The sequence below is a fragment of the Scyliorhinus canicula genome, chromosome 3 (assembly GCF_902713615.1).
Source record: "Scyliorhinus canicula chromosome 3, sScyCan1.1, whole genome shotgun sequence".
Classification (NCBI taxonomy): Eukaryota; Metazoa; Chordata; class Chondrichthyes; order Carcharhiniformes; family Scyliorhinidae; genus Scyliorhinus; species Scyliorhinus canicula.
This window is the reverse complement of record NC_052148.1, coordinates 167,498,365-167,570,453: the sequence shown is the minus strand read 5'-3', so window position 1 is coordinate 167,570,453 and position 72,089 is coordinate 167,498,365. Positions and strand designations below refer to the sequence as shown.

Genomic DNA, 72,089 nt, shown 5'->3' with positions numbered 1-72,089 from the left:
CCGGCGGGACTGGACAAAACTTATCGGCCACTCGGCCCATCGGGGCCCGGAGAATCGCTAGGGTGGGGTGCTGTCAACGGCCTCTGACAGGCGTGGCGGGAATCTCGCCGATGCCCGAAAAACAGCGGCGGAGAATAGGCGTCGGGGAGGCAGGGTGGGATTCGCGCCTCCCCCCAGGGATTCTCCGACCCTGCGCCGGGTCGGAGAATCCCGACCAATACATTAACTACTTTCTCAACCTGTCTTGCCACCTTCAATGATTTTTGAACAAATACACCCATGCTCTCTGTCTTATGTTTCCTATGGAATTGTAACTTTTATGTCACCTCTCCTCATTCTTCTGACAACGATGTATCACTCTCTACATTAAATTTCACCCGCCATGTGCCTGCCCATTCCACCAGCCTGTCACATCCTCTTGAATTCTATCACTATCGTCTTCACAGTTCACAACACTTCCAATTTTAAAATGTACCTATACACTGTGGTGAATCACAGTAGCGTAATTCACACTGTATTACACATGTTGTACTATGTCTCTGTAAGCTCGGCACATGAGCAGTTGCGCTGCTCTGCCACTAGGGGGAGATGCACTGGGAGTGTACGGGAGTTTGTACTGGGCTCCACCCTTGGCTCCACCCACGGCTGCTCCCCCTAACTGGAAGTATAAAGGTTGATGCTGAGAGCCTGCCTGCCAGTTCATCTGGAGTTCATCTTGTCACAGACAGCTCTGTTGTAAGACGATTAAAACCACTGTTCACTTCTAACCACGTGTCGCGTGAATTGATGGTCTCATCCTACACCCAGGTCCAGAATGTGTAAATCAAGATAACCAGTGGTCCTTGTATATACCCATCCCCAATAAGTCACAAATTTAATAGGCTAGTATCAAATCATTGAGCCGTTACATAAATTAAATTCTAGATATGCTAAAAACTAATGATTTAAAATGCCACATGGTCTGAAATAAAATGCCCACTAGCATCAATATTGTCCACTTATGAAGCATAGACTTACTGAAATTTGGAGACTCAAATGATTAACACATAAAAAAAATAATGTAATGGTACATTTAAAATGACATGGCCAACACAATTTCTTCGAAATCCAGCACCTCAAAGTTTGGCACTGCACCCATGGGGGGAATCCTCAGTTCAGGAAAAAAGACTTATAAGAAGAATTTTTGTTCGAAGGTTGCATCATCAGAACAGGTTCTGAGCTGGCGTGGGCATGAAGGACAAAATGGCATCTCCCGATGATGTACCACTCTATGATTCTATAATTTATGCACATCAAAGTCCGACAAACAGCGATTATACTAATGATCAGTGCAAGGCTAGTGCTTTGCAAAATCTACACCAGGTTCCCTTTGGATAATGTCCCAATTAAGCACTACCAAAGTAACACGCAGAGGAGTGCCACATACGTCTGCAGGAGTGTTTGTTGACAATAGGGTTCAAATCTCAAAGGGTGCTTTCGCAAACATAGATTAGATGGGAAGGAAAATTAAGTAAACTTTTGGGTCGGTCTGACTGTAGCCTACTGTGCAGCTTATAAAAAGGGTTGGGTTTGAACATTTCCGATAAGGTGGCCCGAGCTGATTTGGTGGAAAAGCTACACAGAGGAAAATATGATGACTAATTCAGCCACTCCTGCAATGGGAAATCAGGGCACAATTAATCATTAATCTCCTCTATTTAACACAGTCTCCTTTTGAACCCTGTATTGTTACTTCCTTCTCCCCCGCCGTCAAATAAGGAACACTCCTTCAATTCATTACCCATCCCAGAGAAAGAAAGCACATTATTCCTCCTAATGCCGATATGCTTGTTTCAATAAGCATCACTGAGAGTCTTGTGGTGCAGTGGTAGCATTCCTATTGCTGGGACGGAAGCTCAGACCAGGACCTGTTACACATGGAAGAAACGTTCATGACTCAGCTTAGTGGCTGATAATTGACTTTCATCACCTCCTCACTTACTCAGGGAAACATAGCGTGTGTGAAGTTACACTAAAAAGGTATAATCGTCACGTGGTTGAGCAATCAGCACCAAAGAAATGTGTCCTTTCCTCAATGATTACATTTCATTTATTGTAAATGATGAGTCCTTATTTCAGTTCCAACTAAACATTAGCCAACCCACTGCGCTTGCTCAATATGAATTCAGAAATGCGGCCATGTATAGTTTTCTTTTGAAAGTGTGCAATAAAAATGTAACAAACCATCCTGGGTCAGATAGTTCTCTTCATTTAGGTGTGTGAGTATAAGACATAGGAGCAGAATTGGGCCATTCGGCCCATCGAGTCTGCCCTGCCATTCAAGTATAGCTGATATTTTTCTCATCCCGATTCTCCTGCCTTCTCCCCACAACCTCTTTTCCCCTTATTAATCAAGAACTATGAATTAGTGAATAGATTCTGGAACAATTCTAATTCTACCAGAAGGGTGAATGCTTTGGAGAGGGTATAGAAGCAGTTTACTAGGATGTTGCCTGGTATGAGGGCATTAGCTATGTGGAGAGGTTAGATAAACGCGGTCTGTTCTCACTGGAACGACAAGAGGTTGAGAGCCGTCCTGATAAAGGTCTACAAGACTATGAGTGGCATGGACAGAGTGGATAGTCCGATGCTCTTTCCTAGTGTAGGAGGCTCAAGCACGAGGCAACATAGGTTTAAAGTGCGTGGGGAAAAATTAGGAACAAGTGTGTGAGGCAAGTTTTTTACATAGAGGATGGTAAATATATGGAACGCGCTGCCTGGGAAGGTGGTAGGAGCAGGTACGATAGCGGCATTTAAGGGGCATAGTATATGAATAGGGTGGGAATGGAAGGATACGGACTCCGTCAGTGCAGATGGTTTTAGTTGAGGCAGGTACCATGGTCAGCGCAGGCTTGGAGGGCCGAAGGGCCTGTTCCTGTGCTGCATTGTTCTTTGTTCTTTGTTTGCACACATTCATACATAAGGTTAATCTTGTCACTCAAACACGAGAAAATAAAGAAATAGATGTTTAATCAACAATTGTGCAGAGAAACACAAAGAGTATTTATTTGTAGTAACTGTGTTGTATACATGCGTAGTGCCCTTAAAATGGCTGTAAAATGAAATGAGGTTGCAGCAGCTTAATGACAAAAAATAATTATTTGTGAAAAGGTCAACAAAAGAGCAAGAACAAGGGACTAGACCTTTTCTGAAAATGTAAAGTGGGTGATAGTGAGGAGGTAGCTCAATTTACATCTCTCACAATTATTTCCATTGAATTCAATACTAAACGATCAGGATTTCTTTGCATGTGGAGATTGGGCCTGGTAAGACCTGAGTCCGGAGTCAATGCTGCCTTCCTTATCAAGTCGAACCAGCCACTAACAGTACTTTAGGCCAGAGGAAGACCAGTCAGCTAAGCTTATTATAGAATCATAGAATTTACAGTGCAGAAGGAGGCCATTCGGCCCACTGAGTATGGACTGACCCTTGAAAAGAGCACCCCACTTAAGCTCATGCCTCCACCCTATCCCCATAACCCAGTAACCCCACCTAATCTTTTGGATACTAAGGGACAATTTGGATTTGATACTGGGTAATGAACCCGGCCAGGTGTTAGATTTAGATGTAGGTGAGCACTTTGGTGATAGTGATCACAACTCGGTTATGTTTACTATAGCGATGGGCAGGGATAGGTATATACCGCAAGGCAAGAATTATAGCTGGGGGAAAGGCAATTATGATGCTATTCGGCAAGATTTAGGATATATAGGATGGGGAAGGAAACTGCTGGGGATGGGTACAATCGAAATGTGGAGCTTTTTCAAGGAACAGCTACTGCATGTCCTTGATAAGTATGTACCTGTCAGGCAGGGAGGAAGTTGTCGAGCAAGGGAACCGTGGTTTACTAAGGAAGTTGAAGCACTTGTCAAGAGGAAGAGGAAGGCTTATGTTAGGATGAGACATGAAGGCTCAGTTAGGGCACTTGAGAGTTACAAGTTAGCCAGGAAGGACATAAAGGGAGAGTTAAGAAGAGCGAGGAGAGGACACAAAAAGTCGTTGGCGGATAGGATCAAGGAAAACCCTAAGGCTTTCTATAGGTATATCAAGAACAAAAGAATGACTAGAGTAAGATTAGGGCCAATTAAGGATAGTAGTGGAAAGTTGTGTGTGGAATCAGAGGAGATAGGGGAAGCGTTAAATGGATATTTTTCTTCAGTGTTTACACTGGAGAAAGACAATGTTGTCGAGGAGAATACTCAGGTTCAGTCGACCAGGCTAGATGGAATTGGGGTTCAAAAGGAGGAGGTGTTAGCAATTTTGGAAAATGTCAAAATAGATAAGTCCCCTGGGCCAGATGGGATTTATCCTAGGTTTCTCTGGGAAGCCAGGGAGAAGCTTGCAGAGCCTTTGTCCTTGATCTTTATGTCGTCTTTGTCGACAGGAATAGTGCCGGAAGACTGGAGGATAGCAAATGTTGTCCCCTTGTTCAAGAAGGGGAGTAGAGACAACCCTGGTATTTATAGACCTGTGAGCCTTACTTCGGTTGTGGGTAAAATGTTGGAAAAGGTTATAAGAGATAGGGTTTATAATCATCTTGAAAAGAACAAGTTGATTAGCGATAGTCAACACGGTTTTGTGAAGGGTAGGTCATGCCTCACAAACCTTATTGAGTTTTTTGAGAAGGTGACCAAACAGGTGGATGAGGGTAAAGCGGTTGATGTGGTGTATATGGATTTCAGTAAGGCGTTTGATAAGGTTCCCCACGGTAGGCTATTGCAGAAAATACGGAAGTATGGGATTGTAGGTGATTTAGCGGTTTGGATCAGTAATTGGCTAGCTGAAAGAAGACAGAGGGTGGTGGTTGATGGCAAATGTTCATCCTGGAGTTCAGTTACTAGTGGTGCACCGCAAGGATCTGTTTTGGGGCCACTGCTGTTTGTCATTTTTATAAATGACCTGGAGGAGGGTGTAGAAGGATGGGTTAGTAAATTTGCAGATGACACGAAGGTCGGTGGAGTTGTGGATAGTGCTGAAGGATGTTATAGGATACAGAGGGACATAGATAAGCTGCAGAGCTGGCCTGAGAGGTGGCAGATTGAGTTTAATGCGGAAAAGTGTGAGGTGGTTCACTTTGGAAGGAGTAACAGGAATGCAGAGTACTGGGCTAATGGCAAGATTCTTGGTAGTGTAGATGAACAGAGAGATCTCGGCATCCAGGTACATAAATCCCTGAAAGTTGCCACCCAGGTTAATAGGGCTGTTAAGAAGGCATATGGTGTGCTAGCCTTTATCAGCAGGGGGATTCAGTTTTGGAGCCACAAGGTCATGCTGCAGCTGTACATAACTCTGGTGCGGCCGCACCTGGAGTACTGCGTGCAGTTCTGGTCACCACATTATAGGAAGGATGTGGAAGCTTTGGAAAAGGTTCAGAGGAGATTTACTAGAATGTTGCCTGGTATGGAGGGAAGGTCTTACGAGGAAAGGCTCAGGGACTTGAGGTTGTTTTCGTTAGAGAGGAGAAGGCTGAGAGGTGACTTAATAGAGACATATAAGATAGTCAGAGGGTTAGATAGGGTGGACAGTGAGAGTCTTTTTCCTCGGATGGTGATGACCAACACGAGGGGACATAGCTTTAAATTGAGGGGTGAGAGATATAGGACAGATGTCAGAGGCAGTTTCTTTACTCAGAGTAGTAGGGGTGTGGAACGCCCTGCCTGCAACAGTAGTAGACTCGCCAACTTTAAGGGCATTTAAGTGGTCACTGGATAGACATATGGATGAAAATGGAATAGTGTAGGTCAGATAGGCTTCAGATGGTTTCACAGGTCGGCGCAACATCGAGGGCCGAAGGGCCCGTACTGCGCTGTAATGTTCTATGTTCTATGTAATTAGCGTGGCCAATTTACCTAACATGCACATCTTTGGAGGAAACCGGATGACCCGGAGAAAACCCACGCAGACACGGGGAGAAAAAAAACTTCCATGGGTCTACCCCCCCCCCCCCCCCCCCCCCATCTGCTCCATAAACCCGTTTAGTTCCTTCGCCATGGCTGGTACCCTCCCTATCCTAGATTTTGACCGGTCCAATCCTGGATCATTGACTGTGTTGAAATCTCCCCCCATGATCAAATTATGCGACTCCAGGTCTGGGATCTTACCTAATACCCGCCTCATAAATTCTACATCATCCCAGTTTGGAGCATATATGTTCAAGAGTACCACCCGCACCCCCTCCAGCCTCCCACTCACCATTATGTACCTGCCCCCCCATATCTGCCACGATTCTCCCTGCCTCAAACGCCACTTGTTTGTTAATCAGGGTCGCAACCCCCTTGGTCTTGGAGTCCAGCGATGAAAGGAATACCTGTCCGACCCACCCCTTCCTCAATCTGGTCTCATCTGTAATCTTTCGGTGTGTTTTCTGTAACATTGCCACGTCTGCCTTAAAACCCCGTTTATCCCTCTGATGTTCCAATAATCAGCCTAGTTGCGGGGGGGGGGGGGGGGGGGGGGGGGGGGGTACCTGCCGCCCCCCACCGATTAGCCATTACCCTTCTTAGGCTAGCCTCCATCTCGCGTCCCTCACCTCCTCGAGCCCGCCCTCGGGCATCCGCCGTCCTCAACCTCCCACTTGTCCCCGAGTAACAGTTTCTCCTGTCAACAGAGCAGCTCCCCCTCTCCCTCCCCCTAGTAAAAGCACCAAAGACACAACATCCCATATCAAACTTGACACCTGCTGGCCCCCCACTGTGCTTCCGTGAGTTAGCTACCCTAGCTAACCAAGTAGCTCCCGCCCATGGCGCCAGACATCCTATCTCCCATTGTTCTCTCTCCTCCCCCCCCCAGACATGGACATACATATTCAAAGCAACACAGTTCCCAATAAACAAACAGTAGAAGAAATCCCACCACGCAGCTCCCAATAGAACAAGGTTGACTTTAGAAACAGAACTAACCCCTTGTTACATAGAACACTGTGGGCGCAATTCTCCCAAAGGGAGACAATTGGCCGACGCCGGAGTGAAATCCAGAATGTTTCAGTCCGGCATCGGAGGCCGCTCCTCGCCCCCTATCCCCCCCCCCCCCCCCCCCCCCCCCCCCCCCCCCCCCCCCGCCGAGTGGCTAGGAGCGGCGCGTGTGAATTCCGAGTGCCCGGCCTTGATGCTTGCATCAAAGCGGCACGCTGGGAATGGCGCGGCCGGCGGCGCCTAAGTGCCGCCTTCCCCTCCGCTGCCCCGCAAGACATGGCGGCTTGATCTTGCGGGGCGGCGGAGGGAAAAGAGTGCGTCTTTTAGAGGCGCCGGCCCGATGATCAATGGGCACCGATCGCGGGCCAGACATCTCCTGAGCACGCCCGTGGTGCCCGATCGTCCCTCCGCCCCCCACAGGCCCTACACACAGTGGTCGCGCACTGTTCACGCCGGCAGCGACCTGGTGTGGTTGGCGCCGGCATGAACCGGTCGGGTTCGGCAGGCTGCTCGGCCCATTCGGGCCGGAGAATCGCTGGTCGCCGTGAGAAACGGCGAGCGGCAATTCTCCGAACGGCCTGTCGCAAAATGCGACACGCCATTTTAGGGGTGTGTGGGAGAATCGCGGGGGGTGGCGTGATTCGCCCGGCCCTCCCGCGATTCTCCCACCCGGCGTGGGGTGCGGAGAATCGCGCCCTGTATATTCAGAACAGCACAAAAGTGATTTTCACCAAATGGCCACTAGGGGCTGTTTAGCACAGGGCTAAATCGCTGGCTTTGAAAGCAGACCAAGCAGGCCAGCAGCACGGTTCGATTACCGTAACAGCCTCCCCGAATAGGCGCTGGAATGTGACGACTAGGGGCTTTTCACAGTAACTTCATTTGAAGCCTACTCGTGACAATAAGCGATTTTCATTTCATTTCATTTCATTCAGTGCCCTCCCCCAAGGTTCAGTGTCTTCAGTCCCCAGCTAGTCTTTTGTCCTTGATAAAATTCATTACTTCGTCTGGTAATTCAAAGTAAAGTTCCTGGTCCTCAAACGTGACCCAAAGACGTGCTGGATACAGCATCCTGAACTTCACCCCCTGAGATGCGCAACTCATAGTTTTCCCACTTGCTGCTCCGTACCTGCTTGGCCTACCGCAAAATCTGTTCCTTGTCCAGGAACCGGTGCATGTGCATCACCATCGCACGCGACGGTTCATTCGCTCGCAGCTTCCTCGCAAGCGCTCTGTCCACTTCCAGTGGTCGAGTAAATGCCCCATCCCCCAGCAGCGTTTCCAGCGTACTTGCCACATATGCCCTCGCGTCTGAACCCTTACTGCCCTCAGGGAGGCCGATGATCCTCAGATTCTGTCTCCTGGACCTGTTCTCCAAGTCCTCCAACTTCTCCTGCAGTCTTTTCTGGTGGTCCTTCATCAGCCCCACCTCGGCCTCCAGCACGGCTATATATTCCTCATGCTTGGCACCTTTTTCTCCACCTTCTGAATCGCCCGTTCATGGGTTTCTAGACACTGCTCCACACGATCAATCGATGCCTTAATCGGGACCAGCATGTCTTTCTTTAGCTTGGCAAAGCACTCTTCAAAGAACTTCACCAGCTGTACCGTCGACCACTGTGCCACCTCCTCAGGGTCCTGCGCCTCCGCCATGCTTTCCTGCTCTGCCGGCTCTACCCGCGTCTTTCTTGCTTAACTATGTCTTCTTACACGGCCACTTCTAGTCCATCTCTCCATACACCGATTGGGGATTGCTCCTCACTGTCTCACTCTCCACTGATTTATCCAGTGAAATTCTGAAAAAAACAGGAGAAAAGGTCCAAAAATTCCATCACAAGCGGAAGATACCAAATGTGCGACCTACTCCTCCTCCATGGCCGCCACCGGAAATCTATTGAATACTGTTAACCCGTAGATTACCCACAATATATATATATGAAACACCCAGGATTTGACTATACTACCTGCAAAGGTGGTTTGGTATGCTGTAGATCTGATCCCTGAGTCCCTCTGGTTCCTCTTTGCAAAGGTGATTCTCGCTGGCTATTTCTTCCTTGCTTACTTGCTTGCTCCCTTCCTTATGGTCTGATCAAGGTCACATAAGATGCCTACCTTTATGCCCCTCTCTCCCCGCCTTTCCAGAAACTTCTCTGGCTTCGGGCCAATAAGGTCTCGGGAGAGGGTCCCAGCAGCCAATGGTCCGGTTGATGACGGTTTGACAGGCCACCCGAGCTCGCCCAGGTGTCCCATATCTGGTGGTGTGGGCTGCACATGACCTGTTCCCAAATAAGGTGACAGTAGATGCTTTAGGTGATGGAAAGTCTGGCCCGATCTGGGCTACGGACAATAGACCTGTGCATTTCAATGGGGTACGATGATTTCCTGCTGGGTCTCAGTAAAGTGCGATGAGGATCTTTGATGGGTGATTCAATGGGACAGGCCCAGACATGTTCTGTCAGCTTGTCTCCTACTTGTGTATTTCGGATATTCAGGTTCTGCAGGTTCTGCAGGTGATTATATTACCACACGTTGTCTCTTCTGTTTTTACCTTTAAATGTTCTGCCACCTGGTTCTATGTTGTGTTCTGTGTTGCCACTGTTAACAAGGCAACACACAGAACATATATCTGTTTAACTGAAACAATGATTTAGTGACAAACACATGGAAAGGTAACTAACAGATTTGTGTACAGACAAAGTTACTCAAACCCCTTGCGAACTACTCTTAAGTGCGACTGTCTTGTCGTGCATCCTACTACCAACTGGCCAGTGACCCACATCACGTGATCAATATCTGATGCCACCAGCTGGTTGGAGGTCGCATTGCTAACTATGTACAATACTATGCAAAGGCATATCACCATATGTGTGGAGTTTGCACTTCCTCCCGTGTCTCCGTAGGTTTCCTCCGGTGCTCTGATTTCTTCCTACAGTCCAGAAATGTGCAGGTTAGGTGAATTGGCCATGATCAATTGCCCCTTAGTGTCCAAGTGGGTAGGTTAGGTGGGGTTACTGGGTTAAATGGATAGGGTGGGGCCTGACCCTAGGTAGGGTACCCTTTCAGAGGGTTGGTGCAGACTTGAACAATCGAATGGTCTCCTTCTACACTGTCATGATTCTATGAGATTCTATGAGAACTGACACAGAGACAATGTGCTGAATGGTATCCTTCTGTTCTGTTACCATTCAAGGAACTTAATAAACACATGAGGAAGAAAGAAGCTGAAGGTTACCCTGATTGTGTGATCACGAAAGGTGGGCCGAGCGGCCGTCCAGTTTTGCCCAGTCCTGCGGCGTGAATTACTCACCTCACACAGGTGAGTGCGAGGGGGTGGTTCTCTCGGGGGGGGGGATTCGACCCGGGGGGGGGGGGGACAGTGGCCTGGCAATCGAGGCTTACCAATCTGCGGGCGGGCTTGTTCTGTGGTGGAACTTCTTCCCTCCACGTCGGGCCCCTTTAGGCTCTGCCACGCTGCCCGGGGGCCAATGCGGAGAAGAGAACCCTCGCGCATGTGCGGAAATATGCCGGCCGGTCCGTGCAGGCGCAAGATCACGCCGGCCGTTCTGCGCATGCGTGAACTCAGGTTGGCCCTTCGGCGCGACTGGAGCGGCGCCAACCCATCCGGCATCCATCTAGCCCCCTAAAAAGGTGAGAATACCTCACCTTGGGGGGCCATTGACGTCGGAGTCGTTGACGCGGGTTTTCCCGCCGGCATGGGTTCATTGCCCCATTTTCAGAGAATCCCGCCCATTATTCTGTTTCGTATCTTCAGGCCCTCACAGCCAAGGGATTAATGTTTAGTCGGCAAACACACCAGAGGGGAATATTGATGCTATTTTAGATTGCAGGAACCTTGAACATTAAAGTCTTTGTAATGCCTGTTTATGAGAAAGCTGTGTGGGGGACCTTTAGTGATAGCCATGGTGTGAGTGGTCACACATTTAGCAGCTCCCGTTCAAGGCGTTTTTTTCAGCCCTTTTCCCCGGTTGCTGGGTGGATGTTTTGGAGAGAAAAGGTGCAGAGGTGGTGGAGGAAAGCGATACTCCACTGGTGAGGTCAGTGGATGGATCTGCAGACCAGAAGTGGGTCTAGAAGGAAGGAGCTGCAAGAGCAAAGGAGGGTTGAGGGTCTGCCCTACCAGCCCAATGGTCGACAGAGCAGTTGGTTGACTTGCTGAATGAAAGGTTCAGCCAACAGGGGAGGGAAGCTCAGGAGGACCTGGTGAAGGTTGCAGACCTGCTGAAAGCGGGGATTGGTATGAGGCTGAAGACCCAGAGCTAGGCGATCAAGAAGGTGGAGGAGACAGTGGGGGAGCACAAGGAGCAGCTGACCTCATTGGAGGCCAAAATTGGGATATTGAAAGAGACCTACAAACAGCTCAAGGTGAAATTGGAGCATCTGAAGAATCATTCCCTGAGGCAAAATCTGAGAATAGTGAGGATGCTGGAGGGCAGTGAGGGAGCGGACGCAGACTCTTATGTGACTAAGCTGTTGGAGCAGTTAATGGGAAGGGGGCTTTCGACCGGCCCCTGGAAGTCGACTGGGCACATAGGGCGCTAATGAGGAAGCCGCAGGCGAACGTGCTGCCGAGGGCGATGATGGTGAGGCTACACTGTTTTTTGGATGAAGAGAAGATCTTGCAGTGGGCCAGGCAGATGAGGAGATGTACCTGGGAAGGTTGGCGTCATGATGGCACAATGATTAGCATTGTTGTCTTATGGCGCCTAGGACCTGGGTTCGACCCCGGCCCCGCATCAATGTTTTTGTGGAGTTTGCACACTCTCCCTGTGTCTGCGTGGGTCTCACCCCCACGACCCAAAGATGTGCAGGATAGGTGGATTGGCCACGCTAAATTGCCCCTTAATTGGGGGCAAAAATTAATTGGGTACTCTAAATTTATTTTTAAAAGTAAAATAAAGTTCCAGGTATATCAGGACTTGGGTGCGGACCTGGCAGAGAAGAGAGTTGGATTAAACCGGGTCAAGGCTGCCCTCTTGAAGAAGGGGGTGAAGTTCGGGATGCTGTACCCGGCCCACCTTTGGGTGACCCACAACGGCTGCAAGTATTATTTTGGAACACCAGAGGAGGCAACGGGGCTTTTGAGAGACAATGGACTGGCAGGAGAGGGAGGACACTGAACTTTGGAATTGTGTTGATTTCCCTTGCCCCTCTTTTTGTTGTATTGTTCTGGGTTCTTCTTTGGGTCATGGTCTGGGGCTGTTTAACATTTTTATGGGATTCTTTAGTGGGAGGTTGGAAGATGGTGGAGGGTGAGTGCACCTTTTTTTCTTCTTTATAGTATTATTGTTGTTTGCACTATGGAAGAGGGCGAGCGGGGAGGGAAATCAGTGGGGGAGGGGGGGTAGGATGCTTGGCACTATGGGTGAGGGCTGCCAGGCTTATTGAGCCTAGAGGAATTGGAAGAGGGTAACGAGCTGCCCAGAATGGGTTCCGGTACTTACAGGTACGGGATTATGTTAGGAAGCAGGCGCCGTCCTTTCCTGACCTGCTGCTCTCGGGGCTGCAGGACAAGATGTTGTTGAAAACAGGAGTTTACGAAGATAGGGTGTCGCAGATTTATAAAGGCGGGGTTTGCCTGGAGAGGGAAGCCATTGACTTCTTCAAGGAAAGGCAAGACGTCAGCAATGGGAGGGGTGATATGGGGGTAAAAACGGGGGAGGCAGGGTGGGTGGAGGGGAACGGCAGGGCGGCGGGGCCGGTGGGGTGTTATTTCTTTTTTTATGAGACTTCTTGTTTGTTCTCTTTTGGTTTAAACCAAAAGATACATGTTTCATGTATATAAATGCCTTATTAAGGCTTCCGGTGGCAGCTATGTTAGCATGAGTAGATATTACTGTGTGTGTAGATAAATAGTATTGACTTTGAACTAACTAACTGGTGTATTGGCTCTTTGATCAATATTCAGGTTTGAACCTTGTAGCAGAATCGAAAGATACCTGGCAACTCTAGAGCAAACATAATTAAGATTAAGGAAGGCAACCATATTGACTGCAATATTTATAACCAGATAAATATAGCAACAGGAGAGGGCAGGGGAAGGAGGGGAGGGTGCGGGGGGGCGGGGTGGGGGAGGGGGGGGGGGAGGTGACGTGACGAGGCGAGGTTGGAGAAGAAACATGGTCAGTGGCGGAGAAAAGGGCCATCTTGGATGGGCCAGGTATAGGGTGACATTTCTTTTTAGTTAAAAAGATCATGGCCGGGATTCTCCCCTACCCAGCGGGGCGGGGGGGGTCCCGGCGTGTTGGAGTGACGTGAACCACTCTGACGTGGGGCCGCCCCAAAGGTGCGGAAGTCTCCACACGTTTAGGGGCCAAGCCCTCACATTGAGGGGCTACACCCGCGCTGGAGTGGTTTCCACTCTGCCGGCTGGCGTGAATGGCCTTTGGCGCCACGCCAGCCGGGGCCGAAAGGACTTCGCCGGGCGGCGTAAGTCCGCGCATGCGCCGGAGCGTCAGCGGCTGCTGATATCATACCGGGGCATGCGCAGGGGAGGGGGGTCTTTTCCACCTCTGCTATGGTGAAGACCATGGCGAAGGCAGAAGAAAAAGAGTGCCCCCACGGCACAGGCCCGCCGGCCGATCGGTGGGCTCCAATCCTGGGCCAGGCCACTGTGGGGGAACCACCTGGGGTCAGATCGCCCCCCCCTCCCCCCCCAGGACCCCGGCACCCGCCCGCGCCGCCAATCCCGTCGGTCAGGTAGGTAGTTTAATCCACGCCGGTGGGAGAAGCCTGTCAGCGGCGGAACGTCGGGCCATCACGGGCCGGAGAATCGCTAGGGGGGGCCCCCCAACTGGCGCAACGCAATTCCCGCCCCTGCCGAATCTCGGGTGGCGGAGAATTCGGGACACGGAGGGGGCGGGATTGATGCCGGCCCCGGGCGATTCTCCGACCCGGCGGGGACCAGAGAATCCCGCCCCTTATCCTTTTATTCCCGATTCTACCACCACATGGCTCAACAGCTATGGTAATGAGGAAAATAAAGACATAACTAGAACATGAGGTTCTTTTTTTTTAAAACTCAGGAATGTACATCTCACAGTAACTACAGAACAACAACCAACTGCACTTTTTGTAGCCTCTCTATAGGGAGCAGTCATGAACAAGAAATGATCTCATGTTAATGCTGCAGTGACTTTTCTGACTATTGACCATCGCTCTTCCTGTGGGCAACCTTTACAATGAACTTGGTCGATATTCTGTCTCAAAGTAACCTGCAGCTTCTCTGACAAGTCCTGGCTCATCCTTTCCTGCTAAGAACTATTGTCTTTCAGGAAATGTGTTCAATATCTTCTACCATAGCCACCACTTCCTCCGCCACTACCACCACCACCAGATCCATAACCACCACCATAGGGACCAGAGTTCTGCCCATAATTGTTGTTCTTCATGGGCCTATAATTTGATGATTGTTTAGGATAGCTTCCAAAGTCATTGTAGTTCCCACTGCTCCCATCACCACCACCAACGGTGTAGGGTGAAATTAACGGGGGTAGAGCCAAAAGGGGAGGATGGCGGACGGTAGAGGGGAATGGAGGCGCAAGCCTCCGGTAAGGCTGATAAGCTGGAACGTGCGAAGGCTCAATGGACCGGTTAAGATTTAGGTATTTGCGCACCGTGGGAGCTTTCTGCAGCAACACACCTCTGCGTGAAGGACCGGGTTAGGCTAAGGAAGGGGTGGATGGGTCAAGTTTTTCATTCAGGGTTTGAATCAAATTCACGGGGAGTGGCAATTTTGATGAGTAAGAAAATGGAGTTGGTGAGTGTGAAGGAAGTGAGGGATCTGGGTGGGAGGTATGTGATTGTGCGTGGGGTATTAGAAGGGAAGCCAGTGGTGTTTGTGAATGTATATGCACTGAATTGGGAAGATGTAAGTTTTATGAGGGGGTTGCTGGCAGCAATCCCGGACTTGGCAACGCACCAATTATAATAGTAATCTCTATTTGTGTCACAAATAGGCTTACATTAACGGGTTGCGATTGTTGGTTACTTAGTAAGTTAAGATGTAATCTCCTGTTTGTTATCTTTTTGATCTTAGTTGTGGTGGGCGGTCCGGTAGCACAGTGAGTAGCACTGTTGCTTCACAGCTCCAGCATCCCAGGTTTGATTCCCAGCTTGGGTCACTGTCTGTGCGGAATCTGCATGTTCTCCCTATGGCTGCATGGGTTTCCTCCGGGTGCTCCGCTTTCTTCCCACAAGTCCCGAAAGACATGCTGTTAGACATACTGGACATTCTGAATTCTCCCTCCGTGTACCTGAACAGACGCCGGAATGTGGGGACTTGGGGCTTTTCACAGTAACTTCATCGCAGTATTAATGTAAGCCTACTATGACAATAAAGATTATTATTATTATCGTGTTTGATGTTTATTTCTAAATGCCTTCATAAAAATATTTTTTGAAAAAGTCTTCAGTACTATTATTAGAATGTTATCAGAGCCCAGAGCCTTTTCACTATCCAGTGCCTTCAAACGTTTCTTGATATTCCACATATTGAATCCCTTCAGTGTTTGTACTGTGCTATAGGTACAATATTTTTGCGAGGGGTGGCACTTGGCACAGTGGTTAGCACCTCTTCCTTCGGTGCTGAGGACCCGGGTTCAAATCCCAGCCCTGGGTCACTGTCCATGTGGAGTTTGCACATTCTACCCGTGTCTGCGTGGGTTCACCCCCAAACACAAAGATGCGCAGGTTAGGTGGATTGGCCACACTAAATTGCCCCTTAATTGTGAAAAAAAAATTGGGTACTCTAAATGTATTTAAAAAAAAGTACTTCATGCAAATGTAATGCCAAGAAATGCCTACTCCATTAATTTTCATTGAGCAACGAGGTCTGAGGCATGAACTAACAATTGCAACTATTTGGCAAAGATCCATTTCTTTATTTACTGCTATATAAAAGCTGTGGACAAAAAACGGAACTCAGTCTTCAATTTACTGGAGCAGAAAGCATCACCAGGATCCATTTCTTTACTCAAGAGGGTGAGCAATTATTAGAATTGGATGGCTAAAACATAAACCAGATACAAAATTTTAAATGCTGCCACCTTTATGTCGCATGTATTAAATGTTTACTGACCAAACTAATATGCCTAGTATATCACAAAGCATGCATTCGAGTGGGAATGAATTTAATTCTGTTTCAATTTTTCCCCGAGAAGTTTATTTTGGCTCATGATTTAAAACGTGAACGTTGTGCATGGGCAAGCTTGAGATTTTTCAGTGTTGGTTAGTGGAGGAGCCTGAATATTAACTTTGTACTGAGAGATTCCAAAACAGTTTTAAAACGTAATCGTCCCAAAGGAAATTGTAATCAGGACACTCTAACAGTAACTTGCGTTGGTTGAGCAGTGCAGATACTTATTCTCAAGGGAAAAGGCTGGTTGAATCAGGGGATCAAACTGAAGCAAGTGAATACTGTACTACTTTCACTCACTACAAGGAAAACATGTTGGATCATTGTAAGCCGGAGGCTCCTTAACTTCACCAAAATAAACGCACTATTGATCTGGTTAAGTAGCAAAGTAATAAGTGGTGCCAAAGCAACTGTGAAGGATTTTTAAAAAAGTTTAAATTTGAAAGAAAATGTCCCCAATCCAAGAACAGCATTTTTGATTTAAAATGTGATAAGCAAAAGATTCTGGAGCTGAAGCGGTATTAAGCATTTAATTTGTGAATCAGTCAGTGAGAGCAATCCAGTGTCCCTTAAGGTAATTATGTCTTACGGAAATATAACAGGAAAATGTCATTTAACTACAGGTACCGGCTCTGTCATTCAACAAGATCATTGCTCTGCTGTAATCTAGCCCCATATACTCCTTTGCCCAATTTGCCTTCATAACCTTGGTTAACAAAAATCTATCCTCTCAGGTTTAAAATTAATCATTAATTTTGCACCAATTGCGGTTTGCATTAGAGTTCCAAACATCCACCACCCTTTGAATACAGAAGTGTTTCCTAATTTCAGTCCAGAAAGATGTCTTTAATTTTATTTTGGTGAAGCTAAGGAGCCTCCGGCTTACAATGATCCAACATGTTTTCTTTGCAGTGAGGTGAAAGTAGTACAGTATTCACTTGCTTCAGTTTGTTCCCCTGATTCAACCAGCCTTTTCCCTTGAGAATAAGTATCTGCACTGCTCAACCAACGCAAGTTACTGTTAGAGTGTCCTGATTACAATTTCCTTTGGGACGATTACGTTTTAAAACTGTTTTGGAATCTCTCAGTACAAAGTTAATAGTCAGGCTCCTCCACTAACCAACACTGAAAAATCTCAAGCTTGCCCATGCACAACATTCACATTTTAAATAATGAGCCAAAATAAACTTCTCGGGGAAACATTGAAACAGAATTAAATTCATTCATTAGGCTGGGAGAATCGTGCCCAGTGTCTTAGGTGGCTGCAATTCACCAAGTGATTTGAGATCTATTGTGGTTCAGTGCCCTCTGCTGGGGTATCCGGGAACAGGACAAATAACTGGTTATCTCCTTAACAAGTCCAATTGAAGAATTATTACTGAGGCGCACAGCATCCAAATCAGGAAGTATCAGTTACAGTACAGAGGTCAGTGCCAAATCATGTTCAGAAAACAAAATAAAGAGAAAAAGAGCAAGATGGGACAGAGAGAGTGAGAGATAAAATGCTGGGGTGAAATAAATGGGAAGTATAATCTTGGTTTGTGCAATCTCTTCTTATAACTTAACCTTTGGAGTTTAGTTATCATCTCAGCAAGTCTATGTATGCCATGCTCCCTTCAAGACCCAACATGTACTTCCTAAGATGTGGCAATCAGACGTGCTCGCAGCATTCCAGGTGAATCTAACCAGAACTTTGTGTAGTCAAAGCATGATTTCCACACCCTTGTATTCTGTGTCCTCTAGATAGAAAGGCCATTATACCATTATAACTATATAATCACTAACCAACATCACCTTTCTACTCCTCTTCAGCTCTAAAGAAGAGTTATACAGACTTGCAATGTTAAGGCTGGCCGGCATTCTGTGAGGTCAGCAGCCAGGGATGTGAATCCCAATGGCTCAGTGAATTGGGCGTCCGGCAAAGAACAGGTTTCAAGCTGGTCATGAAACCCAGTGCGAGTCCCCCGCCACCCCCTCCCCCCTCAACAAAGTTCCTAATAGCCTAATGAGGTTCCTGCCCAGACCCGCTGGGAACATGCAAATAGGTAATTATCCCACATTTATGGGCAGAAAAACCTGATTCATCTGCATCCAGCCCCCCCCCCCCCCCCCCACCACCCTACCCCCACCAGCCAGCCAGGCGTCCCACTGGTGTGAATTGTTGCAAGTCCTGACAAACAGGGACGTGGTGCCTTGTAGTCTGAAGGGTGGCAAGGAGCTGAGTACCCTTCCTCCAGTTGCCTCCAGGCTGCTGAGGGGGGCCATTCTTGGGAGGTTGGGGTCAGGGGAGGTCAGGAACTTCAGAAAGGAATGGCAGCGATATAGAGTCAAAGGACTGATCCCACCTCCTAGAAACACCTTCCAAGTGCGTGGTTGAAAATTTGGCTCCAGGACTGGGTTTAGCAGCCATGTAAGAGCCCACAGAACCCATGAGCAGCAACACAGAGTTTCTTAGGTGGAAATCATACTCTTTAGCAAGTGATTGCCAAAGAAGAAGATGTCAAAATTAAAGATTTTTGAGAAGACAGTGAAAGTCTTCCCATCTGCACCTTTAACCCTTTAAACCATCAGCATGCCAAGTTCAAATATCTGTGAGATGAAGATAAAAGTATTCCCTTTAATATGGTGGAAACCTTTGTGATCTTATTTTCATTGCCCTTTAACTTTTCAAGAATGTGTGCATGCTTAGTAGCCTAAAAGCTTTGAACTGCATTGTTTACATTCATTTTACAGATCATTGCCGTTTAAAAGTCTTTTGATTGACTGACCAGGCCGTACAAAGGAAGGATTACTGCTGTTTCTTTATACAGCTCCACAGGGGTTCCATTAACTCAGGGGAGCGGCTGTTTTCGAACTGCAATTTTTAAAAAGAGGCTATCTCTTTGTTTTCTAGAGCTGGTGGATCCATGCAAAAACTGTCATTTAAATGGATTTAACACCTTGGGGGAGCAGGATGCTAAAAAAACTTTGAAAAGGCCTAAAATATTGTTGGATCTGCTGGGTAGTGGCTGCCCAGGCCCTGGCAGCAGCAAGGGACAACTTGGTGCCAAGTCCATCAACTTGGGGTGCCCACCTCAGGATTGGGTTAGGCTGGTTCAGACTGCATTACTGCAGTCTGTCTTTTAAATGCACCCCTTTGGTGCTACATACAGGCTCCTGGCTGCTCACACTGATTTTGATTTGATTTGATTTATTATTGTCACATGTATTAGTATACAGTGAAAAGTATTGTTTCTTGCATGCTGTACAAACAATGCATAACGTACATAGGGAAGAAAGGAGAGACTTCAGGATATAATGTTACAGTTATAGCAAGGTGTAGAGAAAAAATCCACTTAATACGAGATAGGTCCATTCAAAAGTCTGATGGCAGCAGGGAAGAAGCTGTTCTTGAGTCAGTTGGCAGGCACACTGCTGAGTGCTGCCTGTGAAAGTTCAGAGAGCCTCAGGTCATCAGGGAACCCACCCAGACTGTTCCTCTCGGCACCCTCATACCCTAGCTGCATCATCAGGGGTGTGGCCAAGCTCAATCAGGGCACCTCCACAGAGGTAGGGAGCAGCAGAGCTCACCCCAACCAAAGGACATCAGCACCATAGCCTTTGGAACCCTCCTTGGTTCTCTGTCCCTCTCACTCTCATGGCAGAGGCCTCAGAAGTGACCGCTTCACTTCAGGATCGCCAGCTGTCTCCTCCTGGTGAGGCTGGCAGCGTTAACTGCCTCTGTCATCTCCTCCAGGCACTGCTCAGGAGGGCAGGCTTAAGTCTGCAGCCCTCCTTGGGGAAGAGAGTATCCCTCCTCCCCATTGGCATGCTGTTGGTCTCCCTCGGACTCCCGAACTCGGGGGCAAGGCATCTTCGTGTCTGCAGTGGATGTGTTGTAGGTGGAGTGCTTCAAAACAGCTCCAGCTAGTGAAAGCCGGTCTGGCAAGGTGGGATGGTCTCCCTCTGTCACTGGCGGGTTGGGTACAGGCGGTTAAGATGAATGTGTTGCCGCGATTTCTTTTTTCAATTTTCGATTTTCCTGCCAAAGACTTTTTTCAGGGAGATTGAAGGAATGATTACCTCGTTCATATGGGGAGGGAAGGTGGCCAGAGTGAGGAAGGTGCTGCTGCAGAGGGGAAGGTAGGCAGGGGGTTTGGGTCTCCCGAACCTGATGTACTACTACTGGGCGGCGAATGTGGAGAAGGTGCGGGGCTGGGTCAGAGGGGTTGATTCTCAGTGGGTCAGAATGGAGGAGAGTTTGTGCAGGAGGTCGGGATTGAAAGCACTAGCAACAGCGCCGCTCCCGATAGCTCCGGGAAAATACTCAAGGAGTCCGGTAATAATAGCTTCATTGAAAATCTGGAGGCAGTTTCGGCAACATTTCTGGTTGGGGGCAGGGTCAAGGGAAATGCCAATTCGGGGGAACCACAGATTTGAGCCAGGGAAGTGGGATGGAAGTTTTCGGAAATGGGAAGAGAAGGGGATTAAGACGCTAAAAGATTTGTTTCTTAGGGGTCGGTTTGCAGGATTGAGGGAGCTGGAAGCGAAGTATGGGCTGGAGCAGGGAGAAATGTTTAGATATATGCAGGTTTGGGATTTTGCCAGGAAGGAGATACCGAGCTTCCCGGAGGAACCGGCCTCCACATTGTTGGAGGAGATGCTGAGGACGAGGGGACTCGAGAAGGGGGTAGTGTCAGCGGTGTACGGAGCTATTTTGGAAGAGGATTAGGCACCACTGCCTAAAAGTAAAGTGGGAGAAAGAGTTGGGAGAGGTTATAGAGGAGGGGGTCTGGTGTGAGGTGCTCCGGAGAGTGAATGCCTCCACCTCGTGTGCGAGGTTGGGGCTGATACAGCTGAAGGTGGTGTACAGAGCGCACCTCACGAGGGCGAGGATGAGCCGATTCTTTGAAGGAGTTGAAGATGTATGTGAACGTTGCGGGGGGGGGGGGGGGCTAATCACGTTCATATGTTTTGGTCTTGTCCAAAGATAGAGGACTACTGGAAGGAGGTTTTTAGGGTAATTTCCAAGGTGGTGGACGTGAAACTGGACCCTGGCCCCCGGGAGACCATATTCGGGGTGTCGGGCCAGCCAGGGTTGGAAACAGGTGCGGCGGCAGATATCGTAGCCTTCGCCTTGTTGATTGCCTGAAGGCGGATCCTGCTGGGATGGAGAGCGGCCTCGCCACCCTGTGCCCTGGCGTGGCAGGGGGACCTGTTGGAATACTTGACCCTTGAGAAGGTTAAGTTTGAACTGAGGGGAGTCTCGAAGGGGTTCTACAAGTCATGGGCATTATTTATTCTGCACTTTCAAGAACTGGATCACATCGAACATTCGTTGGGGGGATGGGTGAGAGGGTTGGGGGGGAGGGGGGCTGTGTATATTAAAAATGGCTATGGGTAATCCCTGATTCCTTTTTGTCATTTGTTTATGTAAACATGCGGGCTGATGTCTGGGGGTTGGTGGGAGGATGGGATCGTTGTTATTGTTATGGGGATTGACATATCTGTTACTGATTATTGTTTATTGTTGGTGGGTGTAAATTTGGGAGAAAATGTGAAAAAGGAGAATAAAAATATATTTTTTTTAAACTCCATACCACCTTTCTGGAATTAAAATTCTCAATTAAATCTATTCTGGAAAAGATTGATCAGAAGAGGGTGACATAGTTGTAATGTCCCCTAAACTAGCATTCCAGTAGGCCCTGGTAATGACAGAACAAAGAAAGAACAAAGAAAAGTACAGCACAGGAACAGGCCCTTCGGCCCTCCAAGCCTGTGCCGATCTGAGGACTTGGGTTCAAATTCCGTCATGTATTTAAATTCAGTTAACAAAATCTGGAACTTTTAAGTGTGTCTCAGTGGTGGTGACCGTGAGGCTAACATCGATTGTCATTAAAACCCACCTGGTTCGCTACTGCCCTTCAGGTAAGGAAATCTGCCATCCTTTTTTAAAATAAATTTAGAGTACCCAATTTATTTTTCATATTAAGGGGCAATTTAGCGTGGCCGATCCACATAGCCTGCACACATCTTTGGGCTGTGGGGGGTGAAACCCACGCAAAGGGGCAGCACGGTAGCCTTGTGGATAGCACAATCGCTTCACAGCTCCAGGGTCCCAGGTTCGATTCTGGCTTGGGTCACTGTCTGTGCGGAGTCTGCACATCCTCCCCGTGTGTGCGTGGGTTTCCTCCGGGTGCTCCGGTTTCCTCCTACAGTCCAAAGATGTGCAGGTTAGGTGGATTGGCCATGATAAATTGCCCTTAGTGTCCAAAATTGCCCTTAGTGTTGGGTGGGGTTACTGGGTTATGGGGTTATGGGGATAGGGTGGAGGTGTTAACCTTGGGTAGGATGCTCTTTCCAGGAGCCGGTGCAGACTTGATGGGCCGAATGGCCTACTTCTGCACTGTAAATTCTATGTATTCTATGTAAACACGGGGAGAATGTGCAAACTCCACACGGACAGTGACCCAGAGCCGGAATCGAACCTGGGACCTCAGCGCTGTGAGGAGGAAAATAGCCACCCTTACCCAATCTGGTCAACTCCATGATCCACAGTACTGTGGTTGGTTCTTACCTGCCTCTGTAATGGCCAAGCAAGCCGCTTAATTCAAGGGCATTTAGGGATGGGCAGCAGGTGCTGGCCTTGTCAGCAATGTCCACATCCCATGAAAAAATAAAAAACATTGCACAAGGTGGAAATGTTGCAGCTTCCTGACTCAATGTGTTGATGGTGGATGCGTTGCTATTAGTTTCATCTGTAAAACTAAATGATGCAGGGAACTATTCGAACCTGGAAAAGGAGTAAAAATAAACACCCTAATTTTAAGTCTAAACCTCTCTTCTATAGATGGATAGCAATGCAATAAATAAATTATGGTTCAAATCCTCCGGTCTCCAAATCGTCAGAAATGGGAGATAAGTTGGGAGGTGGATGTCAGTACCTCACGGGAGTCGTGATGCACAGACAGCTATTAGAATTGCCCAGGAAGTTTAAACTTCTGATGGACTGATTTCCACTACCATGGACTCTCTGTACTCAGGGCAGAAACCTGGGCCAATTCCCTTGAAAAATTATAGCTACCGGTAACTTGTTTCTTGGAGTAGTGCTGTGCTCAAGGAAATGAAATGAAAATCGCTTATTGTCACGAGTAGGCTTCAAATGAAGTTACTGTGAAAAGCCCCGTGTCGCCACATTCCGGCGCCTGTTCGGGGAGGCTGGTACAGGAATGGAGCTGTGCTGCTGGTCTACCTTGGTCTGCTTTCAAAGCCAGCGATTTAGCCCTGTGCTAAACTAGCCCCTGTTTCACTTGCTTTTAGATTTCATTCAAACAGTGAATTGAACTTGATATTTTTGAATTTCTTCCAACTAAATTAATTTTTCACAATTTCCCTAATTTCAGGCATCAAGCCAGTACAGCTGATTGTCCGTGTTGCTTAGCTCTGTTGGCCGGACAGTTGGTTCATGATGCAGAGCAAGGACAGCAGCGCGGGTTCAATTCCAGGACCGACTGAGGTTATTCATGAAAGCCCTGACTTCTCAACCTTGCCCCCCACCGCCTGAGGTGTGGTGATCCTCAGGCTAAACCACCACCAGTCAGCTCTCCCCCTCAGAGGGAAACACAGCCCACAGCCTATGGTCATCCAGGACTATGGCGACTTTACTTTTACCTAGTTCACACCACTGTCCTCCCCACCACCACCCAAAGGCAGCAATCATTTTCCAAGTAGTTGCTCCAGATGTAGATTCATTTACCAGTTTGGGGAAGATAGGATGTGAATGTTTATTGGCTGGGACAGACAGTCACTTCTTCCAGGTAACTTCAATATGTGAACATTGTGCACGTTCTCCCCAGAAGTTCAATGTTCTGTTCCAAAGAGAAAAATAATGATGGTAAACTGGAAATGTTGAATGAAAGGGGTCTCAGGAGAATTCATTGTCTGTACCAATTTCTCAATTAAAATTTCTCTTTATTTTTTTCTAGATTTTGTGTATGTCACTGTGATACAAAACATAAGCCCCCCAAAATGGCACAATTTGGAAGCACCCCCATGGTTATAATAAACCAGCCTGTCTCCGTAGCAAAAAGGGAATGGAGCACCGGACTGTGCAGCTGTTTTTCTGATTGTGGAATATGTAAGAATATCCCTGTCTACATATATAGTTTTGAACTGTTTGGCATAGCCACATTTCCATGCCCTATCTGCTCCCTAGTTAATTTTTGGTTCTTTCGAATTTATTGTATGCGTTTCCGATGTTACATCAGTGCCTACATTTCAAAAGTACTTCCTTGGCTTTGAAGCTCTTTGGGACAGTTTGAGGGTGGGCAATGAACTATATAAAGGCCTTTTTGTTTTCTTTTCCTTTTGCTCTTCTTGCCTAAGGCCATGCGCACTGCACATATGCAGATCCCAGTGCGCAAATTTGCACCGCACATGCGCAGTTCCCAACACACAACGCACATGCGCAGTTTGCAATGTTCTGCATATGTGCAGTTCCCAATGTTCCGTACATGCTCAGCTCCCAATGCTCAGCAAATTCCCAACGCACACTGCACATGGCAGTTCCCAATCCGCACCACACCTGTGAAATCTGAAATATTCAAAAATCGGATACACTCGGCCCCAGCATTTCGGATAAGGGATTTTCAACCTGTCGACATATGGAGCTGATCACTTACATGCTCCACATTATACCCCAGTCAAACAGTTACCACAGTCAAAAAGGCCTAAATCTTTTAATGCAGACAAAATTTAACAAGAGGTGACTATCTCGTTAAAAAAAGAATTATGAAAATTAGCTGAGTGATAATAGTCCTAGAGCTGTAGCAATATATTTGTGAAAGAACTTATGCTTGTGTGATCCTACCCATTCCTCCAATCCTGCTCCATTGAATGAACTTATTTACCCAAAAGAGAATTATACTTGGCCATCTAGACCCGTTGTCAACACTGGAGGAAGATTAATGACAGAGCATTGAGAGTATAATACACTAATATTTATTTCTCTACATCACATTGACTACATTTTTGAAGTACTTCATTGGCACATACTGCAGAGCTGCTAATCAACACAGCAAAAAACTAACGAATAATAAGTAACAGGAAGAAAATGGAAAGAAAATCCCTTCCCTCAAAAGCTCATCAGTCCAATTTACATTCAAATAATAATTTCCATGGAGATTCCCCAATTTCTTGCTGCAACTTTATTGGGAAACTGATGGAAATCATTGAAAAATAGCAACAATGGCTGTTTGCACTTTTATTGCAGGGGTTTCCAGCCAGGAATGGAGGAGATTAGGAAAATGTCTGTGGAAATTCTTCCCTAAAATCTCTAAATGCTTTGGAAAGTATTTTTTCAGACTTGTAAACAATATCCCAAATAACCATTTTATTCATTACGTAAAGTTTAGCACTTTTCCTGCATACAGACTGAAAAGACAACACACTATATTTTGCCGTATCGCTAATATGAGCTTGCAAGTGACTGGCTGTAGGATTGTCAAATTTATATTTAATGTGGCCCTGATCACTTCATTTAAAATAAACAGTAAGGAATTTGATAGGAGGTGAGAGTGTGACAAACTGAGCCACACGTCAGCCGATGGCTCAATGGTGACACCCCCACCTCTGAGATAAAGCATTGTGGGTTCAAGTCCCACTCCCAAGCCGTGAGGCAGTACTGAAGAGCTTTTCATAGGGCTTTCGATTCATAGAACATACTGTGCAGAAGGAGGCCATTCGGCCCATCAAGTCTGCACTGACCCACTTAAGCCCTCACTTCCACCCTATCCCCGTAACCCAATAACCCCTCCTAACCTTTTTGGTCACTAAGGGAAATTTATCATGGCCAATCCACCTAACCTGCACGTCTTTGGACTGTGGGAGGTGTTGGAACCAACAATTCTACGGACACGTGCTTGTAGGATTAGAATAGCGGTTTTAATATACTCACAACAGAGCCAGCCTATTAGCCATTGAACTTTCGGTGAACTGGCCGGCTGACCATGTGGTACTGATCTTTATACAGCAGCTCCCGGGGGAGGAGTCCTGGGCGGAGCCAAGGGAGAAGCCCAGTACAACTCTCGAGTATTCCCAGAGCTACTCCCCCTGGAGGTCAGATAGTGCAACTGCACTTACAATATAGACACATGTATATACAGATTATAATCCGGTGTGAATCACATTCACCACAGGAGGAAACTGGAGCAAACGCACACAGACACGGGGAGAACGTGCAGACTCCACACATGGCGCCGAGGTCCCAGGTTCAATCCAGGCTCTGGGTCACTGTCCATGTGGAGTTTGCACATTCTCCCCGTGTTTGCGTGGGTTTCGCCCCCACAACCCAAAGATGTGCAGGCTTGGTGGATTGACCATGCTAAATTGCCTCTTAATTGGAAAAAATGAATTGGGGATCCTAAATTTTTTAAAAAGGAAAAAAAAAGTTTATTTTAAACTCTACTGCCCTTATTATAGCTGCACCATCTCGCTCACCCATTAGCCCTGTGCTCACTGAACTACAACGGCACCCAGTGTTCATTTTTAAATTCTTATCTTCCTATAAAAGTCCATATATAGGGCGCAATTCTCCCATTTTCAGCCAATGTGCTCTCGCTAATGAAGAATTGGGACCAATTTCCTCTGGCATAGGAGCAAAGCTGACGTGCCATTCAATAGCACAGAGAAATTTTTTAAAAGAGGATCAGTGTTTTTTCTGGACCGGAGTGAAACAGGGCTTAATCTCACTGACAGGTCCCGCTCCTCAGAGATAGGCGCCCCGATGTCAGAATACTGTTGCCGACCCCCCCTGGATGGCGGTCAAGGCCCCCCCCCCCACCCCGCTCAATCACTGGCAAGGTCCTCCCGCGATCACTGGCAAAGGCCCTGTGATGAACGGTATTAATAACTGCCGTAAACGGTACCTGACCTTTAATACCTTGCCCCTTTAAGAGGCTTGGAACCCTGGGGGACTCCGCCTCTGGCTACGCCCCCAGGAAATGGTATATAGGATAAGGCTCCATGTGGTGAGCACACTTCTCTCGGATGCTGTTCAGTTCTCTGTAGATTAAAGCCTTTTGATTACTGACAGCGCTCTCGCGTCGTAATTGAGGGTGCCTCAGGCCCCCAATCGCTGGCAAGGGCCTTTCCCCGACAACATTTTCCCTCTCCACCTCACCCCCCCCCCACTTAGCCCCCCCCCCCCCCCCTCAGCTTTCCCCTCAGTCCAACAATTCATCACCCCCTTTCAGAAACCCCCTTACTCCCCCCTTCAGCACCCCCTTCAGGCTTCTTGGCAATGCCAACCTAGAAAGAACAGGTGTTGGGGCACCGTTTAGACACAGTACCTGCTCCTTCTGGGAAGTTGTTCAGAACAAAGAGACAATCTCTTTTTAAAACTGCAGTTAGAAAGAACAGCTGCTCAAAAGAGGAAGTATTTTAGAGTTAATGGAACCCTGTAAATCTATATAAATAAACAATGGTAACCCTGCCTTTGAAATTACCAGGACTTGTCAATCACGAGTCTTGCAAAAGGCAAGGGGCCATAAAATTTTATGTAAGTAATTCAGTTCAAAGTTTTTAGGCTTCTAAGCAGGCTTGAAAAAATTAAGGGCAACAAAATTCACTGTAATAAAATTAATGCAAGGGTTTCCACCACAGTAAAGGGAAGACTTTTACCATCATCTCATAAATCTTTGATCTTGACATGCTGAGAGAGAGTTTACAGGGCCTAGGACTACAGAGAGAAGATTTTCACTTTCTTCTCAAAGATCTTTGACATGAAATGCTGAAAGATATTTTAAAGGTTTAATGGCTACAGATAGGAAGACTAGCCAAACGACCTTCAAGTTTCGGGGCAGCACGGTAGCATGGTGGTTAGCATAAATGCTTCACAGCTCCAGGGTCCAAGGTTCAATTCCTGGCTGGGTCACTGTCTGTGCGGAGTCTGCACGTCCTCCCCGTGTGTGCGTGGGTTTCCTCCGGGTGCTCCGGTTTCCTCCCACAGTCCAAAGATGTGCAGGTTAGGTGGATTGGCCATGCTAAATTGCCCGTAGTGTCCTAAAAAAGTAAGGTTAAGGGGGAGTTCTTGGGTTACGGGTATAGGGTGGATACGTGGGTTTGAGTAGGGTGATCATTGCTCGGCACAACATCGAGGGCCGAAGGGCCTGTTCTGTGCTGTACTGTTCTATGTTCTATGTTCTATCCCAGAAAAGACTTCTGACCTGAGCCCCTCCAGCCCAAGCCCCCCTGACCCCCAACTCCCCTGCAGGATATCCTTCAGCACCCTGCAAGCAAGTGTAGAGAGAGTACTCACCCCCTCAGAATGCAAGCCACCAGGTCCACAGTTGTCAGGACTTGCACCAATTTGCACCAGGATGGTCGATCCGGGTGGAGGTGCTGGAGCATCCCAGTGAATCGGGATTCCTGCCTGATAATGAAAAGGAAATCAGTTTGAATGAGGGGTTTGCATGTTCCCGCAGGTTTAGGCGAGAACCTTGTCAGAGCCGTTGGGAAGGGGCCAGTGAGGCAAGTCAGGAGAGTCGGAAGAGGCGCAATCCCATTTTTGACCTCATGCCCGATTCATTGGCCCATTATGATTCTCGCCACTGGCTAACAGACCCACAGAATCGCCCCCATGGTTCACCCTTCCCTATCTCTGTTCTCTCCAGCAGTCCTCTGCAATCCCCCATGTACGCATTCCACCAACTAAATGCTCACATCACAAGATTGAATACATTTTTAAAAAATCTCCGCAGATTACGTAGCATCAGTGAAAAATGTACCACCATTTTGAATGAGAACCTTTCTTCAAATTTGTGTTTTGAAGAATTACATGCACCCAAAACATTAACTTCTCTGTTCTCTCCATTGGAAGTTTGTGATACATTTATATTTTATGCTTTCTCTCATTGCTTCTAGGTCTCTGTGGCACATTCTGTACATTATGCCTAGGCTGTCAAATTGCAGGGAGCATGAACGAGTGTTGTCTTTGTGGTACTTCCATGGCGATGAGAACACTCGTCAGAACAAAGTACAACATTTCTGTAAGTGAATCAGACTTTAAGAACTTGCAAAAAGATGAAGTAAAAAAAGCCATTTGTTCCATTAGCCATTCTCATCCCCTGAAGGAATGTTCTGCATAAATATTCCTTGGATCCCAAAAGTGAAGAAGCAGAATGGCAGAATTTTTATTTAGCTCATCTTCATTTTTAAATCTCCTTACTATTGCCGGTCTCCACTCAGCCTCAGATTACTGTTGCTACTATTCCAATACTCTCCCCGCCAGCCTCCCATCTTCCACCCTCAATAAACTTATTATTAAATTCTCTACATTTTCATCAAACAACAAATGAAAAACAAACAAAGCAACAATCCCAAAAAACAGCGACATCAATATATACAGTCTGACACATCAACTGGGACATTCCAGAAAAATAAGTTAACAAAACACAGAAAAATAAACCAAACCCTCCCCACCCCACCCTTCCCCCTCCCCCAGTGGTCAATGGCAACAAGTTCCCAAAAGTGCATAATAAACTATTCCCATGAATTGTAGACCCCCCTCCTTTCTCCCCGTAGCTCAAATTTCACCTTCTCAAGGGTGGAGAAGTTGACTGCCATCCCAACAGGACCCGCCTCCGGGCAATCAACGAGGCGAAGGCTAAAACATCTTCACCTGCATCCGCCTGCAGCTTGATTCAGTCCGACACCCCGAAAATGGCCTTGAGGGACCCGGTTCGAAGTCCACATGTAGTACCCCAAGTTGATGCAAAAGATCTCCCTCCAGTACCTCTCCAACTTTGGGCAGGATATGGTTTGCGGGGTCCTACCACACCGCTCAAAGACATCCTCCATCTCTCAAATAGTTGGCTCATCCTCACTTTCCTTTTCTTTCAAATTTAGAGTACCCAATTCATTTTCTCCAATTAAGGGACAATTTAGTGTGGTCAATCCACCTAGCCTGCACATCTTTGGGTTGTGGGGGCGAAACTCACACAGACACGGGGAGAATGTGTTTCTCCACACGGACCCAGAGCCGGGATTAAACCTGGGACCAAGGTGCCTTAAGGCAGCAGGGCGAAGCCACTGCGCCACCGTGCTGCCCACTCATCCTCGTTTCCTGAGGTGTGTCCTATACATGACTATCAGTTGTATCAGCCCCAACTTCGTGTATGAGGTTGAGCCGTTCACCCTTCGGAGGATCTCACACCACAGACTTTCCACAACCTCCCCAATCTATTCTTACCACTTGGCTTTAATCCCTTCCATGGACACCCTGTCCTCCTCCAGAATTTTCCTGTAAATCGCTGACACCACCCCCTTCTCCAATCTTCTTGCCAACGGTACCTCTTCCAGCAATTAGGGGGCCGGCACTATCGGGAAGCTCGGAAACTCCTTCCTTACAAAATCACAGAGCTGCAGGTACCTAAACCCTTCCCCTTGTGCCAGCCCCAAATTCTCTCTCAACTCATCCAACCTTGCTAAACATCCCCCCCCAGGAACAGGTCTTTTATTATCGAGGTGCCCATCTCCCATCCGCAAAACGTTCCTTCCAACCTTCCCGGCTCAAACCTAAGATGCCCCCTAATTGACATCTCCCTTCACCCAGCCCCCAGCTTAAGGTGCTGCCTTAACTGCCTCCAAATCTTCAGCATTGCCACATCCACTGGACTCCCAGACTACGTGCCCGGCGCTATCGGAAGTGGTGCCGTTTCCAGCGCCCTTAACCCTGACCCCCTGCACACACCCTCATCCACCGTAACCCACCGGGACTCCTTCCTCCCCCTCCCCTCAGACCCAATTCTGCAACTTCTCCGTGTTCAACGCCAATAGTTATATAATAAATTTGGGAGGGGCAATCACAGCGCCTTCCACCCTCTCTGCAAGACCATCTTCCTGACCCTGACTACCTTCTCCACCCAGATGAATGAGGTGATCAATTTGTCCACTTCTTTAAAACATAACTTGGGTAAAAGGACCGGCAGGCACTGAAATAAAAACAAAAATCACAGCAGCATATTCATTTTAGTCACCAGCACCCGACCTGCCAATGACAGAGGGTGATTGTCCCACCTTGCCAAGTCAGCGTTTACCTTCCTAGAAGCGAATGAAATGGTACCTACAGAGCCCCCCAGTCCCGAGTCACTTGCACCCCCAAATTCCTGAAGTATGTTGCCGCCCTGCGAAATGGCAGCCTTCCCATTCCTGCCCCCACTCCTGGCTCGGACAACATAAAATACTCACTCTTCTCTAAATTCAGCTTATCTCCTGAAAACGACCCGAACCTTTGGAGAAGTCGTATTATGTTCCCCACCAACCTATTCAGCTCTGAGATATACAGTAATAAATCGTCCGTGTACAAGGACCCCCCCTCGCACTATCCCTTTCCACAGTCCCGAACTCCTTAAAGTAATGGCCAATGCCTCTATCGCTAGTGCAAAAAGCAGGGGGGACAGAGGACACCCCTGCCTGTTACCACGATGCAGAGCAAAGTACTCAAGCTCATATTGTTTGTGCAGACATTTGCCACTGGTTCCAGATATAATAGCCGTGCCCACTCCGTTAAACCTCAGCCCAATCTCAAATCACTCTAGGAACAATCTACCTGATCGAGCACCTTTTCCACCTCTAGCGCCACCAGCCCCTCCATCTCCTTTCCCTCGGCTGGTGTCATGATAACGTTTAATAACTTTCTGACATTCAGGAACAGCTGCCTTCGGAGCCACCATCAATTTCTCCAATCTTTCCTGCACATTGACTATCTCTCTCTCGCCGCCACCTCCCTCCAAGGTTGGCCTGCCAGCGTACAACCCGCCTTCTCCCCAGATTCATAAACCACTCCCCTCATCTGCCTCAGTTGGCACACCGCCTTCCCCGGAGACAACTGGTTAAAACTAGCCTGGAGCTCTTTCCTGCTGTCCAGAAGGGCCGGACCTGCATCTCCCGCGTACCTCCTATCCACCTCCAACATCTCCTCTACCAACCTTTGACACTCTTCCCTCTCCTCTTTATCCAAATTGGCCTTAAACAATATCACCTCCCCCCTCACTACCGCCTTCAGGGTCTCCCACACCACCTCCTGCGATACTTCCCCAGTACAGTTAAATCCTACACACTGCTCAAACACCTTTTCAATCTTATCACAAAAGCTTCCATCCCCAGCAACCTCACCTCCATTCTCCACCCGGGCCTCCGGGCTACCCCTCTCTTCAGGACCACACCCGCCCAATGCAGCGCATGGTCCGAGATCGCTATCACAGAGGATCCCCTAATTCCAGCCAGTAATGCCTTCCCGACCACAAAATAGTACCCCCACCCCCAACACTGGACTGGGCCAGTGAATGCGGCTGTGACCTATCCATCCTTGCTCCATATTCCAATCCCCGCCTACTATTAGCTTGTGTGTGTCCAAGTCCGGGATGGCCCCCAGCATCCTCTTTGCAAACCCTGCAGCATCCCATATACACACACCAGTACCACCAACATCCAATGTCCCTGTTACAGTCACATATCTACACTCCCCGGTCCACCACCATCTTCTCCATCTTATACCTCACCCTCTTGCCCACCAACACCACGACCCCTGAGCCTTACTATTGAATCCCAAATGGAATACCTAACTCACCCAGCCCTTCCTGAACCTCACCTAGTCCTTCACCCTCAGGTGGAAAATCACTGCATCGGTCATTAAGCTTTTTAGGTCACATTCACCCTCAATCTGGGGCTGGTTTAGCTCACCAGGCTAAATTGCTGGCTTTTAAAGCAGACCAAGCAGGCCAGCAGCACGGTTTGGTTCCCGTACCAGCCTCCCCGGACAGGCGCCGGAATGTGGCGACTAGGGGCTTTTCACAGTAACTTCATTGAAGCCTACTCGTGACAATAAGCGATTTTCATTTCATTTCATTTTTCATTTTTCATTTCATTTTCAATCTCTTCGACCCACCCAAACCCTTCACATTCCACTTTTCTATTCTGACCGGGGGTCTCTCACCCTCCCCTGCCCCTCCTGTTTTGTTATCTGTAGAGATGGTAACTCAGTTACAGTAGACGCTCTGGAAAAAAGGCTAGAAGTCGTCCAGAAGTTTGATGGTAGGTTTATTGAGCAACACAACTTAAATAACTGCGTGAGCTCTTACTTAAAGAACTGCACTAGTAAATGAGGTTACTAACTTTTTTATGCTCTGCAACTAGGCCTGACCACACTAGCAACCCTGTGCTAAATTTCCGTTCCTGTTCCCCTCACAGTCACATAAGCCAAAGTGAGGTGGAGGGCCATCGGCGTCACTTTTATACATGTCCATGCTGCCCCTGGTGGTCTTTCCATTACCCATCAGCCCCTTCTGTACACACTCAAGTAAGGATCACTACACCTCCAATCCGCCATTATCGTAATTCCAGGCCTTGCCCACTGGGCCTGGCCTGGCCCGGCCCTTTATTGCCATCAAACCTCTCCCCCTTTGCACAATCCTCCCATCCACTTCCTCATGGAAACACCTCTCCCAGTATCGATCCCACCCCCGCCCCCCCCCCCCCCCCCCACCTTTCACACCTCCGAGGTCCATTGAAACCTGTTCAATCATGCTCCAATGACTGCAGCCACTGCCCCCACCACACTCCTATTCACTAGCCAACTTAAGCTTGCTAGCATGGATGCCCCTGCCCAGACCCTGCACCTTCCTATTCCCTCCCCATGTCCCAGTCCCTGAAAAAATACCCATCATTAAACAGCTAAACAAACCCAGTGCAGGGGCGGCACAGTGGCACAGTGGTTAGCACTGCTGCCTACGGCACTGAGGACCCGGGTTCGATCCCGGGTCACTGTCTATGTGGAGTTTGCACATTCTCCCCGTGTCTGTGTGGCTTTCACCCCCACAACCCAAAGATGTGTAGGTTAGGTAGTTTGGCCACGCTAAATTGCCGCTTAATTGGAAAAAAATTAATTGGGGACTCTAAATTAATTATTTTTTAAAAAAGAATAAGTGTAGAGTAAATTTTAGAATAAATCTAAAAATCTCCCCTCTTCCTTCTTTCCTCTTCTTATAATGAAAATGGTAACATTTCACAAGGTGTATTTAGCGGTAGTCTTTCGGCGATGCAACAGATGTACTTAAAATTAATTGCTCAAGAAACAATAGTATGTAGAAAGCTATAGGGGTGGGTTCATTACAGGAGAGAGCATGCTTCAGAGAGTAAAGGGCTATTGATAATTGAGTATGAAGCCTCTGCTAATGGAAATTGGAGTGGTTGCATGGAGCATCCAGCAGGAGAAACCTGGAAATCTGTAAACCAGTAGCGGCCCATCTGGGTTCTGAATGCGGCCCACGAGACATTTTGTTGACCATTACCGACACGCAGGTGTGGTGATTGTAGATCTGACTAGATGCAATACAACTGAGCAAGCACTAGAGGGAGCACAGGAGAGCTATATATACACAGGGACAGGAAGTGACGACACACTTCACGGAAGGCAGAACTGAAAGCAGGACACAGACACAAGCAAGCAGCATTTGAGGTAGCCGTAAGTTAAGCTCTGAAGAGAGAACGAATTCACAATAAAGCATCTTCTCCAACTTTGAGACTACAAGCTTTATTAAGACACGAGGAACAACACATGGTACCAGGAGTGGCTTCAGGCACTTACTACAGGACAACTCAGCTGCAGACACAGAAAGAACAAAATGGCATGGAAATCTCCTACTGGACATTGGACTTGGGAAGACATCGCTGATTCGAGGATGTGGCTTGGATACCCACCTCAGCTGGACACGACTGGCAATGTAAGAAATGTCTGGAAAATGTTTAAACAAATGTTCGATTTTTATATCATAGCTAATGATGTAGCAGCAACCTCAGACGAAATTAAAATAGCAATGCTCATCGCAGGACATGAAACTAGGAAAGTATATAATGGATTTAAATACTCAAACGATGAAGACAGCAACAACTTACAAACAATACTAAACAAATTTGAAGAGTACTGTAAGGAATTTGAACAGCACGGCATGCTCAGAGGCCAAACTGCACAGAGACTGAGTGATGCAAAACTCTACAAACAGAAAAAATTCAGTCAAGAAATCGCGAGTGAAAAGTACAGATCAAAAAGAAGAAATAACTTGAATTTTTCACACAGCCACAACGCTGAAATCCAGTCCAGATTGAAAGGAAAAGGTAACTTACAACTTTCAGAAAGAAAAAACGCTGAAATCTGCGATAAAATTGCGTCGGAGCACATTTTACAGTCTCGGGCAGACAAAGAACTACAAACTGCATCTGCGCATGCGCAGGAAACAGAAGCCGCGCATGCGCAGTTACAATCACCCATTTATCGTTCTGCGCCTGCGCCAGCCGCGCATGCGCAGTTTAAAAAAGTTTGCGTTGCTGATCGTTATGCGCATGCGCAAGCCACGCATGCGCATTGGACACAAAACCGCACAGTAAAGGAAGGCCGATTTGTGCATGCGCAATTGATTCTTACGCATGATGTCACGAGCGTTATGACGTCTGAGCATCCGGACCACGCCTACTTAAAAGGGAAATGCCCGAAAATTGAAAACAAAATACTTAAAGCGGTAAAACCAAATTTTCTTGCCTCAGAACACAGAAAAACGCCTGAACTTAAACTAGCAGTTGAAAACAACTCGCACAACACCCTGAAAAAAGCAGTCTGCACCACCCAAAGTGAAGAGAACAAAAATAAATCAAAAACAAAAAAAGATGATTTGTTTTTCGAAGATTACGACGCAGACATGGCTGAGTTATTCGGATATGCTGATCACAGCATCAGCAACACGGTCGCAAAGCTCAACACGAATCTACTCGTGGTAGATGAATCCAACACCATGGTGCCATGGCAGATCGTCGATACATTGGATGACAGCAATACCCAAGAGGGAGACAACGCCACACAGAGCACAGAAGGACTCCACAGTGAGAGTGATGAAAGACTCCAAAAGGGAAGCAAGCAAACACTCCCTGGCGAACACCATGCATGAACAAGACATGAAGGTCAACCCGCCATATCTGAGCAACCGCAAGCAGACTATGAAAGTCTACCAAGCTCACATAAACAAGGAGAAGACAATGTACAGCTACCCACTGCATGCGAAAACAGTGACAAGGTGATCACACTCGACATACAGGAGGTACAGGATCACAGCGAGACTGACAGTTCTCAGCTTGTCTGTACAGAAGCACAGAGTAGGGCCACCCAAGAGTCCAGTGAGACCGCGCCAATAGAAACCGTGAATAATTTGACTCCAGAAGAGGAGCATCAAGAGTCCAGTGAGACAACATCAACAGAAACCATGCAGATTTTGACTCCAGAAGAGGAGCGCCAAGAGTCCAGAGAGACCACGTCAATTGTAATCATGAAGATTTTGACTCCGGAAGAGGAGCACCAAGAGTCCAGAGAGACCGCGTCAAATTAAATCGTGAAGAATTTGACTCCAGAAGAGGAGCACCCAGAAAGCAAAGATGAGGAATCAAACCCACCACAAATGACTGATGTCAGCAGCATCAATGCAACATCAGATCATTCTCACCATTCTCGAGACGAAACATTCAATGCAACAGATTCCACAAAGGACACTCGCACCAATAACTGTGACAATGACTCAAATTATCCACACGGGACACTCATTGAGCATAACTAGAAACCAAAAGCCAAAAGAAGCACAGCAGAAACAAGAACAACAGCAAGAACAAAAGCAAGATGAAGCGCGACAAGAACAACAAAAATCGCAAGAAGCACTGCAGAAACAAGAACAACAACAGCACCAACAAAAACTACAAGCACAACGACAAAAACTACAAGAAGAACAACAAAACCAACAAGAAACATAACAAAGATAGCGACAACAACAAAGACAGAAACGACAAAAACAGCAACAAGAACGGCAACGAAAACAACAAAGACAGGAACGACAGAAACAACAGCAATGAAACAACGACTTGTACAAAATGGTACAACTCTGCACATGAAGGACAATGCCACAGCACACTGCAAAACAATGACAAGACTACAAACATGCCATGGGATGACAACGAATCGCACAAACTCACATCTGCTCCATAACAAGCAAGCATACCAGCTTTCAAGGCAGATCAAATACTAAATCGATACCACAAGCACAGAAATAAGTCCATGTCAGTCAACATCAGTGGTTCGACCATGCAAAAAAAACCATGGGATGACGTATTACTTAAAATAACAAGGAACACCAACAACATTCACAACGGAGTTGCAATATCAATATCACCACGTCAACAACAACAAAAGAAAAAAACTCTGAACAAATTCATCAAGTTTGGACTCATAAATGTTTTTATTAAGATTGGACTCATAAATATAAATTGGCTTTGTAAAATATGCAATAGCACCATCACCTGTATAGATACACATATCATAAGTAACTGGTTTGTACAATTTTCTTTAATGATGTACAGAAAATATGTAAAGAAAAAAGGGGGGATGTGGTGATTGTAGATCTGACTAGATGCAATGCAACTGAGCAAGCACTAGCGGGAGCACGGGAGAGCTATATATACACAGGGACAGGAAGTGATGATACACTTCACGGAAGGCAGAACTGAAAGCAGGACACAGACACAAGCAGGCAGCATTTGAGGTAGCCGTAAGTTAAGCTCTGAAGAGAGAACGAATTCACAATAAAGCATCTTCTCCAACTTTGAGACTACGAGCTTTATTAAGACACGAGGAACAACACAGCAGGGTTGCCACATTCCACGGATTTCCATGAGCATAGCTCTTTTCCTACCAGTATGACGTAAAACAAGGGCACCTGAAGTAAGGTGACTGTGAGTGCCACAAACTCCCTCTGCATTTAACGTGTAAATATTCCTTTCGTTTTTACCATTTGAAGTTGATGATAGTTCTATTAATATATAAATAGAATTAAACATTTTCTATAACTCGTTATGAAATATTTGGTATGTATAAAATGCATCTATTCTTATTCATGGGATCATGGTTAGTTTACAAGCCCGATTTCAATCTTGTGGCCCACTTAAGTGAAGGGGGGCCTCTCATCCGGCCCACTCACTGGCCCAACTTGCCTATCACTGCTGTGAACTGTTCATAGGGACCCAGGAACATCCCACAAGAGCAAGCTGCAATCATGGATAGGAAAAGTCACCCACCCGCTGGGGACGTCTGCAAGATCGGAAGCAGAGACCACCAAATGTAATTTTTAACAGAACAAAGTGGTAGTGATGATGACAGTTGTTTATCTTCTAATCTTAAAAAACTACTATATCAGAGAAATCTGAAGCTATCTCTCCAAGCCCAGGCATGGTAACTCATCTATCATCAGATACAACAAATCGTTCATCAGTTTTAACACCCTAATCATATATATTAGCATTTCACACAATACCTGCATAATACCTAATGTATTTGCCTAAATAACAGGCAGGGCATTGCAAAAGCATTCATTATGTGAAGAATGTTGAATGCTTTGTGGTAACTAGGTGCTACATCAATGTAGATAAGACTTCTTGTATTATAATGGAAATGTGAACATTTAATTTTAGGTATAGGCAGAAAATGAGATTACCACTTCAACTTCCTATCAGACCACAGCATAACATTGAAGTTTACAGACCTGACCAACCAAAATATGTCAACACATTCCTCCCATCTCCAGCACCCAAGCTACATAAAAAGAATTGGATTAACAACAAAATAATGAGGGATTGCAGAAACATATGACAATAATTAAAAGTAGTTATGCATACTCAGGGAATGAGGATGTTTGTATTTATCCATTGTACCTTTTTTGTACCTGTTTGTACTTGCTTTACAGGGATCCCTTTGCGATGATTTCTGCGCATCAATGTGGTGCCTCCCGTGCTCTCTATGCCAAATTAAAAGAGAAATAAATCACCAAAACTAACGTGGTTGGAGGTTTTCTGCGCGCATCACAGCTCCTTTGGTGAGTAGAGGAAACCAGTTATAGATTTTTTTTCTCGGGATAATTGAAGGTAGCATCAGCTTGGCTCAATTGGCAATGCTCTTGTCTTGAAACAAAACCTTGAAAAAGCTCCAGCTCAGGATGTACAAAAAAACCTTGGGCTGGATTCTCCGTTTCTGCAGCTAAGTGCTGACTCCAACGGAGGATCCGTGGAGTTCCACGATGGAAAAATCGGCTGAGAACAAGAGGAATTGATTTAAAATGATTATCAAACAAACTGGAGGCGGTATGTAGAAAATCATTTTCACGTAGTGAGTGGTTAGGCTCTGGAATGCACTGCTTGAGAGTGTGGTAAAATTGTGGCTTTCAAAGGGGAATTGTACAATTGTACATCCTCGCGGAGAGCGGACATGAGGGGCCTTCTGGTCTGCTACCATTCTATGACTCTATTATAAAGATGCTGAAGACGGTACTATTAGATGTGTAATCTCTGTGATGAATAAGCTAATATTCATATAGTGTCTGAATTTTTGTTAAAGAAATAAGACATAAATTAACAATTTCTTTCTAAGTATCCATTCATTTGATCTTGCATTACAGCTTCTAAATTTGCAACCACTATCAATCTTAAATCGACTGGTCTCTAGTTACCCAATTCATCTCTTTATTCCTTCTTGAACAGAAGGGTTGTATAGATCACATGATTGTATTGAATTGGCTGAAGGCTGGCATCTAAGTTTACATGGATTACATAGAACATACAGTGCAGAAGGAGGCCATTCAGCCCATTGAGTCTGCACTGACCCACTTAAGCCCTCACTTCCACCCTATCCCCATAACCCAATAACCCCTCCTAACCTTTTTGGTCACTAAGTGCAATTTATCATGGCCAATCCACCTAACCTGCACATCTTTGGACTGTGGGAGGAAACCGGAGAACCCGGAGGAAACCCACGCAGACACGGGGAGAACGTGCAGACTCCGCACAGACAGTGACCCAGCAGGGAATCAAACCTGGGACCCTGGCGCTGTGAAGTCGCAGTGCTATTCCGCTTGTGCTGCAGTGCTGCCCTTGCTGGGAACTTCCGGAGGAGACAGAGATGGATCATCCACTCGGCACTTCTGGCTGAAGATTGTTGCAAATGCTTCAGCCATATCTTTTGCACTGTTGTGCTGGACCCTTCCATCGTTGAGGATGGGGATATTTATGGAGCCTCCTCCTTAGGTTGTTGTTTATTTCTCCACCACCAATTATGATTGAATACGGCAGGGTTGCAGAGCTTAAGTCTGATCCATCATTTATAGTATTGCTTGGTTCTGTTTCTCAGATGCTGCTAATGTTTGACATGCAAGTAACTTCCACCTCATTAAAAAAGTTTTTTTTAGAGTACCCAATTCATTTTTTTTTCAATTGAGGGGCAATTTAGCATGGCCAATCCGCCTACCCTGCACATCTTTGGGTTGTGGGGGTGAAACCCACGCAGACACAGGGAGAATGTGCAAACTCCGCACAGACAGTGACCCAGAGCTGGGATCGAACCTGGGACCTCGGCGCCGTGAGGCAGCAGGGCTAACCCACTGCGCCACCGTGCTGCCCTCCACCTCATTTTTAGATATGCCTGATGCTGCCCTCCTGTAGTTTTCATTGAACCAGGGGTGATCCCACAGCTAGATGGCACAGTAGGAGATATGATAAACCATGAAGTTACATTTTGTAGTTAAATAGCCCACAGCACCTCTGGGTTGCCTAGTTTTGAGTTGCCAGGTCTGTTCAAAATCTATCCCACTTAACATGGTGGAATTGCCACACAACATGTTTGCCATGACCTCTGTCCCTATTTACAAAGCCCAGGATCCCTTATGCTTTATTATCCACTTACTCAACCTGCACCTTCAACAATATGTGGACAAGTACATCATACACTATATCTTAAAAGGCTAACTATATATAACCAAAACAGTAGAGCATGGAAATATTGAGGTTCCTGATTTGTTAAATAACACTACTGGTAACATTATAAGATAAAAGGATGTACAGCTGTCTGAGATGGTATATAATAAATCACAAGACCATGGATGAAAACATCAGAATGTAAAGATAACAATGATGGAACCAAATCTGCTTATCATATCCTTGCAAATGTTAGCATTCCAATGAGAAGATTCATTTTAAGATCCCCTAATGGTGCAGGCAGTAAATATACCATGTGGATGATACGAAGGCAGGCAAACCAGGAGGGTCCTGTGCTCAATGCTTCTTCCACACTAAATTCACATTTCAGGTGGACCGCTACAGTTACCCATCATATTCCTGGGAAAAAAGACGGATGCGGTCGAACGGCTACGATGCGCCTGAGAAGCAGCGCACGGCGCAACGTGAGTGATAGAAGATGGGAGACCCCGCTCCAGTGATCTATCCGGCCCACAACATCTCGCAAGATTTAACGCAATTTTGCAAGATGCTGCGATGATTGGCTGATCTGTATATTAGAGTGAGACAGCTAGTCTCACTTTAATATGGAATTCCCTGAGGCACCTGATGCATTGGGATATATCCCCTTTGCCTTGCCGACCTCGGGCGAGCGACGCCCCTCTCAGACTTATTAATGTGTTCGCCCGGCTGTAAAGAGTGAGCGGCTGGCAGTCCTTCAGCAACTCCCACTGCTGTTGGCCACCTCCAAGCCGGTCATTCTGGGCAGTGACATCAACTGCATCATCAATGCGGCTGAACGATCCGACAGAGCCAACAGCAAACTAGACGCTACGTCCAGACTCCTGATGGAAACAGAAAAGACGCCAAGCTGCTCGACGTCTTCAGCAACCCTGCAGACGGAGCGCTGCGTAGATACACATAGTCACGGCCAGACAGGTCTGTCCGCTCCAGGATAGACTTCTTCTTTGTGTCCCGTGCTTTCACAGTCAGGTCCACTGACGTTAAGCTGGTGTTCTTCTCTGACCACTGCCTCCTGCTGGCCGACTGCCACCTGCAGGAAAACCAGGGGGCGGGCAGGGGGACATGGAAGCTGAATGTAAAACTTTTGACTCCAGAGAACCTCGAGGAACTTAAAAGGGATTACAAAGGTAGGAGAACCGTGAAACCCCTCTTTGAGTCTCCATATCTCTGGTGGGAAGCAATCAAGGGGAAAATCAAAAGGTTTTTCATCCTCAAAGGTATTCAAAAGGTGAGAGAGAGACGAGTGGCCATGTCCAGGCTCCAGAAAAGTATGCAGAATCTGCTCCAGCTGCAGTCGATGGGGGTTGATGTCAAGGAGGATCTCAAGAGGTGAAGAGCCAGCAAGCCTCACTCTACAACTCGGAGGCCTCCAAAGTTATCTTCCATTCCAGAGTCCACTCCGTGGAGCAGGATGAAAAGTGCTCACGCTTCTTCTTCCAAAAGGTGCACAGAGAGACCTCTGTGATCAGCAGCCTGAAGAAGAAGAAGACTCTGTAAAGTCATCGCAGACTGACATCCTGAGGATCAGTAAATCCTTTTATGTCGGACTGACATAAAATCAGATTATGTTATGATCTGAAGCCAACAGATAGCACTGTTTCCCAGACCTTCCTGTGGTCTATCACGGAGGTCTTGGGCGACAGCGAGCAGGAAAACCTGGACAAACTGCTAACTCTGGACAAGCTGACAAAAGCCGTCAAGTCCTTTGATGCGAGTAAAACTCCCGGAAGCGATGGCTTAGCGGCTGAGTGGGACTGGATGGGCCCAGACCTGCTGGAAGTGTACGAGAGTGTGCTTCGGGACGGCAGCATATCAGAATCCATGAAGAAAGGCATCATCACTCTCATCTACAAGCAGAAGGGGAAAAGGGAAGAAATTTGAAATTGGCGACCCATTTCACTGTTGAATGTGGATTACAAAATTCTAGCCAAGGCCATCGCCAATCGGGTCAGGTCTGCTCTGGAGTCGGTTATCCACCCTGACCAGACCTGTGCTGTACCCGGCAGGAAGATCTCTGACGGCCTCGCGCTACTCAGGGTTACGATCACCTACATGCAGGACAGGAGGGTGGACACCTGCCTCATCAGCCCTGACCAGGAGAAGGCTTTTGACAGAATATTGTGCACCTACATGATGGATGTGCTCTGCAAAATGGGGTTTGGTGGGGGAATTTACAATTGGATTAAACTGCTCTGCACAAACATCTATAGCGCAGTCTCAATCAATGGGTGGGAATCAGAAAAGTTCCAGATCAAATCTGGAGTCAGGCAGGGCTGCCCACTCTCCTCGGCCCTGTTTGTGTGCTGCATAGAACCGAGTCCATCAGGAAGGATCCGGGTATAAAAGGAGTGATGATCCCAGGCAGTGGAGGCGTGCAAGTCAAAGCCTCCCTGTACATGGACGACATCGCCGTTTTCTGCTCGGATCCCGCATCTGTTCACAGGCTCTTGGATGCCTGCGACCGTTTGAACTGGCCTCGAGAGCCAAGGTAAACCGTGGCAAGAGCGAGGCCATGTTTTTTGGGAACTGGGCCGACCGATCCTTTTTCCCCTTCACTGTCAGATTACCTGAAGATGCTGGGGATATGTTTCGGAGCGGCTGGGGAGTGCACCAAAAACTGGGAGGAGCGCATTGCCAAAATAAAACAGAAACTGGGCTGGTGGGAGCAACGCTCCCTCTCCATTGCGGGCAAAACCCTGGTCATCAGGTGTGAGGTACTCTCGGTGTTACTGCACGTAGCGCAGGTCTGGCCCATTACCTGACCCTACACCGCAGCAGTCACCCGGGCCATCTTCAAATTCATCTGGAGATCCAAGATAGACCGTGTCCAAAGGGACACCATGTACAAACCTCTGGATAAAGGAGGGAGGAATGTACCCAAAGTCTCCCTCATCCTGATGGCCACCTTTGTGTGCAGCTGCATCAAGCTGTGCGTGGACCCCCGGTATGCAAACACCAAGTGTCACACATACTGAGGTTCTACCTGTCCCCGGTGTTATGAAGGATGGGCCTGGCCTCATTGCCGTGGAACGCTCCAAGTTGGAGCGTACCGTACCACCTGTCCCTCGTGGAAAATTTTTTGAAGAAAAACAACTTTGACCACAAGGCAATGAAGCAGTGGTCAGCACGTAATGTCCTCGAGGCCCTCAGGGAAAAGGAGACTGTGGAGGGCATTGGATGGTTCCCTGAGCAGACTGTCAGAGTCATCTGGCAGAACGTGTAGGGCAGCACGGTAGCCTTGTGGATAGCACAATTACTTCACAGCTCCAGGGTCGATTCCGGCTTGGGTCGCTGTCTGTGTGGAGTCTGCACATCCTCCCAGTATGTGCGTGGGTTTCCTCCGGGTGCTCCGGTTTCCTCCCACAGTCCAAAGATGTGCAGGTTAGGTGGATTGGCCATGATAAATTGCCCTTAGTGTCCAAAATTGCCCTTAGTGTTGGGTGGGGTTACTAGGTTATGGGGATAAGGTGGAGGTGTTGACCTTGGGTAGGGTGCTCTTTCCAAGAGCCGGTGCAGACTCGATGGGCCGAATGGCCTCCTTTGCACTGTAAATTCTATGAAACCACTCATCACCAGAACTTATCACCAGAACCAAGACCTAGCTTGGCTGGTGGTGAGAAGGGCCCTCCCCATCAGAGTTTTTATGTACACCCGAAGGCTCAGCACTGTTGCACACTGCCCTTGGAGTGGCTGTGGGGGAAATGAGACGGCCACCCACCTCCTTGCGGAATGTGCCTTTGCAAAGAAGGTCTGGAGCGAGATGCAGTGGTATTTGTCAAGATTCATCCCGAGCAGCTCTGTGACACAGGACTCTGTGCTCTACGGACTGTTTCCAGGGACACACACCGAGACAAACATCAACTGCTGCTGGAAGGTCATCAACTCGGTGAAAGACGCTCTTTGGTCTGCCCTTAACTTGTTGATCTTCCAGTGCAAAGAATTGTCCTCGACCGAGTGTTGCAGACTGGCACATTCCAAGGTCCAGGACTACGTGCTGAGGGACGCACTCAAGCTTGAGGCAGCTGCCACCAAGGTGCAATGGGGAAGGACCACTGTGTAAGGTCTTACCAGCAAATGTACACCGAGGGGTGGGTAACAGTGTAAAACCCCTCGGTCTATGTCATTAACACTCCAATATATAAAAGAAACATGGCAATGTAAATATTTAAGAAAGAATTGTAACATAAAGAGGGATATGTGTGGCATGTCATCCCAATTGAATGGAAGAAAGTCAAGGGAATGTGTAACTTTGATGGTAATGTACAGGCAAGACAATTCGAAATGTTCTGTAATGTTTATTATAGATTTTATGAATAAAGTATATATTTTTTAAAAACTGGGGCTGAATTCTCTGACCTCCGGGGGGTCGGAGATTCTCCGGCCCGTGGTGGTCCGAAGTCCCACCGCTGACAGGCCAATCCAGCTGGTGGGAATCAGAGCACCTCTGGTGCCGGCGGGAGCAGGCGGCGCGAGTGGGCCCCGGGGTCCTGGGGGGGGCGCGGGGCGATCTGACCCCGGGGGGTGCCCCCACGGTGGCCTGGCCCGCGATCGGGGCACTCTTTTTCTTCCGCGGCCGCCACGGCCTCCACCATGGCAGAGGCGGAAGAAATCCCCTCCACCGCTGATGTTCCAGCGCATGCGTGGACTCACGCTGGCTGGCGAAGGCCTTTCAGCCAGCCGTGGCGCTGGTCGGCGGGGCGCCAAAGGCCGTTCGCGCCGGTCGGCGGAGCGGGAGCCACTCCGGCGCGGGCCTAGCCCCTAAAGGTGCTGAGAATTCTGCACCTTAGGGGAGGCCCGACGCTGGAGTGGTTCTCGCCACTCCGGTACGCCGGGACCCCCCCGCCCCGCCGTGTAGGGGAGAATCCCGGCCCTGGTCTCCACAAACAGGGACCAGAAGGAATCGCACTCGTGGGGGTCTCCCAGCGGATCGGAGGCCCTTAGGTCCTTCCCCTCTGAGTAGGATGACACCCTAGCAGTGCTGGTACCACCTGGGTACCCTAGTAGTGCCAGCCTAGCACTCTGGAAGTGCCACCTGGGTGCCAGACTGGCACCGCTAATGTGCCTGGGTGGCACTGTGAGCTGGCAGGCACACTGCAAGGGTACCAGGTTGGCACTGTCAAGCTGGCATTTTTCACGCGGTGGTGATTGGGCCGGGGTGCCCTGCGCGGGTGTTGGAGGGGTGTGGGGCGGACCTGCTCATAGTGAGTTGGGGCTTGGGGGGAGGGCAGGGGGGGGAGGGGGCTCCAGAGATCAGGACAACATTTTTAAATGGCGCCCCGATCTCTCGTTTCACCGGCGAGCGGCCTTGGCCGCATTCTTCCCCACTGAGGACCCCTGACTAACCAGGGGGGCGTCAAATAGCAGGGTGTTTCTTGGTGCTGCGAATGGCTAAATGCACTCGCTATGGGACTTTGTTCCCATTTAGCTAAATCACACACGACGTTTCAAATCAGCCAAGGACTCTTTTTCTAATCATGTTTGAACTTTGTTAAAGCCTGCTTGTATGTGAACTTCAGAGTATGACTAGAACCTAGCCTGTATTGAACAGTCTGCTCACTCTTTGTTGAAAAATGAATTTCGAGAAGCCAATTGTTTTTTTTCCAATTAAGGGGCAATTTAGCATGGCCAATTCACCCACCCTGCACATCGTTTTGGGTTGTGGGGGGTGAGACCAATGCAGACACGGGGAGAATGTGCAAACTCCACCTGAACAGTGACCATGGGTCGGGATCGAACCCGGGTCCTCAATGCCATGAGGCAGCCGTGCTAACCACTGTGTCACTGTGCCACCCCAGTCTGCTCACTCTTGCTGTTTCATCTGATACACGAAGGATGGGAGACTGGGCGAGGTACCAGAGATTGCTAGTGCCTAAGGAAGCACAAAGGGGCAACAGAAGTATTAGAAGGGGAGAGGAATCCATCTCTATCAGTTTCAGAGGTGGAGTTGAGGTAGAGAATCATGATCGTATTGAATGCCGGAGAAGGCTTAAAGAGCTAAATGGCCTATTCCTGCTTATATTTCTCACATTCCTAATGCATGTGAATGTTTATGATATTGATATTTACTTTGTCAGTGTTCATACTTTCTACCATTTTTTCCTTTCTTTACTGGCAGGTATAACCTTCATATGTCAAATTCTATCCAACACAAAATGAAGATTGATGGACAGAACAAAAGAAGCAAACATTCAAAAATCGCACCAGCAACAGATTAAAATCTGACAACCAACAAGATATATGCAATTTGTTTTTCATTAAAATTTTTGAAGTCATTGCCCTGAGATCTGAAGTGATCCCAGAATCACATAAGCATGTCCCAGCCAGCAAGGGAATTCTCAGCTTAGGTCAGTTATGCTCTGTAAATTCTCTAGCGGTGCACATAACAGCGCTACTGATTTGCTGGCTGATTTACACTTTTGAGAAACTGAACACTTCCATCACCAACCCGAAACCAGGCTGGTCCAAATTGGGAAAAAGTTGGATATTCGTGAATGAACTCAGAATGGCCCAGTTCCGCTTCCTTCAAATTCAGAATTAATTTCTTCATGTCAGATTCCAAATTTGCAATTTTCCAGAATTATTCCCCAAGGATTAATTTTCCAAGAGTTTTCCAAATCGGAAACTACTTTAATAAAATTAAGATTTCTGAATTGCTTCATCAGACTTAACAAGTATATCATGATTTTTTTAAAAAATGCTGTCCAAAGAAAAGTCACTGGCAGAAGAACATTTTGAATGACCTGAACAATCACATTGACAGTGTAAAAAAACAATGACTGATTTACTGCTGAATCTGCTCCAAGTTTTAATTCCTCCCTTCCCTGCCACTCCCCTGCTTCCACCACGTCTGCGGTAGAATTCCTACCCTTAAATGTCACGTCGCAGCATAATGCTTCTCTTAAATCGTGCTGCACAGAAGAGAAAGTGCCTACCAGCATAGGGCTAAATCGGTGGCTTTGAAAGCAGACCAAGGCAGGCCAGCAGCACGGTTCAATTCTCGTAACAGCCACCCCGAACAGGCGCCGGAATGTGGTGACTAGGGGCTTTTCACAGTAACTTCATTTGAAGCCAACTTGTGACAATAAGCGATTTTCATTTCATTTCATTATGTTACCCTTAAAATACACAAGAAAAAAGTAATAATAATATTCTTTATTGGTGTCACAAGTTGGCTTACATTAACCCTGCAATGAAGTTAATGTGAAAACCTCGGGTACAGAGAGGGAGAATTCAGAATGTGCAATTCACCTAACAGCACATCTTTCGGGACTTGTGGAAGAAAACTGGAGCCCCCGGAGGGAACTTGCGCAGACACGGGGAGAACGTGCAGCCCCCACACAGACAGTGACCCAAAGTATGGTTATTATTTCTGAAATGTTTTCCGATAGATTGCAGAGATCAATTACCTCAGTGTACTTATTCTGGCATTCAAATAAAAGCATTACAAATTTAACGTTGTGTATTTTACTATAAGAATAACTTATAAATTATTGTGGTCATTTGTTTTCCCACAAAATAATCAGAGGAGTCTCAGGTACAGAACGATTGTTTATTGACCAGCACATTGGAAGAGTACAACATCAGAGCTGACTCTGCCAATGTAAAGAATCAGAGACATTTATTCAGAGTGTGGTTACGTAGGCAAGAATATTGTTTACATTGGATCACGTCTGTTTTAAATTTTACATTAAACATGTTACATAGGTGTACCCAGGCAGAGTGAGTGTCATCTACTTTTATCTACCCTTCATCTTTTTATGGATCTCCCCTAAACTCCCTACTTGTTGCCTGATCCGATAGATGTGTCTGGTCCTTCGGTCGAATTAGAAAAACATGTTTGATAACCTTTATGCTGACTGCTGTAGAACAAGCTGCGATGGTCACTGAAATCTGGTTTAATTGGAACATGTTTCTTGACCCTTATGCTGACTGCTGCAGATGGTGCTACGTCAGCTTTTGGCTGACATCTTGGCACCCAACCCAAGCCCACACCATCACTCTACCCCCGTAACCCAATAACCCCACCCAACCATTTTGGACACTAAGGGCAATTTAGCATAGCCAATCTATCTAACCTGCACATCTTTGGACTGTGGGAGGAAACCAGAGCACCCGGAGGAAACCCACGCAGACACGGGGAGAACGTGCAGACTCTGCACAGACAGTGGCCCAAGTCTGGAATCGAACCTGTGACCTGGAACACTGGTGCTGTGAAGCAACTGTGCTAACCATTATGCTATTGTGCTGCCCTTATGTACTGTGCTACACTACATAGATTCAAAATCCTGAAGAGTAAGTGCAAAATGCCTTAATAGATTGTTGTTCCCACAACAAAATTATGCTCTGTCAGTCAAGAACATCACAGAAATGTTGGTACGGGAGAGCCTAATGAGTTGTGCTGTTGCAAGTTCACATAAAAACTATCTATTATAACTTTACTTCCCTACTCTTTGCAGATAGAGTTCACACTACATACTGTGGGTGCACTGATGTTCATCAATTTGTCTACTTTAAGTGTTCGACAATAAATCCATCACAGGCTGTCAAAATCGGGCATTTTAAATCCTTGGGTTTGTTAAAAGTTACAAAGAACACTGCCAACACTTAATTGATTTTCATGTATTTGAATCAGCCCCTTTATTAAGTATTAACTTTTGAAACACATTCACAAATGGCAGCAGTATGCGCCATCGACTAGGTGCACTGCCAGAACTCACCAAGATTCCTTCAACAGCACTTTCCAAACCAGCGACACCCACTGCCCAGAAGGGCAAGATCAGAAGATAAATGGAATCACCACTACCACCTGCAAGTTCCCCTCCAAGTCACTCACCAGCCTAACTTAGAAATATATTGCTGTTCCTTCACTGTCGCTGAATCAAAATCCTGGAATTCCTCCCTAACAACACTGTGGGTGTACCTACACCACTTGGGTTGCAGCAGTTCAAAAAGGTTGCACACCACCATGTACTTAAGGGCAATAAATGCTGGCCTAACCATTGATGCCCACATCCAGGGAAGGGCGAGATTCTCCAACCCCCCCCCCCCCCCCCCCCCCCCCCCCCTCGGGATGGAGAATCGCCGGGGGGCGGTGTGAATCCCGCCGGCTGCCGAATTATCCGGCGCCGGGGTTTTGGTGGGGGCAGGAATCGGTGGTCAGCGGCTGCTGGCAACGTCCCCCCCCCCAAACGTGATGGGCCGAGTAGCTGCCCATTTACGGCGGGTCCCGCCGGCATAAATCAAAACAGGTCCTTACCAGCGGGACCTGGCTCTACGGGCGGCCTGCAGAGTCCTCAGGGGGGTGCGGGGTGATCTGGCCCCGGGGGGAGGGGGGGGGGTGGTTGCCCCCAGGGTGGCTTGGCCCGCGATCGGGGCACACCGCACCGGTCGCTTTCAACCTCCACCATGGCCGGTGCGGAGAAGAACCCACCTGCGCTGGGATGACGCCAGCACACACTGGCGCTCCTGCGCATGCGCCGGCTGGTGGAGGCCCTTGGGCACTGGTTGGCGTGGCGCCAAGCCCTTCCCCGTCGGCTGGCTCCCCGGAGGATTCTGCACCTTTGGGTGGCCCGACGCCGGAGTGGTTCACGCCACTCCTCGGCGCCGGAGTGGCCCGCCCCGCCGGTTCACGGAGAATCCCACCCTATATTTCAGAAAGTTTCAGGAACTCTGAAAAAGCCAGAGTAGTTCACAGGAAGCAACCAGAGTTGCCCAATGTCCTTTGAACTCTTGTGGTGTGAGATGAATACATACGGTTTCTTTTGTTTTGCTCAATTCATTTTGCCTCAGAAATTAAGAAATGAAATGAAATGAAATAAAAATCGCTTATTACACGGGAATTGAACTGTGCTGCTGGCCTGCCTTGGTCTGCTTTAAAAGCCAGCTCTTTAGCCCTGTGCTAAACCATATCTCAGAAGATATCAAAATTCAAACATTGTTTATTGTATTGTCAAAAATTGATATCTCACTTTGTAAATGGTGCCATTGAAATTGATTTCTAAAGTGATTACAAATTACGATGATCATTAATTGTCCAGTTTAAAATGAATTTTGTCCTTCATTGCTAGAGGGATGGAGTTTAAGACTAGGGAGGTTATGTTGCAATTGTATAAGGTGTTAGTGAGGCCACACCTGGAATATTGTGTTCAGTTTTGGTCTCCTTACTTGAGAAAGGACGTACTGGCGCTGGAGGGTGTGCAGAGGAGATTCACTAGGTTAATCCCAGAGCTGAAGGGGTTGGATTATGAGGAGAGGTTGAGTAGACTGGGACTGTACTCGTTGGAATTTAGAAGGATGAGGGGGGATCTTATAGGAACATTTAAAATTATGAAGGGAATAGATAGGATAGATGCGGGCAGGTTGTTTCCACTGGCGGGTGACAGCAGAACTAGGGGACATAGCCTCAAAATAAGGGGAAGTAGATTTAGGACTGAGTTTAGGAGGAACTTCTTCACCCAAAGGGTTGTGAATCTATGGAATTCCTTGCCCAGTGAAGCAGTTGAGGCTCCTTCAGTACATGTTTTAAGGTAAAGATAGATAGTTTTTTGAAGAATAAAGGGATTAAGGGTTATGGTGTTCGGGCCGGAAAGTGGAGCTGAGTCCACAAAAGATCAGCCATGATCTCATTGAATGGCGGAGCAGGCTCGAGGGGCCAGATGGCCTACTCCTGCTCCTAGTTCTTATGTTCTTAAAAGATTGCCCCCACAGCCGGGGGTGCTTTTTAGTTGTGATTATGCCCTTTAACTCCCCCAAATCTGCTGTCACAGTAATGGCAAAGCTAATTACACTCACCACTATTCATGCAGAAATGCTACAACAACTTCAGTTGAGGACCAATGTGTTGAATGGTGGTAAGTTGTACTTGCATGGTAAGTACAAACTAAGTACACCACACATTTAGAGTGGGCTGAAGTGAGTCGCACAAAAGATCACAGAAGTTTCATTTGCACTGGACTATTTGTGCCTGAAATCCTTCAATCTTTTGCATTGTTTTGGCCAATTGTGGATCAATTCCACTGGAAAGCAAAACTACAAAGAGGAAACTCCATGCCAACAACATTGATAAGGAATAGGCCATCCTGGATTTAGTCTTGAACAATGTAGCAAAATTAGTTCACAATCTAATGGAGGATGGAGTAAAACCAAGGTTTAAAATTTAAGTATGGTAAACTTTGAATGTCCGAAAAATGGATTGACCACAATAACTGTTACTATGTAAACTGTAACTGTAAAACTGTGGAAACCCAGAGACAAATATTAGGAAATGTTCAAAGCATTTGGCACAATACAAACCCATTATCACTTGTTGAGCAACTGTGGTCAACAAATGAGATAAAGACAGCACCAGTTTAAAAGGAAAGATTTACGCAATGTAAGGAAAAGTGGAAACCAAGCAAATGGAGACCACTTTACAAAGCAACATAGTATATAAAAATAGTACAGGTACAAGAAATATGAAAACGTGCAGGTGATATGAAAACCAACGAGTTATAAATTTATTAAGAGAAATAATGTTAAAGAGTGATGAACCATCAATCGAACGCGAGACGAGTTGCTGTACAAAAGTTAGGCTTTAATAAGCTAGAAGTTAGCCCTGCGGTCGACTACAGTAAATGGACGACCGCCAGGCGTTCTGGGTATTTATACCTCGCTCTGGAGGCGGGTTTAACTCAGCCTCTCGACCAATCGGGGAGCCGTCACATGACTGGTCTCAACCAATCGGTCGAGAAGCACATGACCGACCAGGGCCAATGGTAAGCCAGTGTTCTGCACCAATGGCAGACAGCTATGCAAATCATACCACCACATTCACCCCTTGCGGAGAAAGAAGCCGGGGAGGGGGGTATCAACGAGAGCCGGGGGGGGGGGGGGGAGAACTGGTGGTATTAGTAGCAGCCAGAGAAGGGAGAAAAACAATGTTGGCTTCCCACTGGCCCAGACAATTAACAATAGTACATATTGTCCATACAAGGTCCGTGGAGTTGTTGAAAATTAAATAGACTCGATCAGTCTTTTCGTGGCCCGTGACGTCCTGGCAGACCGCCGCAGTGGAGCTGGTGACGTTGGTTCAGCCGATGGTGGTGGTTCCGCTGATGTCCTGGAGTGATGGTCCTTGAACAGTTTCCAAGACCCGGGCTGGTGGTGGAGACGCCATGGATGGGGAAGGGGTGGCCTGGGTGGGGCACTGGGGGAAAAAAAACAGGGGGGTTCTGTGGTGAAGGGGGGAAATCCGCATGCCGGCGAGTGACAGGCCCCGGAGGGAGACCGTGTCCTGCCGACCGTCGGGGTACTCCACATACGCATACTGCGGGTTAGCGTGGAGTAACTGGACTTGTTCCAACAACGGGTCAGACTTGTGCACCCGCACATGCTTCCGGAGCAAGATGGATCCGGGGGCGGCCAGCCACGTCGGGAGAGGGGATCCGGAGGACAACTTCCTGGGGAAAACAAGAAGACGTTCATGAGGTGTCTGATTTGTTGCGGTACAGAGGAGTGAGCGGATAGAATGTAGGGCATCGGGGATAACCTCTTGCCATCGGGAAATAGGGAGATCTCTGGACCGGAGGGCCAGTAGTATGGTCTTCCTTATGGTACCATTCTCCCGCTCTACCTGTCCGTTACCCCGAGGGTTATAGCTGGTCGTCCTGCTAGAGGCAATGCCCCTGTTGAGCAGGAATTGACGCAGCTCGTCGCTCATAAATGAGGACCCCTGATCGCTATGTATGTACGCGGGGTAGCCGAACAGGGAGAAGATGGAGAGGAGGGCCTTAATGACGGTCAATGTGGTCATGTCGGGGCAGGGAATGGCGAAGGGGAAGCGGGAGTATTCGTCGATTACCGCCAGGAAGTAAATGTTACGGTTGCTAGAGGGAAGGGGCCCCTTGAAGTCAATGCTGAGACGTTCGAAGGGGCGGGATGCTTTGATCAGATGTGCCCGCTCGGGGCGGTAGAAGTGCGGTTTGCACTCTGCGCAGATGTGGCAGTCCCTAGTGACAGTTCTGACTTCCTCGTTGGAGAAAGGCAGGTTGCGGGCCTTTATGAAATGATAGAAACGGGTCACCCCTGGATGGCAGAGGTCTGCATGGAGGGAGCGGAGGCGGTCTATCTGCGCGCTGGCGCAGGTACCGCGGGACAGGGCATCAGGAGGCTCATTGAGCTTCCCAGGACGATACAAGATCTCATAGTTGTACGTGGACAACTCGATCCGCCACCGTAAGATCTTGTCATTCTTAATCTTGCCCCTCTGTGCATTATTGAACATGAAGGCCACTGACCGTTGGTCTGTGAGGAGGGTAAACTTCCTGCCGGCCAAATAGTGCCTCCAATGTCGCACAGCTTCGACTATGGCCTGGGCTTCCTTTTCTACTGAGGAGTGGCGGAGTTCGGAAGCCTGGAGGGTTCTGGAGAAGAAGGCCACGGGTCTGCCCGCTTGGTTCAGGGTGGCCGCCAGAGCTAGTTCTGATGTGTCGCTCTCGACCTGGAAGGGGAGGGACTCGTCGATGGCGCGCATCGTGGCCTTTGCGATGTCTGCTTTGATGCGGCTAAAGGCCTGGCAGGCCTCTGACGATGGCGGGAAGGTCGTGGTTTGAATGAGGGGACGGGCCTTGTCAGCGTAATTGAGAACCCATTGGGCGTAGTAAGCGAAGAAACCCAGGCAGCGTTTGAGGGATTTGAGGGTATTGGGGAGAGGGAGTTCCATCAGGGGGCGCATGCGTTCGGGGTCGGGGCCTATCACTCCGTTACGCACTACGTAGCCGAGGATGGCTAGACGGTCGGTGCTAAACACGCACTTATCCTTATTGTATGTGAGGTTAAGGAGTTTTGCGGTTTGGAGAAATCTCCGGAGGTTGGTGTCATGGTCCTGCTGGTCGTGGCCGCAGATGGTGACATTATCGAGATACGGGAAGGTAGCCCGTAATCCGTACTTGTCGACCATTCGGTCCATCTCCCGTTGGAAGACCGAGACCCCATTTGTGACACCGAATGGAACCCTAAGGAAGTGGTAGAGGCGCCCATCAGCCTTGAACGCGGTGTACTTGCGGTCACTCACGCGGAGGGGTAGCTGGTGATAAGCGGACTTAAGGTCCACAGTGGAGAAGACTTTGTATTTTGCGATATCGTTTACCATGGCGGAAATACAGGGGAGAGGATACGCGTCCAGTTGCGTAAACCGGTTGATGGTCTGGCTATAGTCGATGACCATCCGGTTTTTCTCCCCAGTCCGGACCACCAGCACTTGAGCTCGCCAGGGACTGTTGCTGGCCTCGATGACCCCTTCCTTCAGCAACCTCTGGACCTCGGACCTGATGAAGGACTGGTCCTGGGCGCTGTACCGTCTGCTCCGGGTCGCGACGGGTTTGCAATCGGGGGTGAGATTAGCAAACAAGGAGGGGGGTCCACTTTGAGGGACGCGAGGCTGCAGACAGTAAGGGGGGGAATAGGGCTGCCGAATTGGAAGGTCAAGCTCTGCAGGTTGCACTGGAAGTCCAGTCCTAGGAGTGCCGGTGCGCAAAGGTCAGGGAGGACAAGGAGTTTGTAATTTTTAAAAACCTTCTCTTGGACCGTGAGGTCCGCGATGCAGCAGCCAGTCATGCGGACGGAGTGCGAACCTGAGGCTAACCCGATTTTGTGTTCTACAGGATGGACAGGGAGCGCGCAGCGTCTTACCGTGGCAGGGTGAACGAAGCTTTCCGTGCTCCCGGAGTCCAGCAGGCAGCCCGTCTCGTGGCCGTTGAGGTGGATCAGCATCATTGTTTTGGCGAGCGTGCGTGGCCGTGACTGGTCAAGTTGAATGGCCGCGAGCCGTGGAGAAAAACCATCATCGTAGTCGTCGTCGGCCGAGTAGTAGCTGGCAGAACCTTGCGTGCCAGTCCAGGATAGTGGTGCCCAGGATCCGCACGTGGAGTCGGGGTCCCAAGATGGCGGCGCCCAGGACCAGCACATGGCGTCCGGGGCCCAAGATGGCGGTGCCCGTGGGGCCCTTGTGGTTGCTGGGGGCGGGGTTAGCGGTGCCGGCGGGCCGACCGGAGCGGCTGAGAGCGGGGGCAGAGAGGCGCGCAGGCCAGGCGCAGGGGCCCGGGAGCAGCGAGGAGAGAGTTGCGCGGTGCGCTGGAAGGGCCCAGAAGGGCCCGGAGGAGAGGGGGAGGCGCGCAGGGTGGGCGCAGGGGCCCGGGGGCGGGGGGGGGGAGAGATTGACGCGGCGTACTGGAAGGGCCCGCAAGGGCCCGGAGGGGGGGATCCCCGGTCGCTGCGCGGTACAGCAGCGAGTGATTTGGCCTGGCAGACGGATGAAAAGTGGCCCTTCTTCCAGCAGCTCTAACAGAGGGTGGAGCGGGCTGGGCATTGCGGGCGAGGGTGTTTGGCGAACCCACAGAAATAGCAGCGGGGCCCCGCGGACTTGTCAGTGCGTCCCGCGGCGCAGGCCTGAGGGGGGTTGGGAGCGGCGGATGGCGGTAGGGAAGCATGCCAGGAGGCTCAGGGTGCTGCAGCGTGGATGGGGACATAGGCGCGGGCGTTTAAATCGGCGACCTCCAGGGAGGTGGAGAGAGTCCGTGCCTCAGTTAGGCTGAGGTCGTCTTTCTCCAGCATCCGCTGGCGGATAGCGGCAGACTGCATCCCAGCCACGTAAGCGTCTCTGATCAGAAGTTCCATGTGCTCCGTGGCTGAAACTTGGAGGCAGGAGCAATTCCTCCCCAGGACAGCGAGGGCCTGGTAAAAATCATCTAATGACTCACCGGGGAACTGTTGTCTGGTAGCCAGCAGATGTCGGGCGAATACTCTGTTTACCAGTTTAAGAAGCTGTCCATTCAGCTTAAGCATGGCCGCATCGTAATTTTTTTCCTCCGCAATCATCGTGTAGGCTGCCGTGCCCACGCTGGAGTGGAGGATGTGAAGCTTCTGTGCCATGGTGGGGGGGCTGTTTGCGGACGCCAGGTATCCATCGAGACATGCCAGCCAATGTTGAAAGATTTCTGAAGCGTTCTGAGTTTGCGGGCTGATGCGGAGGCATTCGGGCGTGATCCGGAGCTCCATCTTCAAAATTCTAGCTTATTAAATTGATGAACCATCAATCGAACGAGAGACGAGTTGCTGTACAAACGTTAGGCTTTAATAAGCTAGAAGGTAGCCCTGCGGTCGACTACAGTAAATGGACGACCGCCGGGCGTTCTGAGTATTTATACCTCACTCTGGAGGCGGGGTTAACTCAGCCTCTCAACCAATCGGAGAGCCGTCACATGACTGGTCTCAACCAATCGGTCGAGAAGCACATGACCGACCAGGGCCAATGGTAAGCCAGTGTTCTGCACCAATGGCAGACAGCTATGCAAATCATACCACCACATTCACCCCTTGCGGAGAAAGAAGCCGGGGGGGGGGGGGTTCTAAAGTGTTTACACATCCCTCTGAGACACCATCAATCAACGTCACCCTCTCCTTTGTGAATACCAATGCAAATACTCGTTAAGGACCTCACCTACTTCCTCTGGTTCTACACATAAATTCCCTCCTTTGTTCTTGAGTAGACCAATTCTTTCTGTAGCTACCCTCTTGTTCCTAATATACATATAAAATGCCTTGGGATTCTCCTTAATCCTGTTTGCCAAGGACATTTTGTGACACCTTTTTTGCCCTACTAACTTCGCCACATGTTCCCCCACTGCAACTTTGAAGACCTTGCCGGGCTCATTCCCTAGTACTAGGTCCAATATAGCCCCCTCTCTCGGCGGACTATCCACATATTGTTCCAAAAAGCTTTCTTGGACACACTTAACAAATTCCTCACCACCCAGACCCCTAGCCCGAAGGGATTTCCAGTCTATATGAGAGAAATTAAAGTCTCCCCCTACAACAACCCTATTATTTCTACATATATCCAGAATCTGCTTACTTATCTGTTCTTCAACTTTCCACGGGCTGTTGGGAGGCCTGTAGTACACACCCATCATAGTGACTGCCCCCTTCCTGTTTCTGAGCTCTCCTACAGTACCTCGTCACTTGATTCTTCCATGGTATCCTCCCTCTATACAGCTATAATATGTTCTCTAACCAGTATTGCAACACCCCCATCTCTTTTACCTTCGTCCCTGTCTCGCCTAAGACACCTTCATTATTTCTGTTTTTTATAAACTTAGAGTGCCCAATTCAGTGTTTCCGATTAAGGGGCAAATTTAGTGCGGCCAATCCACCTGCTCTGCACATTTATTGGGTTGTGGGGGCGAAACCCACGCCAACACGGGGAGAATGTGCGAACTCCACACGGCAGAGACCCAGAGCCGGGATGGAACCTTGGACCTCGGCGCCGTGAGGCGGCAGGGCTAACCCACTGCGCCAAAACACTTATATCCTGGAATATTTAACTGCCAGTCCTGTCCCTTTGTTAACCAAGTCTCCATTACAGCAACCACATCCAAGTTCCGCGCATGAATCAAGGCTCTAAGTTTATCTGTCTTACCAGTTATACTCAGTGCACTGAAGCAGATACACTCCAGACCTCCAGGCCCACTGAGTTCGATCTCCCCCAGTCTACCCTTCCTCTTAGCCAGTCTGACCCTGGTACCATTCTCATCCCCAGTCTCTACACTTGCTGGCTTACTGTTCTGATTCCCACCCCCCTGCCAAATTAGTTTAAAGCCACCCGACCATACTTGCAAACCCCCCCCAGCCAGGATATTGGTGCCCCTCCAGTTCAGATGTAACCCATCCTTCTTGTACGGACCCCACCTTCCTTGGAAGTCATCCCAGTGATCCAAAAAACCCTCCCTCCTACACCAGTTCTTTAGCCACGTGTTCAACTTCACTATGTCCCTGTTGCTAGCCTCGCCAACACGTGGCACGGGAAGTAATCCTGAGATTACTGCCCTCGAGGTCCTGCTTTTTAATCTTCTACCTAGCTCCCAAATTACCGTTGCAGGACCTCGCTACTCTTTCTACCTATGTAATTCATGCCAATGTGGACAATGACCTCTGTCTGATTTCCCTCCTGTTTTAGGATGCTTTGTACCTGCTCCGAGACATCCAGGACCCTGGCACCAATGAGGCAATCTACCATCCTGGAGTCCTTTTCTCGGCCACAGACGCACCTATCTGTGCCCCTGACTATTGAATCCCCTACCACTATTGCTTTTCTACACTTTGTACCCTCCTGTCTGTGCAGCAGGGCTAGTCATGGTGCCTTCGCTCTGGCCACTCCTGCTGCTGTCCCCTGATGGATCTTCCCCCTCATCAGTATCCAAAACGGCACACTTGTTAGATAGGGGAACAGCCATAGGGGACCCCTGCACTGTCTGCCTACCCTGTCTGGCGGTCACCCATCTATCTTCCTGTACCTTGGGTGTGACCACATCTCTGTAGCTATTACCTATAACAATTTCAGCTAATTGTGTGCTCCTCAGTGCTTCCAGCTGCTGCTCCTTTTTATTTTATTCTTTTTTTTAAAGTTAGAGTACCCAATCATTTTTTGTTTCCAATTAAGGGGCAATCTAACGTGGCTAATCCACCTACCCTGTACATCTTTGGGTTGTGGGGATGAAACCCACGCAGACACGGGGAGAATGGGCAAACTCCACATGGACAGTGACCCAGGGCCGGGATTCGAACCCGGGTCCTCAGCGCCATAGGCAGCAGTGCTAACCACTGTGCCGCGTGCCGCGTGCCGCCTGCAGCTGCTGCTCTAACCGATCCATGCGTTCGGTGAACTTCTGCAACTGAATACACTTTCCAGACATGTAGTCCCCAGGGGTATTTGAAGTGTCCATGATGCCCCACATCGTGCACGTGTAGCACACGACCCTGCCAATTGACATCTCTCCCTCTTTTGGCTGTTAGAATTTTTAAAAACGAAATACTAATGTCCTTAATAAAAAAATTACTGCTGCTGCTTTCATGAAAAGGCCCCTCAAAAATGTAGTTTGTCTTCTGGTTACCATAGGTTGTTATTCAATATTAAATCTAGCTGGGCAACACGGTGGCGCAGTGGGTTAGCCCTGCTGCCTCACGGCGCTGAGGTCCCAGTTTCGGGGGGAGGTGGTTGGGCCTCAGATGATCTCTATCGTTGTGGCCTAGCATGATGGACCGCTAGGTGGGCCAACAGGGCCCCTTGGCCCACTGCAAGGTCTACCGTACCAGGGCCACAATTGGAGAGACAAGAAGTGAATCTCGCCCAAGTGATTCCCTGCAGCGGGGACCAAAGAATCACGGGAAGCTGGAGCACCGGGTCTGTTAAATAGTTGCAAATGGGTCATTATGATTCTCTGTCCCATTGGGGAACCAATTCCGGGCATCCCGGGACAGCTAACAGCCCTGCAGTCCTGCACAAAGACATTGGAAAATCTGCTCACCCACTATCGTCACCAAAGCCCTGGTATCGATTTCCATTTTAAGGGGTCTCCCGTTTATCCTTAAGACAATTTCAATTGGAGCCGTCTTATTGAACTGTATTCAACTGATATGGCGCATGTTCTTCTTCAGAGCTCTTCCTCACTATGTTCAATGGGCTGCTACGGTTTTATTTTGTGTGGGTGCGCTTTGCCTCGCATAGCAACGCACTTGAATGTGCCCCGTTCATTTGCATTGGATGCTCACAAACAGGTGTGTAGGTCTCGTGAGGATAACCCCCCCCCCCCCCCCCCCCCCCCCCTGTAATGGTCGCAGACCACCTTGGATTTGGGTTGACAGCTCGACTCCTTCCTGCTCCTTGGGCTTCGCTCTTGCCCTGAGGACCATGGTCTGGCTCTGAACTGTGCCTGTTGATCCCACGGCAGACCTTCCAGCCATACCACCCCACACCTGGTTAACCTCCCCTTCAGACAGGCTTTGAAGCTCAGTGCAGCCAATTTCAGTGCACTGTCACCTGAGCTGTTTCAATCGCTTTTTCCAACGTAATTGTGGTCTCTGCCAGAACTATCTTCCGGATATTAAGATTATGGATCCCACAAACCAGCCAATGATGCAGCATTTCACTCAGCGTGGTTCCAAACTCACAATGCTCAGCAAGCTGACATAGCCTGGCTATGAAGGCTGAGACAGACCTCTCATGGCCCCTCACTGCGGAGTTAAACTTATAACCTTAGAGGATAATCGAGAGCCTTGGGTTCTTTAACCAATTTCACCATCTGGTCAAAGGTCTTCGAGTCGGGTGCCTCCGCGAACGTTAGGTTCCTAATCAAATATACGTTTGGGGCCTGCAACTGTCGAAATTATCACCTTCTGCTTGTCCTCACCTGTAACCTCATTCGCAGTTAAAGGAAACAGAACTGTTTGATGCACTGACTCCAATCTCAAACCCCTTGATCAAAAGGAATCGAACCTGGCATCCTGGAACTGTGAAGCAACTGTGCTAACCACTGTGCTACCGTGTCGCCCCGTACTGACGGTTTAAACCACTCTTTTTTGTGGGTCATGGATGGTGTAAAATGAGTTACCAAAAATGATCTCCAAATGTGCCTGACCATTTTATCTCTGGGTAAATTCTCACCGCAGTACAGTGTATGGCCACATGAGGCCGATGTAGAAGCCGGGACCGTGGACTTTCTTGCCTCCCTGGGCCGTTGTCATAGTCACTGCCAGCGGCACAGACTCCAGCAACGATTCCCCTTTGTGCAGCAGCTGATGAACCAGGTTAGTCAGCACCTGCAACTAAAACTGAAGTGTTTAAAAAAAACTAAATTCTCTTTAAATTTCTTTCCTGAAGATACACAATCTGCACAGGGTTAGGCCGGGATTCTCCAACAACCACCCCCATCGCCCCCCCCCCCCCCCCCCCCCCCCGCTCCCCGCCGGGTTGGAGATTCCCCGGGGGGAGGTGCGAATCCCGCCCCGCTGCCCCGACGCCAGCTGCCCTATTCTCCGGCGCTGTTTTTTGGGCGGCGGTGGGATTCCCGCCATGCCTGTCGGGAGCCGTTGACAGCGGCCCCCATGGTGATTCTCCGGGCCCTAATGGGCCGAGTGGCCTTCCAGTTTTGGCCAGTCCCGCTGGTGTGAATTACTCATCTCACGCATGGCGGGACCTGGCATTAAGTGTGTGGGGGCGATCCTCGGGGGGGGGGGGGGAAGATCCGACACTGGGGGGGGGCCCCCACTATGGACTGGCCCGCGATCGAGGCCTACCGATCCTGCGGGCAGGCTGTTTCCGTGGGGGATTTCTTTCTTCCGCGCCGGACCCCTGTAGGGCTCCGCCATATTGCCCGAGGGCCGGCGTGGAGAAGAGAAACCCCGCGCATGTGTGGAAATACGCCGGCCGGTCCGCGCATGTGCGAGATCACGCCGGCCATTCTGCGCATGCGCGAACCCGCGCCGGTCCTTCGGCGCCGGCTGGAGCGGCGCCAACCACTCCAGCGTCAACCTAGCCCCTGAAAACCTGGAGAATTCTGCACTTTCGGGGGCCGTTGACGCCGGACTGGTTGGCGCCGGTTTTCCCGCCGACGTGGGGACTTAGTCTCCAGAAGGGAGAATCCCGCCCTTAGTTTCCGGTAGTGTTTTGTGCACTTTTTTGCCAGGGTAAACACAGTTTTTGTTCCTGTTGTCTGAATTCAGCACAGAAACTTTGGCCTTAATTTAAGGAATATTCTCAGTTTAAACTTCAATGTTAACTCTTCCCAGCCCCTCAGACACAGTGTTAGAATGTTAATAACTGTGGGGAAACAGCTGGCACTTTCTCATTCTTACCCAGGTCTGTTTTCTCTCTGTGTCTTTTAATCAAGAAAGTCTTCACAGATTTAGCTAGAATGCCTCTTAAAATCATCTGGCAAAGAGAGAGAAGGAGAGAGAGAATCTTCAAGCTCCTTACTAGATGGCTTCCCTGACAGAATTGAAACAAAAGATGGAACTCTTCTGAAGGCACACCTCTCTTCCTGGAGGCTCCTGATTGGCTCCACCAATTACAGGCAACATGTCCAACATGCATCATTCCTCCGTTTCTATCTGAGCCAGTCTCTGGAGTTGTAGACGAGATGGAGTTGGCTTTGGTGGTTCAAAAACATTGAGATCAAAACCAGGGGTGGTTAACTGAGTGTCTCCTGGTGCTTCCCTACAACTTTGTCGACACTCCGTTGACACCTGCTCTAGACCTGTCTCTTGCTGCCCCTCAGGTAACACTAACAAGCCTTACTAAGGGTCTGATGACCTTCTACACAAACTTGGTGGTTTCCAACAACTAGACTATGAGTAGAGCTGTCAACGCTGAAGGAAGTAGTGGATCCAATGTGAACCAATAGATTCTTTTCAACTCCACCAGCCTTACATTCTCTCTTGGTCTTCACAGGGCCACCTTCAGCAACAAGACCCCCTGAGGGGTCAGTTCTCTCAAAATTGATTGACCCGACAGCCACTATTCCTGGGGTGGCAACTGTTATCTCCTCATCGCAATCACCACCTGCATCTCCATTTTCAGGATCAGAGTATGGAACATCACTGACTTTGTGAAAAGATGGGCTTTCCTGGCCTCGGTGATTTGAGAACCACCACAGGATTTCCAACTAGCTTTTCCTTAACCCTCAAAAAAGACTGATGGCCGACCACTTCACCTTCCTGGCTATCAACCTCTACTACCTCCAAACGACACGGTAAACCTTCAAAGGAATGTGGGTCAACCGGTCTCTCCCTTAGTATCACTCCCCAATCCTTCGCTTAGTATCACTCTCCAATCCCTCGCTTAGTATCACACCCCAATCCTTCGCTTAGTATCACTCTCCAATCCCTCGCTTAGTATCACTCCCCAATCCCTCGCTTAGTATCACTCTCCAATCCCTCGCTTAGTATCACTCCCCAATCCTTCGCTTAGTATCACTCCCCAATCCCTCGCTTAGTATCATTCCCTAATCCTTCGCTTAGTATCACTCTCCAATCCCTCGCTTAGTATCACTCCCCAATCCCTCGCTTAGTATCACTCTCCAATCCCTCGCTTAGTATCACTCTCCAATCCATAGCTTAGTATCACTCCCCAATCCCTCCCTTAGTATCACTCCCCAATCCCTCGCTTAGTATCACTCTCCAATCCATAGCTTAGTATCACTCCCCAATCCCTCGCTTAGTATCACTCCCCAGTCCCTCGCTTAGTATCACTCCCCACTCCCTCGCTTAGTATCACTCCCCAATCCCTCGCTTAGTATCACTCCCCAGTCCCTCGCTTAGTATCACTCCCCAATCCCTCGCTTAGTATCACTCCCCAATCCCTCGCTTAGTATCACTCTCCAATCCCTCGCTTAGTATCACTCTCCAATCCATAGCTTAGTATCACTCCCCAATCCCTCGCTTAGTATCACTCCCCAGTCCCTCGCTTAGTATCACTCCCCAATCCCTCGCTTAGTATCACTCTCCAATCCATAGCTTAGTATCACTCTCCAATCCCTCGCTTAGTATCACTCTCCAATCCATAGCTTAGTATCACTCCCCAATCCCTCCCTTAGTATCACTCCCCAATCCCTCGCTTAGTATCACTCCCCAATCCCTCGCTTAGTATCACTCCCCAATACCACCCTTAGTATCACTCCCCAATCCCTCCCTTAGTATCACTCCCCAATCCCTCCCTTAGTATCACTCTCCAATCCCTCCCTTAGTATCACTCCCCAATCCATCGCTTAGTATCACTCTCCAATCCCTCGCTTCGTATCACTCTCCAATCCCTCGCTTAGTATCACTCCCCAGTCCATCGCTTAGTATCACTCCCCAATCCCTCGCTTAGTATCACTCCCCAGTCCCTCGCTTAGTATCACTCCCCAATCCCTCGCTTAGTATCACTCTCCAATCCATAGCTTAGTATCACTCTCCAATCCCACGCTTAGTATCACTCTCCAATCCATAGCTTAGTATCACTCCCCAATCCCTCCCTTAGTATCACTCTCCAATCCCTCCCTTAGTATCACTCCCCAATCCATCGCTTAGTATCACTCTCCAATCCCTCGCTTAGTATCACTCTCCAATCCCTCGCTTAGTATCACTCCCCAGTCCCTCGCTTAGTATCACTCCCCAATCCCTCGCTTAGTATTACTCCCCAATCCCTCGCTTAGTATCACTCCCCAATCCATCGCTTAGTATCACTCTCCAATCCCTCGCTTAGTATCACTCTCCAATCCCTCGCTTAGTATCACTCCCCAGTCCCTCGCTTAGTATCACTCCCCAATCCCTCGCTTAGTATCACTCCCCAATCCCTCGCTTAGTATCACTCCCCAATCCCTCACTCAGTATCACTCTCCAATCCCTCCCTTAGTATCACTCTCCAATCCCTCGCTTAGTATCACTCCCCAATCCCTCGCTTAGTATCACTCCCCAATCCCTCACTTAGTATCACTCCCCAATCCCTCGCTTAGTATCACTCCCCAATCCCTCGCTTGGTATCACTCCCCAATCCTTCGCTTGGTATCACTCCCCAATCCCTCGCTTGGTATCACACCCCAATCCCTCGCTTGGTATCACTCCCCAATCCCTCGCTTAGTATCACTCCCCAATCCCTCGCTTAGTATCACTCCCCAGTCCCTCGCTTAGTATCACTCCCCAGTCCCTCGCTTAGTATCACTCCCCAATCCCTCGCTTAGTATCACTCCCCAATCCCTCGCTTAGTATCACTCCCCAGTCCCTCGCTTAGTATCACTCCCCAATCCCTCGCTTAGTATCACTCTCCAATCCATAGCTTAGTATCACTCTCCAATCCCTCGCTTAGTATCACTCTCCAATCCATAGCTTAGTATCACTCCCCAATCCCTCCCTTAGTATCACTCTCCAATCCCTCCCTTAGTATCACTCCCCAATCCATCGCTTAGTATCACTCTCCAATCCCTCGCTTAGTATCACTCTCCAATCCCTCGCTTAGTATCACTCCCCAGTCCCTCGCTTAGTATCACTCCCCAATCCCTCGCTTAGTATCACTCCCCAATCCCTCGCTTAGTATCACTCCCCAGTCCCTCGCTTAGTATCACTCCCCAGTCCCTCGCTTAGTATCACTCCCCAATCCCTCGCTTAGTATCACTCCCCAGTCCCTCGCTTAGTAACACTCCCCAATCCCTCGCTTAGTATCACTCTCCAATCCCTCCCTTAGTATCACTCTCCAATCCCTCGCTTAGTATCACTCCCCAGTCCCTCGCTTAGTATCACTCTCCAATCCCTCGCTGAGTATCACTCCCCAGTCCCTCGCTTAGTATCACTCCCCAATCCCTCGCTTAGTATCACTCCCCAATCCCTCGCTTAGTATCACTCCCCAGTCCCTCGCCAAGTATCACTCCCCAATCCCTCGCTCAGTATCACTCTCCAATCCCTCGCTCAGTATCACTCTCCAATCCCTCCCTTAGTATCACTCCCCAATCCCCCGCTTAGTATCACTCCCCAATCCCTCACTTAGTATCACTCCCCAATCCCTCGCTTAGTATCACTCTCTAATCCCTCCCTTAGTATCACTCTCCAATCCCTCGCTTAGTATCACTCCCCAATCCCTCGCTTGGTATCACTCCCCAATCCCTCGCTTGGTATCACTCCCCAATCCTTCGCTTGGTATCACTCCCCAATCCCTCGCTTGGTATCACTCCCCAATCCCTCGCTTGGTATCACTCCCCAATCCCTCGCTTAGTATCACTCCCCAATCCCTCGCTTAGTATTACTCCCCAATCCCTCGCTTAGTATCACTCCCCAATCCATCGCTTAGTATCACTCTCCAATCCCTCGCTTAGTATCACTCTCCAATCCCTCGCTTAGTATCACTCCCCAGTCCCTCGCTTAGTATCACTCCCCAATCCCTCGCTTAGTATCACTCCCCAATCCCTCGCTTAGTATTACTCCCCAATCCCTCGCTTAGTATCACTCCCCAATCCATCGCTTAGTATCACTCTCCAATCCCTCGCTTAGTATCACTCTCCAATCCCTCGCTTAGTATCACTCCCCAGTCCCTCGCTTAGTATCACTCTCCAATCCCTCGCTTAGTATCACTCCCCAATCCCTCGCTTGGTATCACTCCCCAATCCCTCGCTTGGTATCACTCCCCAATCCTTCGCTTGGTATCACTCCCCAATCCCTCGCTTGGTATCACTCCCCAATCCCTCGCTTGGTATCACTCCCCAATCCATCGCTTAGTATCACTCTCCAATCCCTCGCTTAGTATCTCTCTCCAATCCCTCGCTTAGTATCACTCCCCAGTCCCTCGCTTAGTATCACTCCCCAATCCCTCGCTTAGTATTACTCCCCAATCCCTCGCTTAGTATCACTCCCCAATCCATCGCTTAGTATCACTCTCCAATCCCTCGCTTAGTATCACTCTCCAATCCCTCGCTTAGTATCACTCCCCAGTCCCTCGCTTAGTATCACTCCCCAATCCCTCGCTTAGTATCACTCCCCAATCCCTCGCTTAGTATCACTCCCCAATCCCTCACTCAGTATCACTCTCCAATCCCTCCCTTAGTATCACTCTCCAATCCCTCGCTTAGTATCACTCCCCAGTCCCTCGCTTAGTATCACTCTCCAATCCCTCGCTGAGTATCACTCCCCAGTCCCTCGCTTAGTATCACTCCCCAATCCCTCGCTTAGTATCACTCCCCAATCCCTCGCTTAGTATCACTCCCCAGTCCCTCGCTTAGTATCACTCCCCAATCCCTCGCTCAGTATCACTCTCCAATCCCTCGCTCAGTATCACTCTCCAATCCCTCCCTTAGTATCACTCCCCAATCCCTCGCTTAGTATCACTCCCCAATCCCTCACTTAGTATCACTCCCCAATCCCTCGCTTAGTATCACTCCCCAATCCCTCGCTTGGTATCACTCCCCAATCCTTCGCTTGGTATCACTCCCCAATCCCTCGCTTGGTATCACTCCCCAATCCCTCGCTTGGTATCACTCCCCAATCCCTCGCTTAGTATCACTCCCCAATCCCTCGCTTAGTATCACTCCCCAGTCCCTCGCTTAGTATCACTCCCCAGTCCCTCGCTTAGTATCACTCCCCAATCCCTCGCTTAGTATCACTCCCCAATCCCTCGCGTAGTATCACTCCCCAGTCCCTCGCTTAGTATCACTCCCCAATCCCTCGCTTAGTATCACTCTCCAATCCATAGCTTAGTATCACTCTCCAATCCCTCGCTTAGTATCACTCTCCAATCCATAGCTTAGTATCACTCCCCAATCCCTCCCTTAGTATCACTCTCCAATCCCTCCCTTAGTATCACTCCCCAATCCATCGCTTAGTATCACTCTCCAATCCCTCGCTTAGTATCACTCTCCAATCCCTCGCTTAGTATCACTCCCCAGTCCCTCGCTTAGTATCACTCCCCAATCCCTCGCTTAGTATCACTCCCCAATCCCTCGCTTAGTATCACTCCCCAGTCCCTCGCTTAGTATCACTCCCCAGTCCCTCGCTTAGTATCACTCCCCAATCCCTCGCTTAGTATCACTCCCCAGTCCCTCGCTTAGTATCACTCCCCAATCCCTCGCTTAGTATCACTCTCCAATCCCTCCCTTAGTATCACTCTCCAATCCCTCGCTTAGTATCACTCCCCAGTCCCTCGCTTAGTATCACTCTCCAATCCCTCGCTGAGTATCACTCCCCAGTCCCTCGCTTAGTATCACTCCCCAATCCCTCGCTTAGTATCACTCCCCAATCCCTCGCTTAGTATCACTCCCCAGTCCCTCGCTTAGTATCACTCCCCAATCCCTCGCTCAGTATCACTCTCCAATCCCTCGCTCAGTATCACTCTCCAATCCCTCCCTTAGTATCACTCCCCAATCCCCCGCTTAGTATCACTCCCCAATCCCTCACTTAGTATCACTCCCCAATCCCTCGCTTAGTATCACTCTCCAATCCCTCCCTTAGTATCACTCTCCAATCCCTCGCTTAGTATCACTCCCCAATCCCTCGCTTGGTATCACTCCCCAATCCCTCGCTTGGTATCACTCCCCAATCCTTCGCTTGGTATCACTCCCCAATCCCTCGCTTGGTATCACTCCCCAATCCGTCGCTTGGTATCACTCCCCAATCCCTCGCTTAGTATCACTCCCCAATCCCTCGCTTAGTATCACTCCCCAGTCCCTCGCTTAGTATCACTCCCCAGTCCCTCGCTTAGTATCACTCCCCAATCCCTCCCTTAGTATCACTCCCCAGTCCCTCGCTTAGTATCACTCTCCAATCCCTCACTTAGTATCACTCCCCAATCCCTCGCTTAGTATCACTCCCCAATCCCTCGCTTGGTATCACTCCCCAATCCCTCGCTTAGTATCACTCCCCAATCCCTCGCTTAGTATCACTCCCCAGTCCCTCGCTTAGTATCACTCCCCAATCCCTCGCTTAGTATCACTCCCCAGTCCCTCGCTTAGTATCACTCCCCAATCCCTCGCTTAGTATCACTCCCCAGTCCCTCGCTTAATATCACTCCCCAGTCCCTCGCTTAGTATCATTCCCCAATCCCTCGCTTAGTATCACTCTCCAATCCCTCGCTTAGTATCACTCCCCAATCCCTCGCTTACTATCACGCCCCAATCCCTCGCTTAGTATCACTCCCCAGTCCCTCGCTTAGTATCACTCTCCAATCCCTCGCTTAGTATCACTCCCCAATCCCTCGCTTAGTATCACTCCCCAGTCCCTCGCTTAGTATCACTCTCCAATCCCTCGCTTAGTATCACTCTCCAATCCCTCCCTTAGTATCACTCTCCAATCCCTCGCTTAGTATCACTCCCCAGTCCCTCGCTTAGTATCACTCTCCAATCCCTCGCTGAGTATCACTCCCCAGTCCCTCGCTTAGTATCACTCCCCAATCCCTCGCTTAGTATCACTCCCCAATCCCTCGCTTAGTATCACTCCCCAGTCCCTCGCTTAGTATCACTCTCCAATCCCTCACTGAGTATCACTCCCCAGTCCCTCGCTTAGTATCACTCCCCAATCCCTCGCTTAGTATCACTCCCCAATCCCTCGCTTAGTATCACTCCCCAGTCCCTCGCTTAGTATCACTCCCCAATCCCTCGCTCAGTATCACTCTCCAATCCCTTGCTCAGTATCACTCTCCAATCCCTCCCTTAGTATCACTCCCCAATCCCTCGCTTAGTATCACTCCCCAATCCCTCACTTAGTATCACTCCCCAATCCCTCGCTTAGTATCACTCTCCAATCCCTCCCTTAGTATCACTCTCCAATCCCTCGCTTAGTATCACTCCCCAATCCCTCGCTTGGTATCACTCCCCAATCCCTCGCTTGGTATCACTCCCCAATCCTTCGCTTGGTATCACTCCCCAATCCCTCGCTTGGTATCACTCCCCAATCCCTCGCTTGGTATCACTCCCCAATCCCTCGCTTAGTATCACTCCCCAATCCCTCGCTTAGTATCACTCCCCAGTCCCTCGCTTAGTATCACTCCCCAGTCCCTCGCTTAGTATCACTCCCCAATCCCTCGCTTAGTATCACTCCCCAGTCCCTCGCTTAGTATCACTCTCCAATCCCTCACTTAGTATCACTCCCCAATCCCTCGCTTAGTATCACTCCCCAATCCCTCGCTTGGTATCACTCCCCAATCCCTCGCTTAGTATCACTCCCCAATCCCTCGCTTAGTATCACTCCCCAGTCCCTCGCTTAGTATCACTCCCCAATCCCTAGTTTAGTATCACTCCCCAGTCCCTCGCTTAGTATCACTCCCCAATCCCTCGCTTAGTATCACTCCCCAGTCCCTCGCTTAATATCACTCCCCAGTCCCTCGCTTAGTATCATTCCCCAATCCCTCGCTTAGTATCACTCTCCAATCCCTCGCTTAGTATCACTCCCCAATCCCTCGCTTACTATCACGCCCCAATCCCTCGCTTAGTATCACTCTCCAATCCCTCGCTTAGTATCACTCCCCAGTCCCTCGCTTAGTATCACTCTCCAATCCCTCGCTTAGTATCACTCCCCAATCCCTCGCTTAGTATCACTCCCCAGTCCCTCGCTTAGTATCACTCTCCAATCCCTCGCTTAGTATCACTCCCCAATCCCTCGCTTAGTATCACTCTCCAATCCCTCGCTTAGTATCACTCTCCAATCCATAGCTTAGTATCACTCCCCAGTCCCTCGCTTAGTATCACTCTCCAATCCCTCGCTTAGTATCACTCCCCAGTCCCTCGCTTAGTATCACTCCCCAGTCCCTCGCTTAGTATCACTCCCCAGTCCCTCGCTTAGTATCACTCCCCAATCCCTCGCTTAGTATCACTCCCCAGTCCCTCGCTTAGTATCACTCTCCAATCCCTCGCTTAGTATCACTCCCCAGTCCCTCGCTTAGTATCACTCCCCAGTCCCTCGCTTAGTATCACTCCCCAGTCCCTCGCTTAGTATCACTCTCCAATCCCTCGCTTAGTATCACTCCCCAATCCCTCGCTTACTATCACGCCCCAATCCCTCGCTTAGTATCACTCTCCAATCCCTCGCTTAGTATCACTCCCCAGTCCCTCGCTTAGTATCACTCTCCAATCCCTCGCTTAGTATCACTCCCCAATCCCTCGCTTAGTATCACTCCCCAGTCCCTCGCTTAGTATCACTCTCCAATCCCTCGCTTAGTATCACTCCCCAATCCCTCGCTTAGTATCACTCCCCAGTCCCTCGCTTAGTATCACTCCCCAGTCCCTCGCTTAGTATCACTCCCCAATCCCTCGCTTAGTATCACTCCCCAGTCCCTCGCTTAGTATCACTCTCCAATCCCTCACTTAGTATCACTCCCCAATCCCTCGCTTAGTATCACTCCCCAATCCCTCGCTTAGTATCACTCCCCAGTCCCTCGCTTAGTATCACTCCCCAATCCCTCGCTTGGTATCACTCCCCAATCCCTCGCTTAGTATCACTCCCCAATCCCTCGCTTAGTATCACTCCCCGGTCCCTCGCTTAGTATCACTCCCCAATCCCTCGCTTAGTATCACTTCCCAGTCCCTCGCTTAGTATCACTCCCCAATCCCTCGCTTAGTATCACTCCCCAGTCCCTCGCTTAATATCACTCCCCAGTCCCTCGCTTAGTATCATTCCCCAATCCCTCGCTTAGTATCACTCTCCAATCCCTCGCTTAGTATCACTCCCCAATCCCTCGCTTACTATCACGCCCCAATCCCTCGCTTAGTATCACTCTCCAATCCCTCGCTTAGTATCACTCCCCAGTCCCTCGCTTAGTATCACTCCCCAATCCCTCGCTTAGTATCACTCCCCAGTCC

General features: G+C 48.8%; 1 protein-coding gene and 1 long non-coding RNA gene across 2 annotated transcripts; one reads left to right on the top strand and one right to left on the bottom strand.

Moving 5' to 3' along the window:
• The first annotated feature begins 15,880 nt into the window (after positions 1-15,880).
• plac8.2 (placenta associated 8, tandem duplicate 2) lies at positions 15,881-47,625 on the top strand. Its single transcript, XM_038791687.1, has 5 exons — positions 15,881-15,950; positions 24,069-24,220; positions 29,005-29,129; positions 38,910-39,038; positions 47,087-47,625. Exons 2-4 carry the CDS (start codon positions 24,112-24,114, stop codon positions 38,997-38,999), a joined length of 324 nt encoding a protein of 107 aa, XP_038647615.1. The 5' UTR covers positions 15,881-15,950; positions 24,069-24,111; the 3' UTR covers positions 39,000-39,038; positions 47,087-47,625.
• On the bottom strand, positions 40,588-48,439 carry LOC119963099. Its single transcript, XR_005460031.1, has 3 exons — positions 48,155-48,439; positions 42,579-42,582; positions 40,588-40,613 (listed from the first exon to the last, which is right to left on the bottom strand). It is a non-coding gene; the product is annotated as an uncharacterized LOC119963099 (long non-coding RNA).
• Positions 48,440-72,089: the final 23,650 nt, after the last annotated feature.

What these genes read in the sequence shown, in the direction of transcription:
- plac8.2 (XM_038791687.1), top strand. Translation starts at nt 24,112, where the DNA reads ATGGCACAATTTGGAAGCACCCCCATGGTTATAATAAACCAGCCTGTC. An exon ending in TTTTTCTGATTGTGGAATAT is followed by an intron (nt 24,221 to 29,004) that starts GTAAGAATATCC and finishes CATTGCTTCTAG; the next exon opens with GTCTCTGTGGCACATTCTGT. An exon ending in GAACAAAGTACAACATTTCT is followed by an intron (nt 29,130 to 38,909) that starts GTAAGTGAATCA and finishes CTTGCTTTACAG; the next exon opens with GGATCCCTTTGCGATGATTT.